General features: G+C 31.4%; 3 protein-coding genes across 3 annotated transcripts; 2 read left to right on the top strand and 1 right to left on the bottom strand.

Annotated features, from left to right (window-relative positions):
- The first annotated feature begins 1,707 nt into the window (after positions 1-1,707).
- On the top strand, positions 1,708-9,242 carry LOC129950903 (RNA polymerase II subunit 5-mediating protein homolog). The gene is made up of 5 exons (XM_056062843.1): positions 1,708-1,805; positions 1,871-2,077; positions 2,153-2,338; positions 8,482-8,781; positions 8,847-9,242. The coding sequence occupies exons 1-5, from the start codon at positions 1,794-1,796 to the stop codon at positions 9,156-9,158; spliced, it is 1,017 nt and encodes a 338-aa protein (XP_055918818.1). The 5' UTR covers positions 1,708-1,793; the 3' UTR covers positions 9,159-9,242.
- Positions 9,243-15,912: 6,670 nt separating this feature from the next.
- LOC129952107 (acetylcholinesterase) lies at positions 15,913-38,236 on the bottom strand. The gene is made up of 2 exons (XM_056064545.1): positions 37,648-38,236; positions 15,913-17,823 (listed from the first exon to the last, which is right to left on the bottom strand). Exons 1-2 carry the CDS (start codon positions 38,057-38,059, stop codon positions 16,361-16,363), a joined length of 1,875 nt encoding a protein of 624 aa, XP_055920520.1. The 5' UTR covers positions 38,060-38,236; the 3' UTR covers positions 15,913-16,360.
- Positions 38,237-45,738: 7,502 nt separating this feature from the next.
- LOC129949466 (mitochondrial folate transporter/carrier) lies at positions 45,739-65,370 on the top strand. Its single transcript, XM_056060945.1, has 6 exons — positions 45,739-46,856; positions 58,247-58,400; positions 58,475-58,727; positions 58,807-58,920; positions 62,419-62,564; positions 64,966-65,370. Exons 1-6 carry the CDS (start codon positions 46,712-46,714, stop codon positions 65,117-65,119), a joined length of 966 nt encoding a protein of 321 aa, XP_055916920.1. The 5' UTR covers positions 45,739-46,711; the 3' UTR covers positions 65,120-65,370.
- The last annotated feature ends 1,297 nt before the right edge of the window (positions 65,371-66,667 follow it).

Here is a 66,667-nt window from a genome sequence, read left to right as displayed (position 1 = left end):
GCTAGTAAGTAGAGTGTTTGAAGGGCTTTGTGTTTTGAAAGAAATGGACGATCTACTTAAAAAAAAGAAGGAAACGTTCTTGTGCTGTTCGAGATATAAACAGGGACAGGGGAAGGAATGGTTTTTTCCATGTTACCTTTTTAAAAATCAAAGAGCTTGATAGTGGCCACTTTTTTATTTACCCAAGAATGCGTCCTGCACTGTACAATTTGCTGCTTAATTTGTTGTCACCACTTATGCTAAAAACGTCTATAAGAGAACCAGTTACACCCGAATGTCGGCTGGCTGTCCTCCTTCCATAAGTTCACTTCATGAAAAATACTTTTACATCTCATTGACTGCTTACTTTCTTTAGTTACTTGTCACAAGGCATCTCTTTTTAGTCACTGACTTGGTCGTTCAAGTTAGGGAAAGAAACTCTTCGGCAAATAGTACTGGAAATGTCAGAGCTATTGTGTAAAGCTTTGTACCCAATCTATGTGTCTTTACCCAGCACCCAAGATTTTGAAATGATTACTGACGACTTCTGGACTTTGTGGAACATGCCCAATTGGCTTGGGTCAATCGATTGCAAACATTTTGCCCTAAGATGTCCACCCAATACTGGAAGTCAGTACATCAATTATTAGAAGTTCTTCAGCATTGTTCTTATGACTGACGGTGGTAAAAAACCAAAACTCTTTTTCCTATTGTTCTTAACTATGAATAACATTTTTTTTTACTTTTTTACTTTATTTTATTTTACTTATGCGGCGAGCGACTGGGATCGCTCTTGCTTAGTTTGCAAACTGAGAAAAATTTAACGAAATGAAGCTAGACTCCATTATGCTCACTCGTATTGAGATTCTTTGTATTCGCACGTTTACTTATGCGCGCATATGCTAGCTTATGAATATTATAGTTGGGCCTTTAGAAATGTCAAATTTGGGATTTGATGCCCATCACAACCAACCCGATCGAATTCCATGATCGGCTTGATTAATGAAGTTTTCTAAGCGATGATCTACTTTTCAGAGGGAAGCATTTCTTTTCTTACTAGGTAAGAATGAAAAGTGAATTGTGCTTATTTTCACTCTGTTCTTTTAAATCCAAACTAGAAGTTTTAAATAATAATAAATAAATTCCATGAATTATATAAAAACGTTAAAGTTTATTTCCTTGAAGAGAAACTACAACTATTTTCTAACGGTTTTTCCTTGTTGAAATTAAATCTGACCAACTTAATCCACTTTAATTCAAATCATTTTTAAATCAGAATAATCGAAATGTAGAATACGGAAGTTCACTTCACAATTTTAAGTTAAACCAATATTAAATCGATATGGATAATTGTGAATTTCAATTTATATTTTTAATCGAACTCAATGCCATTTTGAATGACAGTTCATAAAATTCAATATTTTTGACTATTAAAATGTCTGCAAGAGCTGTTGGCATCACTTCCAATACATTCCAGTAGAACTAGTAACAGGGAACATTTCACCGCACACACAAACAAACCTTAATCAAAAACTACTAATTGTCATTTGTCAGTGAATAGAAGTGAATGCCTTTATCCCACTCTCACTCTCACTTCCACTTACACTCTCACTCTCACTCTCACTCTCACTCTCACTTACACTTACACTCTCACCATTCACTACTCACCGTCACCAGTCACCACTCAGCACATCGTATAATTTATTGTGTTATGTGTTTTTAGTCATTGTTGGAGTAAGGTGGAGGGTGCACATCGCCGCAAAACTCGTATCTTATTTTATATTCTATTTTAGTGCGCGAAATCAAAGTGCAAAATGTCTTATTTTGTAATATTTATTTAATACATTTTATTTTAAGTTATAATTATTATAAAAAAAGTTAACTTTTATAGGATAATAGTTCATTCTATAATGGAGGAAGACGAACAAGCCAAATGCAAAAACACATTTTAATCACAGCAATGGCAACAAATAGAAAAATTCTCGATGGTCGTGCGGTTAATTCAGATGCGCGTCAAGCCAAAGAAGCAGCCTGGAACGATGTTATGCACGAGTTGAATATGGCTGGACCTGAAAAGAGTCTTACTGAATGGAGGAAGGTTTGTTTTTGTTGTTGTTTTTTGGAAATACACAAAGTGTTGAGTGAACAACAACAAAAATATATATTTGTTTAGGTTTGGACAGATATGCGGCTACAATTGAGAAAAAAGTGGGATAAGGCACAAAATTCAAAACATACTTTGACTGAGTACGAGAGACGAGTGATAAATGCGTGTGGAATGGTTGAAAATCGAAAAGATGGAAACACTCACGAAAAGGTTGTGGAGGATATTGACAGTTTTCTTGCGTTCTTAAAAGAAGTAAGTATAGGTTGTTTTTTAAATATGGTATGGTATAATATAGTATTTTGATGATAAGGAGGCAAAGGTACATTTCACAAGAAGGGTGAGCCTGTGTAGTTGTTGCTTAGGTTGTTTGAAATAACTAAATATTTAGAGATACAAATAAAATTAATTTATTATTAAAAATTAAAGTAATTATAATAATTCATATATTATTAAGTTATACCTACATATGTATGTACTCGTATATTTGTTTTCCTAAGACACAATATTTTGTGTGAAATATATAAATAATTTCAAGTTAATACCTTTATTCTCCTAATTACTTAGTCGAAAACCATTTCCTATCAGTTTTTGTAGGTTTTCGTGTTTTGTAGAAAAAAGTTGTCAGTTGAATTTTTACCAACAATATTTTAAATATGATGAAATAGTTCGATTTCAGTCGAGATTTCGATTTGTTGTCGAGATTTTTAGTGGAAAACCAATTCTTATTAGTTTTAGTATCATTTCTTGAAATTTTGTATATCTTATATGTATATACAAAAATACAGATAGAATTATTCTAAGGAAATTTATCACAGAATGAAATAATTTTTAAGTCAATACCTTTATTTATCCACGAGATATCGAGAATCGAACATCAATTTTTATCAATTCTTAATAATACATTTTTATTAAAAAACTGATCGCTGAATATTATTAAAAAAATATATACTCAATGTCGAAGAAAATATTTTCTATATTTTTGAAAAAAAAAAACTATATCAAAAAATTGTTCAAACAGGTGATTTTTTCAAAATAATAGCTAAGGTATTTAAAGAAAAACAGATTTTCAACCATTCTTTTTTCAATTTTGGTATTGTTTATTATATGAGGATTAAAAACAAAACAATATAAATTAGTTCAAACTTCATGAAGAAAAAAAAATGCAACAATTTAGACGAAGTAGGAAATCAAAGGTCAAAAAATTGCATGTACGGTGATAAAAAAAACTTAATTATATACAGTGGTGGACAAGATTTTAGCACACTTATTTAATGAAATGAAAACTATTGTATTTAAAAGTTTTTTTTTGCACTGAAAGCTGCAAGTTTATTTTATTTATATGCAATATGGTGGGATATATGTTTTTACCGAAAAGAATATTGTTCAAGTTATACCTGTAAAAAAGGAATTGCAAAATTTGTTAAAACAACTTCTTTTACCTGGACATTTGTTTAGCACATTTTAAGTTTTAGATGGATAACTTTTAATGTATCCAACTTACCATCATGGAGGATTCTTTACTTTTTATGACTGCACCGATTTTTCTAGACAAACTTTTAACCTAAGCCACACATTGTTGTTTTGGAATGCCATACATCTTAAATGAACTGCCATAATTCTTGCAAATTTTTCGGCTTTCTTTTTTCATTTCACAAATTTTCTATCGGGTTAAGACCGGGATATTGCGTGTCCCACTTTAGAACGTTAATTTTAATGATCTCCAAGCAATTCTTTACAGGTTGTGATGTGTGCTTAGGGTCATTTTCATGCACAAATCTCCCAAAAAGTGTTAAATTTTCTTCTGAAAATGAAATCATATGGTGTACCAGTATACTTTTGTACACATGTTAAACCATTTTTTTGTCAATTTTTACTATAGAACCAACACCGTGCCAGGAAAATGCAGCCCAGACCATAACATTCCCACCACCATGTTTGACCGTTTTAACAGTATATTGAGTATTGTGTTGCATATTCTGTGGACGCCATACATACATACTTTTTGCCCAAAGCACGTTTTTTCAAAAACTGAGTGGTTTTTTCAAATTTGTTTTTGCAAACTCTAATCTAGCTTTCAAGTTTTTTTTTTAAACGAATGGCTTTCGCTGGGCAACGCAGCAACCACGTACATTTTTTTCGGCTTCTTACCGTCCTTGATGATACGTTGACATCACAATTTTCTTTCAGTTCGTTGCGGATGGCACTGGAACTCTGAAATGGATCTTTGGGTGACAAACGATAAAATTAAGTATGACTAAAATGTGCTAAATTTATGTCCAGCTAAAAATAGTTTGATTTACAAACTTATGCAGTTTTCTCAAAACGCAAACAAATCTATTTATTTAGAGTAAAAGTTTTTAGTTTTTAATATGCTTTTTTTTTAAAAAGCCAACATGAAATTAAAAATTGCTTAGAACAAAACTTTTATAAGTAAAATAACGATATTTCTTAACTTTTTCAAGTATGTAAAATTTTTGTCCACCACTGTATACATACAGTAAGTTTTAGTAGCGAGTGTGATAACATTTCGCTTTTACAACATCCTGAAAGCGATTCTTCATAGAGAGAACTAGTTTTGAAGTGTTTTCTGGCGAAATTTTGTTCCAATCTTTCAATATAATGGCTTTTAGCTGATTTTATTACTTATTTTTGATTCTCGGACCTTTCTTTCTAAATAATCAGATGCTCAATGAGGTTAAGGTCTGAGTATTGGTGAGGATGAGACAATTGCGATTTAACCACTCCTGTACTATCCTTGATGAAAGTTTAGGATCGTTGTCTTGCACAAGTAAAAAGTCGACTTTAAAGCCAATTTTTAAAGCGGTGGCTTTCAAATTTTCTTTTAAATATTTGTTTTTATCCATTGTTGTTTGTATAAAAACTAAATTTCCCACACCATTGGACCCCATAGCTCCCCAGACCATAACATTTCCTCCTCCAAGTTTCACCGTTGATTGAAAATTCTTTACATCTAATTCTGTGTTTGGTTTCCTCCACACAAATCTGCGACCGTCCGACTCTAAGACATCAAACATGCTCTCGTCAAGGAATAACACATTCTTCCAAAAATCATCTGGTTTGGAAACGTATGCATTCGCATAATTCAAGCGTTTTGAAACGTTTGCTTTCCTTTTGAATGCAGACAGTTCCTAACAGTTTGAGAGTTTAGCGATATTCCATCATTTGCTTGAATGTCAGCTGCTATTTTAGGAGCACTTAACATGGGATCAGTCTTAAACATTCTTTCAATTTTTCGTTATTATTTGAGCGTCTAGTAAATTTTTTTCGACATCTTCCTGGGGACACTTCAAAGCATTTATTTTTCAAATAATTTTATAATACATATTGAACTGTAAACACTGGGGTTTAATCGGCTTTTTTCGAACAAAACTAAGGATTGACGTGCACAGGAATGTGTTTTTTTAAAGAAGCAAAGTGAACTAAGAAAATTTTCCAATCGTTTGTGTAAGCGTCTGGTAGCTCTATTCGGAATAAATATATTTGTTTAAAAAAGAGTAGCACATTTTTTTGTGACAGCTTTTAGCTATCACCTTACGTGGATCAAATTCGATCATTTCAAATTCGATTCATTTAAGCCGATTCCACCCCTGGTCTACCAATAGTTGGCGATATCTCAGCATAACTTTTTTTCCGTCGTTTCTTAGTTTAAAAGTCAGTTTTCTTCATTAAGAGGTACTTTTTTGTGAGAAGCCTCCATTTTCCTGCAAAATTAAAAAAAAAGATCAATACACCACGCCATACTGAGCCTAGGTCTCTCAATATCATTACGTGCGTTTTGTTTGCATTTCATACATAGTAAAGTGGGAAATTCCCAACAAAACGATCCGCAGTGGCCAGATTTTTGTATTTTAAAATTGGTACAACTGAAAGAAGATCTGTCAAAATAATAATAAAAAACTGGGTTTGTTCGTAGACTACTACATTAACATGTGGTGTTGAAGCGAGCTTGAAGCTCGTCTCAATTCTTTATATACCAGAATCGAGCTGAGATTTATCTATTCTAAACTGAGATAAAGTTTTTTGGAAACATAGCAAAACATAAATCTCTTTTCTATTGTTTTTTCTTGCAAAATAAGCCCAGCTAGTCCATTTTCACTAACAAAACTAAATAATATCAACAGTAAAAGATTCGTTTTGCCGCAATGGAAAACACACATGATTCCAAATGCAGAACTACTCAACGAACACAGCCATCGAGATACAAATGCAATATCAATCGTACCAACATTTGAGAACGAAATCACATAAGATCCATTCGAGGCTCGTATTAATGTCAAAAACCTATCCATAGTGAGATTCTACTTTAACTTTTATCGGTGTTATTCTCACTATGGATATTGTTTTTGTTATTCGTGTAAAATCCTACTTTACTATGAATAGATTTCCCAACAAAACACGGGTATTACAATACATAATTTACATTTCAAAAAGAAACATTATTTCCATTTTGTTAGAGAAAAGTGCAGTGCACGAACATTTGTTTGATGTAGGAGCAATTTTTTGTCATTCCTAGCAAAATTCTACTAACAGTAAAAAAAAAACCAGGAGGCAAAGTTTGAACATTTTGTTGCAGTTTTGTTGCTTTTTCTATTATACATTATAATTTTATCAAATAAAGTCAATAAGCTCAGATTTGTGGTAGGAAGTTCATAGTGTAAGGGAAACCCATTTATTTTCAATTGCTGTACGTGCAATTTTTTGATGTAGTGTATATTTGAGTCGAAAATCAATTTGTCCAAGTTTTAGGAATTTTTGTTTGTAAAAAAATCTGTCAATTCGATCTTTCTCAAAATTTGACAGAATGTTGCAAACAATATTTTTTATGAGATAAATTAAGCTTGATGCGATAATCCCAAATTTTTTAAAAGATATTTGAGTCGAAAATAAATTTTTACTTTTAGTTATGATTTTTTAAAGTATTTATTTTTTGTAAAAAAAATGTCAGTTTTATTTTTCTTAAAATTTCACCAGATGTCGAAATACAATCATTTTTTGTTCGTAAAATATTCAAGGTTCTAATTAATTTCTTTCGTTTTTTTTATTTATAAAAAAACGTGTATTAAATATTGGTTCAAAAATATACTTCTTTGGAATCGCCTCAATGTATAATATAAAATTTAATTCAAGTCACTGGTGTTATTGGTTCGTGAAATATTTTGTGTTAACGAAAATGTTAACTTCTTTTTTAAATTACTGTGGTAAAAAATCATTCAAACAATTTTCGTGAGAGTCCTTTCAGCAATATTATCTGTATAACAAAATTTAATAGAAGTCGATGGCTCTACTGGTTCTTGAGGTATAGACGGCGTAAAAACCTTCCCGAGGTTGAGGAGTAACGTCAAAATTCGACAAATCGGACTGATAACAGTTACTTTATATGAGAAGTTAAAATGCTTTTAAGGCGTGAAATTTTGTGAATTGATCGAAATGTTTACAGGATTAAATGATGTAAGGTTTTGGGGAAGATTACGATAACTTAGCCCCAGGGTTTTATAATGGTGGTTTGTAGAGGAGTTAAAAATAAGCATTTTTTTACTAAGGGATGGGGTGTAAAATAATAATTGACACTAAAAACAAAGTACTTTACGAGTTTTGAAAGACAGACGCCTGCTCAATATTTTTGTTTAAACATTTCAAATTTTTATAAAAGAAATGAAAACAAAATTTGAGAGTTTAAAAATTGTGAAATCTTGATCTTAATCTTGATTTGATTGGTTGAAAGGCTTTGTTTAAATAAAATAGTTTGATATACAAATCTCCAAAATAAAATAAGAGTTCAGTTTGCTGGGAGTAACGTCATCACAAATTGATTTTTCCCCTGTAAAACACAAACCAGTGGGAACAAAAACACGACACTGGTATTTTTGTTTGCAAATTATCTTATCTTTAATGGAATGGTATTATTTTGTATTTTTCAAAACGTCGGGTACAGAATTTCCCCACAGAAATTTTATTGAAACTAATTTTTAGGGGGAAGGGATTTTTGAACCAAGTCGGGAATAGAGCAGAGCACTAAATTAGCACAAAAAGAGCCCCAAATCACCCCATCATTAGAATTTCGAAATTCCAGCTTTACGGACCTGAAATTAAGTGCTAACTTGGGTTTTTGTGTTCAATGTTACTTTTAATTCCGAATCGAACATAAAATCTGCATGAATTTTTGAAAATAACCCAAACTTCTTTGTATGGCTCCTCTATAAGAAACTGTTATCAAAAGTTGGAGGCCAAATTATGCAATTCGTGCAAAGTTTTTTATTAGAAAAATTGAAATTTATTGAAATTTTTAAACGAAATTTAAACATTCTAATTTTTAATATACATGTGAAAGTTATAATATGTTGTTACTCATAAATACTTGTTTAATTGATTTTCAGGAATTACTCAAAGAACGAGAGTTCAATCATCATGAAACATGTGATAGTAGAGACGAAAGTAATTCTACTTCCCAACATTATCTTACTGATTCGAGTGATTATTTTACTTATGAAGACCAAAAAGTAAATATTAAAGATGAATTCGAAGAAGAACCCACAAATTTCTTAGAATACAAAGAACCATCGATTGAATGCATAAGTGACAATGATAATGACGATGATAATGACAACGACAACGAACAAATTACTAGAATCGAAGAATTCCGAGAGCCTTCTGTGCAATGTATTAGCGATGATGAAGTAAGAACGTTAATTTTACTGAAAATTATTTGTATTTAATATAATTGCGTCATTTTTTTTTAAAGGAACCAATGGTAGTAGATGATATAAAAGTTGAAAGTTCTCCTCAAATGAGTCATGAAGATCCTCATCGGATAGAAACCGTACCAAGACCTATACCAATTCCAGAAGAAACTGTACCACGACCTATACAAGTAAAATGTTCTGAACGAGATTCTAGGTCCTTGTCAAAATTGAGAAATATAAAACTTCCGAGAAGAAAGAAATTCAAAGATGCCACTCTCAAAGAAATCAGAAAAATGCACAAAAATTTACTAAGGCAATCGAAAAAACAAACAGCCTTATTAAGAAAATTAGTTCAGGCAATGCAACGATAATACTTTTTTAAACATTTTAAAAACTATGGCCATAATGTATGTATGTATATATTTATTTATATCCCTATAAAGTTTATAATGTTACAGTGGAAAAAATATTTTCCAAAGTATTTCTTAAAAAATAAATGAAGATAGTACAAAAATGTTTCTTTTTTATTTTTTTACATATATTGATTAAACACAGTGCGAACAATTAGGATTAGAAATTAGATACACAGATGAACACAGTTTAATACTTTTACCAAGAAACGCCAAATACACAATGGTTTTTTGTATCTAACTGTCTCTTCACTCGAAACCAAGCCATCAACCATTTAGCTACTCAGATAATTTTCCTTCTAATAAAATTAAATTAACTTTGTTAAACCTTTTTTACATCCAATAAAACATAACTTTTGCTAACAGGATGCACATTGGTTTTAAATGTCTGCACATTTCAATGAGTGGGAAATATTGAGCCTGGAAAACCGTTCCACATTCGTGTAGTGCGGTTAAAGAAAGAGTCCCTATACTTAACAGTACGTTAGAAATTTGGCTCAAGGGTGAAGGAGGGAAATACAACTGGCTCAAGACTCAAGTAACAGCCCAAATATATGAATTATACTCAAGTTTTGGACGAATAAAAGCTTATAAACTTTATTTTAAAAATTCAAAGAGAAATTCCATTTTGTACAACAAACTGAAAATCGGTTATCCTTTTAAATGTAATTATTGAGAATAAATAAAGACCAAATTGAAAAATAACTAACTTCTTCACGAAAATGAACATTTCTTTCCGCATTCCCAATTGACCTTATAAAAATGAATGTTCACTTAAATCATTTTATTGATTTTATCAAAACTCGAAAATCGGATTACGCAAGCAGGAAGGTATGAATGTTATGCCTTTCTGAAATTTATTCTATTAAAGCTTAACACAAAATTAAATGAAGAAGTATTAATACGCGTGCGCGTACGTACTTTTTTAAGAAATTTTACTTGCGACTGTCTGTCTGTCTTCGCCCTTACATCAAAAACCATTGCTTGAATGACTTCAATTTTGGAAATTAAGGTTTTTAGCCGATTGACGGTAGGCGTTTTTTTTTAAGTTTTTAGACTAAAAATAACAGTACCATACAAATTTTTTGGTTAAAAAACGAAAATGGAAATTTTCTCAAAAACGAACCGATCAATTTGTATTTAATGTTCTCTTAATTTTTGTTCTTTTTTTGGATTCTTTCAATAAAAAATATATTTGTATTGCTCCAGAAGGGTATATCCGTAAAACTTCAATTTTGTTTTTAAGTATTCTCAAAAACTAATCAACCTATTTCAATAATTTGTTTTCTGCACAAGTTCTAATACTGAATGAATAATACCCGTGTTTTGTTGGAAAATCTATCCATAGTATAGTAGGATTTTACACGAATAACAAAAACAATATCCATAGTATGAATAACATCGATAAAAATTAGAGTAGAATCTTACTATGGATGGGTTTTTGGCATTTATACGAGTCTCGAGTGGATCTTATGTGATTTCGTTCTCAAATGTTGGTACAATTAATATTGCATTTGTATCTCGATGTCTGTGTTCGTTGAGTTGTTGTGCATTTGGAATCATGTCTGTTTTCCATTAGGGGAACAAATCAATCTATTACTGTTGATATTATTTAGTTTTGTAAGTGAAAATGGACTAACTGGGCTTATTTTGCAAGAGAAAACAATAGATGTTATGTTTTGCTAAGTTTCCACCAAAGGTTTATCTCAATTTAGATTAAAATGGTGAATTATTCGTGGAAGTCCAGAGAAGGTTTGTACATAGAGAAAATTTTAAAAAAAATCTTGAAAAGGTGTAAAATCAACATCATACAAACATATACGAACAATTTGTACTATACTTAAGGAAATCCCGATTTACTGATTACCTTAGAAATGTACAACGAAGCTGTAATAATAATTGAAGATATGTGTCTAACAATTGTAAATAAAGCATTAGTACAATTGGTTTTTGATCCTGAATTGCAACTTAAGCAGAAGTTAAATTCTAATGATTTACGTTTATTTGTACAATCGAATATAACCAAATTGAATAGTTAACCAAAACATGTGTATATGACACAATCATGCAAGACGTTTCCAATAATACAGGCGGATTATATTTCTTGGATGCACCTGGTTTGATTTTAGCGACTATTCGATCGGAACAGAAAATTGAATTGGTACTTGCGTCTTCGGGAATTGCTACTACGAGTACATTATTAGAAGGTGATCGGACCGCATACTCTGCGTACAAATTTCCATTGAATGTACGGGTGATTAATACCCCAACTTGCAATATTTCGAGAAATCTTGCTATGGCAAAAGTTCTGCGACTAACGTCAATTATTTTAAGGGATGAGTGCACAATGGCGAATAAAAAATCAATAGAAGCATTTAATCAAACAATACAAGATTTACGAGGTAATCAACAGCTTTTTGGTGGTGCTCTGATATTGCTGTCGGGGGACTTTCGTCAAACATTGCCCGTCATTCCTTGATCAACTCCTACTGATGCAATAAATGACTGTTTGAAGTCATCAGTTCTTTGGAGATATGTACGAAATTGACACTGAACATTAATATACGTATTCACCTACATAATGATGCAACTGCCTATGAGTTATCAAAACAATTTTTAGAAATTGGTGATGGCAAAATACCAATCGGCAGTACCAACGGATTGATAACTTTACCGAGCGATTTTTGTACAATTGCGCAATCTATATATGAGTTTATTGAATGTATTTTTCCGAATATTCTCCAGAATTACAGAAATCATGATTGGATTGTAGTCACGACATATAAATCAGTTGACAGTGTTGTGAACCAAGATTAGGCACTAAATTATCCAATTGAATTTTTAAATTCATTGGAACCGGCTGGTATACCACCGGTTCTTTGATTATATTATTGCGAAATATTAATCCAACAAAACTGTGTAATGGCATTAGAATGGCAGTAAAAAGGTTATTGCCAAATTTAATAGAAGCTACAATCTTAACTGGTAAATCAAAAGGAGAAGTGTGTTTGATACCGCGTATCCCTATGATTCCAAATGATAAGCCATTTGAATTCAAAAGATTACAATATCCTGTGCGTTTATCATTTGCGATGTCCATAAATAAGGCCCAGGGCAAACACTTCATGTTTGTGCTGTCAATTTGGAGGAATCATGTTTTTCACATGACCAACTTTATGTTGCCTGTTCCAGAGTCGGCATACTCAAAAATGTAAAAACAACAAATATTGTTTATCCAATTGTTTTAGACTAAGCCCTAGTAAGAATAACCAATTCTTTTTTATTTTTTAGTTTTTACTTCTGGCTGATAAATATAATATAAATTATATATCATTTGGGTCACTTGGACTTCTAAATAGCTAGCAATTTAAAATATTTTTTTGTTTGAATAAATGAACTTAATAATAATTTTTTTTAATTCTATGCCTTATGCGTAGTGAAGCACGTACAGTGCCGCTAGTTATCTGTAAACCAACTCCTCCACACATGTTTTTCTTCGCAAATTTTGACTGGACTCCGATCCCCGACCGGAATCGAGGCGAATCAAGCTCGCTTCGACACCACATGTTAATGTAGCAGTCTACGAACAAACCCCCTCCTTTAAGCAATTGTTAAATAAACTTTTTTTATAGAATCTCAATTTCCAGATGTTTTCTTAACATATCTTCTTGAAAATTGTCCATTTTATTAGTTTTAGTTAGTTTTTTTGCTAACTTAATTTTAACTCTTGATTTCCACAAAACTTTTCTTCAAAACCTCCCATATTTTTAGACGTTTATATTTAAAGCTATTTATAGATAAAATGGTATTCCGGCCTTCCGGGTATAGATAGACAGAGGTCTACGTGCCGTTTTTAGTAATCATAATGACGTGGCCCTTATGTGTGCTGTTGCTGAATTTGGTGTGTTAGGTCCATATTTTTTCGAAGAAAATGGGCAAAAAGTTACAGTGAATACGGATCGCTACTGTCACATGATTGAGACCTTCCACCAACCAAACTTAAATCAATTTACTAGGAACCACAAAGAATTCTGGTTCCAATTTAAAAACTTTAATAAAATGTTTCTGTTAAATTATTTGTCATTGCCTTTTAAAATATGGGAGATCTTTTTGCCGGACCCTGTATTAAACATATTTTTTTCCAAATTCGATATCTCAAAAATGGGTCGTTATGTTTCTACGAAATTGAAATGTAGAACGTGTATTAATATGCTCTGCATACTAGCGATGTTGCTAATATTCGCATCCGCAATTGCGGATTATTCGCAATAATTCCAATATCCGCGTCCGCATAAACTGATGCGGAGTTTGTTGCGGATGAGGATGTTTTTTTAACGCTTTTTTTTTGAAATTCGAAAAATATCAACAGCACGGCATGCACACTATATCATGATCAATAAAATAGACCCTTTCACCCTTAGTAAAAATTTTAAATTAAAAAATCTCGGTCCCAAGTAGGCGACGACAAAGCAACAACAAGTGATATGCAATGGTCACAGATTTGAGAATATAAAAGCTCTTGCTGAGTGGCCAGAGGACACAGTTTATTTTAATATATTAAGTGAAAAAGTGATACATATACAGAACAAAATGGCTCCACCAACAAAGAGGAGCGTCTTTATCTATTTTATTTTAAATAAAAATGATCCAAATGCAAAATATGTCGTAAAAAATACTCACGAAAAGGACGCACGACTTCTTCGTTGAAGTCAAAGCACCCAATGAAAATCTTTAAAAAAAAGAAAGAAGATGCAGGTATGATAAAATTCTGAAATTGCTTGTTAGTCCTTTATTTTTTTTTTTCGTACAAAATTTTTTGTTATGTTCTTAAAACCAACTTTTTAATTTTTAGACAAAATTGTAACACCTTTACAAGAAGCAAAGAAAAAACTTTCGTTAGAGAAATCTTTGCAAAAGGGAAAAAATGGGATATTAGCTATTAGCAGCAGCAACTCATATAAAATTGTCAAACTGATTGGGGAAATGATAGTGCTTCACAATTTACCATTTAACTATGTAGGCGGACTTTGATTTCGCCGTTTTATACAAGAACTAGCACCCAAATATAATTTCAGAGGCCTACAATTTTTTACTGATTTTATTTGCAATGAATCGTACTCAAAAGTTGCTGCTAAAGTCAAAGAATTACTTGAAAAATATGACTACATGTCTTTTACTTCTGATATTTGGACAGATCCCAGCTCCTTGCTAAGCTTAACTTGCTACGGAGTATCAGAAAACTTTGAACGAACATCAATCGTATTAAAATTCGAGACGTTTGAGGATCGCCATACAGGTGACGAGATGAGGGCTCCAATATGAAAAGAGGTATGCGATATGCATCATTGACTGATTTAGATTGCACTGTTCACAAGATGCAAATTGTAATACGACATGGTTTACAATTGCAAGAAAATATAAAAGAAATTAAGCAAAAATCAAAGAAAATTTCAACCCATTTAAACCATTCAACTATTGCCCAAAAACAGCTAGAAAAAATTCAGGACAGACTTATTCAACCACATCTTAAAGTACTCCAGGATTGTGTGACACGCTGAATAGTACATTCTACATGTTTAAGCGTTTTTCTAAGATAAAAGATGAATTAAGTCCTTATGCCAATGACAACCAAATTGAACAAATTTTACCAGAAGAGAGTGGAAAATAATTGAAAGCTGCCTTGAACTACTCAAACCTTTTGAAGAAGCTACTCGTGAAATGAGCAGCTCTAAGGCACTTATATCATCTGTGATGATATAAGTGCCTATAATTCAAATGCTTAAGAAAAAACTTGATGAATACTTATAAAACCATCGGACACTGATGCCATTCGGCTGACAGCCTTAAATCTGAAAACTCATTTTTCAAAAAATTTTCATCTTTGCAAGACAACGATTTTTATGCGATTTCGACATACATACTTAGACCCTCGCTATAAGCATACATTCTTCAAACCCATCACCGAGGAAAGAATAAAAGATGTAATTCTAAAGATGATAAATGATCTATTAAGCATTAGTTCTACAACGTTGTCACCAAATGCAAAAAACACAAAAAAGGAGAAAATGGATGACACTTTTTAGTGGAGCTGGATTAATATACCATCCACTAAGAAACAGATTACAGTCTGGGAAGGCTGCAATCTTGCTTTTCATTAAATATAACTCACCCATTTTTAAATTTAATTATTAAACGCAAAGATAATCAATCAAATTTTCCTTTATTTACGGACTTAAAATTGTTTTTATTTAATAAATTCTTAAATCCGCATCCACATCCGCGGATGTGAGTCTCAAAAAATCCGCATCCGCATCCGCTTTCGCGGATGTCAAAATTTGTACATCCGCAACAATCCTGCGGCGTACTACAAATATTTTTAAACCGAAAATTTGTATGCATACAAAATTATTTAAAAGAAATAATTTAATTAATATAACAAATTTAAAAAATTAAGTTTTTTTTTTTGAGAAATCAAATGGCATTTAAATTTTTGGAAAAGATACTTTTTTAAAGGGATTTTTTTAAGTCTTACATTAGCAAGTTCCAGTCCTGCATTTTATTTTTTTTTTAAACAAAGCCGAAGTAAAAATGTGTACTCGCGAGCAACAAGAAAAAAATTAATTTAAACACTTTGTCCCTGATTTCAATTTTTGGATGAATACAAAAATGGATGAGTTTGCTATTAATTTCCTTACTTTTTAAACTAAAAATAAAATTTTTGTCCCAGTTAGGCTTAAATCAAATTAAAACACTGATTTTAAATATTTTTGTTTTATATTTATTTTCCTCGTTTTTGTGATGAGTGTGGCGAAGCGAGTAATATTTGTTTTGGAATCACTTCTTGCGTACAGACCAATCTTAAGGCATATACATATTATTAATTATGTTAATAGCTTATAGTTAGATTAAATTGTATATAAATGGAAAGGAAGTTACTTTTAGTAGTCGAATACATATATATTTACAAATCCATCCTAAACTTCCTTTCCTTTATTTGAAACCTTTGAAACTTCATATTTTTGTCTTCTTTTTTACAATAGATTTTCACTAGTTCATTATATTTATATGTAAACTATATGATTCCTCCTTTTTTTAGGAATTCTAAACAAAAAATTTAACTATGGCCGCCTAAACATTATTCAGAGTCTCGTTATCGTTACAAACTACGTTCCCATCACACAATAAGCATTCACCCATAAAGTCAACAAATTCAGCCATAGCAGAGATCTTGAAAATAGTCCAGAGGTGTGGAGCTGCAAAAGACTTGTCCCAGTATCAGTTGCGTTGCAGCAATTTATAGCATGGTAAACAACTTTGGGGTAGTAGTCATTCCAAAATTTTATCGCCTGCAAGTTCATATCATCGGTCATGTTGAAAGCCCTATCAATAACTAGAATCTTTTGTTCCTCATCTGTGAACCAGTCCCATTTGATGTAGACCCCAGTTGCTGTGGGATTGGAACTCTTAGCAAAGTTTGCCCACAATGTCATCACGATGTCGGAGATCCTCTTATCCGTGCTGTCCCATTGATTTATCATATCGGGATTCGTCCAATATGGAATACCCCAGACGAAGATAAGATCGAAATTCTGTGGTACACCCACCCAATCGGAGATGTCTTTATTGGCCATGACAGTTCGAGGCTTTAGATCGAATCTATACACATAGGTTTGATTGTTCTCGCTTAGCATATTGGCTAGAAGCATGGTTGGGGCAATGTATTTCCTGTCGGTATGGAAATTCACAAAAAGCTTTCTGAGCTTTGCGCCATTTTTCATTGGCGGGTACGGCTTGTACACATACTTGACGGCATCCAACACAATTTGCACATTCCCACACCAGGTGTCGTTGTCATCAAACTGACTCAGATCTGTCAAAATAATGTCATTGAGCATTGTTTCATAGACTTCGTTGGTAATCGAGGTGTCCATCATTTCACCTACAACCAAATCAAGTACTTCCTCCATGTCGGTGTACCCCGTGAGGAGTGGCACCTTTCGAACCATACCCTTTGCAATGAGAGTTTTTGGGAAGTCCGGCACAAACGGCACCGAAGTGTTACTTAGACCCTCATCAACGATTGGGCCCCATTCAATAAATGGCAGATTTTCTGATAAAATCTTTGCATCAATTCGTCGCAAACATTCCATTAGCTTCGAAGTTGGTCGACGAAAACAACCAAAGGTATTTGCCACCGAATCCAGAGCTACACTATAATCAGCTGGCAATCGAATTTCGGAATCAGCTAACGGGCTGCCAGACATCATTATGGCTTTATTGAATACTCCCTGCGACCATTCCCCAGACGTCAAATGTAAACCCACACTGATTGAACCTGCCGCATGACCCATTAATGTTATTTCATTTTCATTCCCGCCAAAGAGTTTGATATTTTGACGAATCCAATAGAGGGCGGCTGCCTGATCCATTAGGCCAAAATTTCCAGGTGCCTCTCCATCTTGCGTGGTAAGAAATCCAAAAATATTTAATCGATAAGCTATTGTGACTACTATGACTTTTTGTTTGAATACCATCTGGAATGGATCAAGGTCGGTGGCACTGCCGTAGGAAAAATCACCAGAATGAAGCCAAGCAATGACAGCATATCCTTGCATTGGTGGAAGACCTGGGAAAGAAATGAAAGTTAAAGAAAAAAGACTATTATAATATGTTGTTGCTTCTGTTTTTAATGTTTTTGTTGTCTTTTACTATTCTTCTAAGGTTATTGAAATGTTTGCATAAAAGAAGATATTAATAATAAACAAAGATATTTAGCGTGTGGATTTTGTTGGCTTTGGTAATTACTAGATATATATAAAGTTGTCTCAATAAAAATTATCATATTTGGTGATAGAGCCAAAGTTAAAAATTCTAAGAATTATCACTCATTAAGTCCGTTCGCGTACTTTCTGAACTAAAATTCGTAAAAAGAGATAGTTTAAAGAGTGGGGGTAAAAACAACAAATTTTTTCCACAATTTGACTGTCAAAAAAAATATAAATTTTGAAACATCATCGTTTCATTTCGTGGTTAGGATTTATTTATTTTTTTTTTAAATGGATAAATTAAGACAACATGAACCTTAAGGAACATCATGCTGGTCCATTGTTTCTTTATGAAAAAACTAGTTAAGATTGAAACTTGCAAATTGCAATCTTGTTGCTGTTCTTTGAAAACGAATTTTTAATTTTATCTCTCTACCCTCACCAAATTCAACATTATTTATTTCTATTATTATTGCACGAGACCATATAGGGACCTTCATGCATTGTAGGGTTCTTACTTCCTTTTTGGTGGCTTAACTGACTGAGTAATGTAAAAATGTGTATTTTGCTTTTAGAATGAATTCAAAGAGTTTTTATTGCAATAATAAACTTGTCAATGCTATACCTGGCGATGGCTGTCAAAGCGATGACGATCTAGCTTCAACATCGAAGAAGTTCAGTGGTAATCCCGAAGACAGATAGCGATTGTTCCGAACACAACAAAATCGAAATTGAAGAAATCGAAGCCTGCTAAAGTTAAATGGGTAACGCAACATTTAGGCCCCTTTGACGGATAAAAATTTTAAATTTACAGGAATAACGCAGTTACCGGAGTTTATTGAAAACCTGGAATCACCTGCATATTTTTTTTGAATTCCTTTTTTCGAATGAGCTTATCGACACCATAGTAGAGCAATGAAATAATAAATCTGTACAAGATAACATTAACAAACCAACAAACATTAGTCAACATGAAATGGAACGATTCATTGGAATGATAATTTGTATGTCAATAGTAAAACTACCTGCATCGCGGCACTATTGGAACAAGACTATTGGACAATCACAAATATACGAAACTATAATATGTTACAGATTTGAAGCCATAAAAAAAGATCTTCACTTCAATGACAACAACAATTTTATTCCCTATGGCAATCCAGGACATGACAAGCTTTTTAAAGTGCGACCACTTTTGAACGGCATTAGGCAGCAAGTTTCACTCGTGCCCAAAGAAGAATTTTTAGCAGATGATGAACAAATAATTCCAACTAAAGTTCGAAATGACCTCAAACAGTACAATACCGCAAAACCTCATAAATGGGGATACAAAAATCTAGTCTTGAGTGGGGTATCTGGATTTAGTTATGATTTTGACATTTTTGCAGGTGATCAAAGTAACACCCGTCCTGAAGGCGCTCCTGACTTAGGTGTTAGTGGAAATGTCGTAACTCGTCTCACGGCAACTGTACCTGGAAATGACAATCATAAAATCTTCTTTGACAATTGGTTCAACAGTCCTAAACGTCAGATTCTTCTTACGAAAATTGGTCTATTGCCATTAGGTACTGTGCGTCTTAACTCTTTCAGCCTGGGTGGTTAGTGTCACTAACCTGATTTTCATTACAGCTATGTCACGAAGTTTATGAGCTTGAATAGATTCAGTTGGCTTCTTAATTATTTGCACGTGAATGACAGTAGCGTAATGCCTGACAGAAACTGCCCAAATTTCGACAAACTGTATAAAATTAGACCTCTACTGGACATTTTACGAACTAATTTTCGAAACAATTACAAGCCATCAGAAAGAATTGCTATTGATGAGAGTATAATAAAGTTCAAAGGAAGGGACTTTTTGAAGCAATACATGCCAAAAAAACCGACAAAACGAGGGTACAAGGTATGGATGATGTGTGCAGAATCAGGTTACTGCATTGATTTCGATTTTTATACTGGCAAGCAGGGAACTAACTTTGAAACTGACTTAGGCGGTAAAGTTGTAACGAAATTTTTTGAAGATTTGAAAGGAAAAAATCATAAAGTCTATTTTGACAATTATTTCAACAGTTACCCTTTACAAGTTAGATTACAAGAAGACAAAATTTTCGCCTTTGGAACGGTGAATTCAAATAGAAAGTTCTTGCTGAAGCTAAAAGAAGACGGGCATTTACGCAGAGGCGAAAACGATTACCGCATAAGTGAGACAAAAGCTAGTTTGTTGAAATGGAAAGACAAGAGATCAGTATTCATGTTGTCAAACTATCATGATCCTAGGAACGTTGGTAAAGTTAACCGTAGAGAGCGCGATGGTACCTATAACGAGGTTTCCTGTCCACAAGCCGTTAAAGACTACAACGCGAACATGAATTTTGTCGATAAATTTGACCAGCTTAAAGGAAGTTATGCCGTTGATAGAAAATCACACAAGTGGTGGCACAGGATTTTTTTTTCATTTCCTTGATTGTTGTGTGGTCAATGCCTTTTTAATTTTTAAGGAACTGCAGGCCTCTTCTCGCACGGACCTAAACCCATTAACTCTGAAAGACTTCAGACGAAGCGTATACCAGGGTCTTCTGGCGCCGGAATATGTCAGACAGAAGCAAAGGCCTGGTTTAGAACACAGAAAACGAAGTTCCAGGTCCTTTAATATTTTCTGCTATATTTTAGTCGATTTTAATTATAAAAATAAAACAGAAATGATAAAATATTCTTAGTATACAATTGTGACTGAAAGAGGTGACCGTGTTCCCAATTTAGAAATGCCCTCAGAAAAAGAACTTAAGAAAAAGGGAAGAGGATTCTACATTGAAAAAGTTGAAGGGGTTCGGATAAGTGCTGTCACTTGGTTTGATAACAAGCCATTTCAAATGCTTTCAACATATGTAGGAAGCGAGCCAGCTACTACAAAAAAAGATATTTTGGAAAAGAGAAAATGTTTAAGGATATTAATTCGCCTCAGGTTATAACAGTTTACAATCTGCACATGGAAGGTGTGGATTTATTGGATTCTATGCTTGGCTTATATAGAATTCATTTACGGTCCATAAAAAATGGTGTAAGCAAATTTTCTTTCATAGGGTGGATATGTGTGTTGTCAATTCATTTAATTTATTTAATTTATTTGAAGTCCCATTAAATTTAACACTTTTCACAAATCAGCCCAAAGAAATTTCTTGGTCTAAAATTCGTAGGTTGGGGAAATATTTCATTCTCGTGAGCGCTATCTTTTACGAAAAACTACGAAATTTTTGAGCACGCGAACAGGATTTAGTTAAATTTTATAATTTTTCGTAAAATTAGACTGTTTAAGGAAGGTACGCGAACGGACTTATTGACTGATCATCAAAATTAAGGAAATTTGCTGTTACTATTAAGGCTTATTGTTTCTCATAAGCGTTAAATCTTTTGGCACATAGAAATAAAGCAAGAGTCAATGTTTGATTTAGCTGCACAGTCCATTACGTACAAACTCTGGTTTGAATCACGTTTAAGGATAAAAGTCTAAGAATTTCGAACCCAATGGCGGATCCAGAGTGGTGGTCTTAGGGGTCATGAACCCCCCTGGGAGATAATTTGTTGTTTTTTTTTGTATGAACTCCCTTAAATTTAAAACTAATCGTATTGAGTCAATGGATATGACCCTTATTATATTTTGAATTATTTATTTTTTGTATATGAAAACAAAATTTGTATTTTACTTTCTAAACTCTGTTGCAAAAAGTACCACTTTTAACTGAGGGCTGGACCAAGAACTTAATATGAATCTGACATTCAGCCTTATTCCAAAAACTTAGTACGAATTCATCAAATTTTGACCAATGGACGATTCAGGGTGGGGGATCATATGAGCCATAAAGCGTATGCAGTAAGTTAATTAAAGGTGTGTTAGTAATTTAACGACATTCACCAAAAAGTGGTTTGTTGTCAAAAACATTTTAAATTTTTGTAACTTGAGTAATGCTTTAAATTCTTTTCATAACATTTTTTTCCAAGAAAAATACCAAAGATTCAGTTTTTTTAAGAAAAGACTCTGAATAAGAGATTTTCAATTTTATATTAAGTTACCATTAAATTGCTGAAACTAGCCTTCAATTCCATCTTATTATTTGTATGCACATAAATAGTGAACATTGAAGTGATTTTTACTTGCGACACATAGGAACTATGTATACGGCATGTATTGCGTTCGTAAAAAATCAAACATGACATTACGATGTTAGAAAAGTTAAAAAAGTGGGTCCTCCATTCCATCCGTCTATCTGTCTGTCCTGGCGCCTAAACCATAAACCACTGTGCCGATTGAAACTAAGCCGATTAGCTTAAGGCGTTTTTTCATGTTTTAATACTAAAAATAACAGCTGTCCCCATACAAAATTTTTGGTGCAAATTCGAAAATTCTATTTTTTTCAGAAATTAATCGATGGATTTTTTAGAACTTGCTCTAATTTTTTTCATAGTTCGGCCTCTTTTTAGCAGAAAAACATATTTTGGTATTACTCCAGAAGAGTACCCCTCATAAAGCCGTTGTTTTGTTTTCAAATTTTCTCAAGAACTTAATCAGATTTCAATAATCTTATCTTTCAATGCAAGCTCTTGTCGATGGTCAAATTTTCAAACTGATGATGATTTTTGATGAACGAAAATGGCATTTAAATTTTTAAGGTCGTACAAATTAAAGAATTCTACATTTTGAAGTGAATTTGCTTTAGATGTTCTACAACTGAGATTTAAACACGAATTTCCAGAATATGTTTGTCCCGCAAAAACATCAAAAGGGACACTTTTGTTAAACTAATGGCTAATTGAAAAACAAAATGCACGTTTCATATCTATTATAAAAGCTTTGAATCTCTTGAGATATGGAGTGAAAAAAAAAATCTGAAACGTGTAATTTGTGACTGCAACACAAAAGTTTCTTCCCAGCATATTTGTTTACCTTAATTTGTCTTTAACATTTGTCCTTTAACATGAAGCATCAGCTCGAATCTACCAGTAAGCAGACTGGTAGCGATAGTAAAACTAGATTCCCGAAAATTGAGTCCGAAAAAACTACGTCAAAAAAAACGAAAATTCTTGATATCTTCTGGGTTTTGGAATAGCAACAAAAAAGAATATAGTTTTTTTGGAAGAAAGCAAAGTTTCAAAACAATTTCACATATTTTTCTCTAAATGTTTTTATTGTTTTTTTTGTTTTGCTCTTAAATGTGTCATATTTAGAAAACTGTTAGAATCTTGGAATGCTTTTATATGAAGAAAGTCTAAATAGTTACACTATACCTTGCTGGACAATAGCGTTCTAAAATAATTTAATAACTAAAGTTGTGACTTTAGCCCTTTAGCAAACTATGTGATTTAAATTTTGTCAGCCTTCTTTTAATAACATTTTTAAGCGGTACGTAAAAACTTGTCTATATGTTAAGTACTTGACCCCCCTGATTAAAAATCTGGATCCGCCCTCTTGTATCAAACCCATATTTAAAAAATAAGTCCTGTGGATAGTAGAACTTTGTATTCGTAGACTTTAAAAAATTAAAATATTTTTTTTTGCGGCGAATGAAACACGATTGTATATTGATTTAACGAAGCTTTGAGACATATTTTGATTTTCTTTCTGGTTTGTTTGTTCACTTGACGCGTCTTACTAATGGGATTTTCCATGGATAAATTCAAATTTCCTTTAAAAATTGACTTTTTTAGTGGCGCATGGAACACAATTGGAAATGTTTTTTTTTGTCTTTAAGTATGAACGTGCTATGGAGTTTGGTATAGAGCTGTCAAACTTCCAGTTTAATATTTTTTGTTTTAATTGTGTAAGTGTTCGTGCAAAGAGATATTAATCTGCTGAAAAATCCAGATCTACAGATTTGATCTTAAATCAGAAGTAAAACAATTTATTTTTCCCCATAGAATACAAAAAAAAGAGGAATTTTTTTATTTTGACAGAATTAAATAAAAAATAAATTGATTTATTTGATTTATTCTGTTTCCATATTTCTGACAGCAATTGTGAGGAATCATTATGTTTACACTCGCCACTTGAATAGGACACCCTGATTAATTTATTTGCAATTGCACATAACACGAGAGCGGAATATTGAAATAATAATATTGTGACCAATATCTTTGTCCAACTATTCTTGTTTCTCTGTGTTCCAAGTATCAAGTTTTGAAAAAACTTTTAGTTTGATGTTTATCTTTGAACGCGGACACATATGTAACTTTTTTTGATCGAACTTATTTGTTATTTTTGACTATTTAATTTGAGAAAAAACTAAAATGGGTCCCGGAAAAGTGTTATAACCGAGATGAATCGATGACAAAGCAAAGCCTGCAAGGACTCTGGAATATCTATTGACAAAATAGCTAACTAAAATCAAGAGGACCCGACACTTTATATTCACATATTAAAGTAATCCGTATAAATATGGAAAAAATACAAAAGACCGTACACACAGCGTGGCTAATAATGCGGAAAAGCGACTTATTTTAAGAAAGGCATCAAATTCACACTACTCTTTGTCAAGAATTAGAGGAAATGGAAGTCAAAATTATGTAAATAGCTATAAGTTTATTTTAACGTTAGATAATTAACGGATTAAATAAATAATATTATAATAATGTCTTTCTATGCGTCATATTGTTTCGAAAGCTAAACTTGTAAAAAAAACTGAAAATAAGGAAGAAGCCACCTCTAAACTCCGCCTTAGTTCTTGTAGCGTACATGTCACCTGGATTTCGGAGTGGAACCGAACGGACTTTCCCGATATAAAATAAATAAATTTGGAAGACCCCGATGGCTATAGCTTCTATTTCATTGACCTCCGCAAAGAAAAACATTATTTGGACCGTCGGGAGGCTGTATAGCCGTGTTGGATGTGTGATGGTGTGGGGAGCCATTTCTTGTTATGGAACATGCGAACTACAATTTATGTCAACTACAACTACTATATTTAAAAAGGCCTTTCCATACTTTCATAAACTTTTTGGACCTCTGTCTTGGAATCAACATGATAATGCACCAATATAAACAGCCCGGAAGGAAGAAAAACAATCCCAAAGCGTGTCCTATTCAAGTTGCGAAGGGTGTATATTTCTGAGAACAGGGAAATCTCAAAGATCTTAGAAATATAAACTGGTCAATTAATATACATATTCGAACATTTTAAACGTCAAAATGAACTGTCATTTGTTGTTATTAAATTGCAGATTTCTTCTAGATTACCAAACAAACTCTTTACTCCTTACATTTTTGATGCATTAGCTTTCTATTAAATCATTTCCATAATGAAAATATATCAAAAGACTGTGCATACATATGAGCAATAATTCATAAAGCCCTGGAAAATGTAAGCACCTAGATACCCATCGAATCGGAAGCAAAAGGATGTACTGCAATACCTTTGCCTTGTATGCACCTTCAAAAACAAGAAACCGTCATTCACATTTCTCAATTTAACACTCTTAAAACGCAAAAAAAAGAACGGGGTCAGGTACTTATGGAAACTCTTACATTTATAACTTTGAATACCACAAGAAGCTGTGATTGTTTATAAACGCACCACAATGGCATAATTACTGTTATTAATGTATAATTACTGTAGATTAAGTAAAGTTTCTTATTTTTTTTATATTTTATTCTTCTGTTTGGCCTATGAGGAGGCCAATTACCCGGATAGTCATTACTTAGTTAGCGAAAGAAATCGAAAGTTCGTTAAAGTTTTTGTCACGCAATTGGTATAAATTTCATTAACACGAACCTGAAAAGACGTAAAGTGTGGATATGACTTAAAGTTGTATGTTTTTGTCAACAAACGAGTTTCTTATTTCATACTTTTGAGACTTTTAATATCTCGGAAATGCAAATATTCCTGGTATAATATATTGATCTGGGGCATTTAATCTGGTTAGTCTAATGATTTTATCAAATTATGAACTGTTTACTTATTTTTCAGTACGTTTAAGTTAATTCAAAGAATGATGGATTTCTTAATAAATTGCTTTATCTTGTTTGACGAATTTTGAATTCATCCTAGAAAAAAAGAAAGCTGTCCTCAGTAATATTGAAGACCATAAACGTCACTACTTCAAGATCTAGTGGACATTTTTACATGTTATACCGCTAAACCTTAGTTCGTTATTGTATGACTTATGATGCATAACGCTTTCTTATTTAAAGTTCAAACATTTATTTTCTTTGCTTCAAATTATCTTAAAAGTTGACCTTTATTTTAAAATAATGTAAACAAACCTTAAATTTAATTATATGTATGTCATAATTCATAAAGTAACGTTTTGCGTCTTTTTGTACATATAAAACCAGTCACGCCATATTCAAATTTATTTATGTGCATATCAAAAATCATTCCTAATCAAAGAGTCATGTAAAAAGAAAAATTAAATTAAAATTTAACATTTAGTAAGGCAATATACTAAACCGAAAAATATACAACCAACCTTCAATTTTGCCAACGAAGCGAATGTTTGTGCATTGTATACAAACTCTAATAGCCTATAAAAGTGATTGTAACTTTAATAAAGGTTAAGTAATAAAAAAATGCACCCCAATGGTAGTTTATACCTAATTTAATTTTTATACCTATACTTTGAATAGTAAATTGCAGTTCGAGTGAAAGTATCTACCTATAGAGAAACAAAAAGAAATCAATAACAAAAATTCTTATAAATCATAACAATTTCCAAATAAACACCTTTAGTTAAAACTAACCCTCTTTCCAAAAAAAAAATAACTACCCCAAAATGAAAATAAGGAACATTCATAGAAACGGTGATGTAGAAAAATTAAGCTTAAATTTGAAGGTACTATTCAGAGTCTATACACACCCAGCCAGACCAAGAGGTATAAAGTGACAGAGATGAAGAAAGGGGTTCTTCATTGTTGGCTTTCAATTTTCAAATCAACAAAATTTGCCTTGACGGAAACAGAGTAGATGGCTCCGGTTTGCCTGTAGGCCTCGGAAGGAACAGGAGTTAAGTTTTTATTTGTGATTTTATAGACCGAAAGGGTAAAGTTGTGCATTCAAGAAAAAATATGTCGATAATACAGTAAATGTTTATTTTTTCATTCCTTCAGATGCATCCTCCTATTTATTGCATACATTTTGCATAAAGTTTTCAAAAGTGAAAGTAATTTTAACTGTCAGTTAATATCTTGGTATCTTGGATATGTGGATTTTAAGATACCTTATTGAACGTGTTGGATAGCTGTATTGCGATAGCTGTCAAAAAATAAAAACAACTTTCAGCTGTTCACAAAAAGCAAAGACAAATTTAAGCTTCGAAGTCAAAATTGTTGTAAGGTAAAACATTTAATGGATAATTCAACTGATTCGTCGGACGGTGATAAATTGATAGGTGCGTAACAAACAAAACGATAACAAAACAAGTCAATTTTGAAGTTTAAAAAAATATTTCATAATTATCTTCTAAAATTCGGAGGCAAATAGCTTCTTCATCGTCCATTATGTACAAAACATCCTCAAATACAACTTCAAGTAACATATTTTTTTTGTTTACCAACAAATACAAAAAGCTGAAATCAATTTTCAAGTTTCTTGAAATTCAGGCATGTGTTGAATCAGCTGTTCTGTCAGATACCTACATAACCCAGAAATTCTTGGATTCCTTTAAAACAGTAACAAAAAGGTATCCGGATACCCTATCTGTCTGAGATTGAACGCAGCCATTCACTAGATTGAATCTAACTCTTAAGTTAAACCGTTATTAAAGAAGGTGCATTAATCGTCGTGGCTATAGTTGCCCCTATTTTTGTATATTACCACGAAATATTAAGGTAAACAATTTTTGGAGGGTTGAATTGTCCTATTTACGTTTGGTTTACCTTACCGATGTCAAAGTATAATTGATGTTTGTGCCATTGGACAGGTTTAGACAACATAAGTGATTTAATTTGCAGTCAACTTCACTCTTTGATCGTAAATTTTGACCAAGGCATTTAGTTAGTTTTTCAAGTGTCAGGAATTTCACATTCACATTCAGAACTTTACTTCACAAACCTCTACTTTAAGCTCATAGAACAAAAACTACCAAACATATTACTGTCTACAAAACACTTCTTAGGCAAGCTTCAACTCCATTACGATTTGTATTTTGCATTGGAAAGAAATATTAGTAATATCTTTTCTAATTTAACAAGGAATCCTTTTACAGAAAATAATAAATGGAATTGTGCAAAAGAAAAAATATTATAAGAGTAATAAAGTTCAGCTTTGAGTTGAATGAAAAAACATGATCAACTGTCATTTTGATAGAAGTAGGCTTGACTTAATAACTTTATTACTTAATTAACTTTCCAGTCAACTTTCCATTAAAATTGCCTCAACTTACAAGTCCCTTAGTCTCATTTGCTGAAGTTACACGAACTTTCGTTAGAACGATGACTTATTCACCTCGATGACAACTTAAACGTCACTTTGTATTATTATTTTATACATTGGAATTTTTACAATTTCCATGCCTAATTCAGTCACTAGTAATGGGAAACAATATCGTGCGACAAAGTCTTGGCTTTTACTGGTTTCAACAAGAAGTACATATATCATCAACACAGAGTTTATTTCATTTACCAAAACAGAAATGGTAATTAAATACACACCTACTGATGGTGAGTGAAGTATAAAAGGACACAGAGTTTTGGCGAAGGAATATTTTTGTATTTACATTTGTACCAAAGAAGGTGCTCATGCATTTTGTATTATGCCCTAGATTCAAAAAGAGCGTGTTTTCTTCTTCTTCTCAGCAGTAGGTTATAAACCTATTTGTAACTTGTGAGTCTTTAAAATTCTCAAGGTGACACTTAAATATTAATATATTTTATATGGTACGAGCTAAGTTATACCAAAAGTAATGAAAACAATTGTAATGGGAATAGCAAAATCATGAAATAAAGCCCTTGAAAAAAATCTAAGGACTTTTAGAATATGAATATTGTTTGTATTCCTTAATAAGCTCCTACCTGCACCACATTGACTTTTAACACATAAGCCAGGTATGGTTTTTGAATGATTGCAACATTTAATACAAGGTTATTGAAATGATAATATCAACAAACGGCGCGTTTTTTCGGTCGGACTTCGACATTTTGGCTAGTTGAAATGTTACCTCAGGCGTTGTGGCCGGTTTATATCGTTAACGTCAGACCAACGTTAAGCCAATATTGGCTGCGTTCAATTCCAGACAGATAGGGTATTGTAAAGGAACATCCAGGAGGATCCAAAACAGCTGGGATGTCAAAATAGGAATCCAAAGATATTCAATAATTTCTGGTACATGTATATGGATATCTGACAGAAAAGCTGATTCAACATTTGATTGAATGTGAACGAAACCTACAGTTATTTACAAATTTGTATGTTTTTCGGTAAAATTCTAGTGAAATATTAAAGTTACCAATGTTATTGTTATTTTCAAAAGTTTTGTACATCGAAATCTGCTGAAAGCTGAAAGTTGTTTTCATTTTCTACCTTAAAATTCGCAAATCTTAATCGAGATTGAAAGCAGCCATTTTCTATTCGGACGGGAGTTTGACAGTTGACATTGTCAGCCAATTTGTTTTAATAGGTGGAAATTGAAGTAACTAATTCAAGTTATTCTTTTTCATAAATAATGGCTGCGTTCAATCTCAGACAAATAGGGTATCCGGATACCTTTTTGTTAGTGTTTTACGTGTAAAATAACATCTGATCAAAAACAGCTGAGATGTCAAAAAATGAATCCAAAAGGTATCCAAGAATTTCTGGGGTATCTGACAGATCAGCTTATTCAACTCATGGTTGAATTTCAAGAAACTTGAAAATTGATTTGTTGGTAAACAAAAAGATACAAAATGTTAGTTGAAGTTGTATTTGAGGATGTTCTGTACATAATAGACGATGCAGAAGCTATTTGCCTCCGAATTTTAGAAGATAATTATGATCTATTTTTTGTAAACTTCAAAATTAACTTATTTTGTTTCGAAATTCTTCCAAACTATATCTAGGTAATGTCACTGCATTATAGTTCTCGATTCTGTTAGGATAGTTTTCTGTTAAACGTAAATCAATTAAAACCGGACATTTCGCGAGTAAATTATTAATCGTATAGAGTAAAGAGTTCAAATTGAGCTAATAGGAAATTTGACATAGATTAGAAATTAAGGTTTTCTCTTATTCATTAAATTGTTACGCACCTTTCAATTCATAATCGTCCGATCAATTAAGTTGAATTATCCATTAAATGTTTTATCTTACAACAATTTTGACTTCGAAGCTTAATGGCTGAATCACAAAAACACGCTTCAGCTTTAACTTCGTTACGGTGGGCCTGCTTCGAGGTTGCTTTGAATGACATTTCTATTATTTCATCCCTCCAAGAAGCATATATTTTGTTTGTTGACATTTTTTACAGCTGTTGAGCTGTCAGACAAAGCAAATGTTCAGATAATTGAACTATAGCTTCCGTTTGGAGTCACATTACGTTCTTTTCCTAACGATTGTCAAACGAAACGTGAGGTCGAAGCTACAGTGTGATAGCATGCATTGAATTCCTATGGCTGAACTCGTAAACGTCAGGTGATTAAAAGAACGTGTGGTTCTGTTTTTATTAGGTCATTATATTGTTTCAGAAATCTTGAACCCGTCAGTTTCACTCCCATTTACTTCTATAATTAAATTTAAATAACTTAACTACTCTGCCCATTCCTTAAAACTTTGTACATACAAAATTAAACCAGTAATAGTTGGACATTTGTGCTTAGTTTTTTAATTTATGAAACTGGTATCTTGGTTATCCAACTCATTTTTTATTAAAATCTGTCAAAACGTCAATTTTCTTTTTAGGGTTCCACTGGTCCAATCATATCAAATATAAATTTTTCAAAAGAATTGTCTCTAGAATCTGTTAGAAGTTCAAATTCTCCGATTTATTTGTTTCGAATAATTTTTGCTTTCCTTTTATTGAAATCTATTTTTCATTTTATGTTGAAGTCTAGTTTTATGGTTTTATGGAGTTTATTTAAAAAAAAACATGTACATAATTCTATATTCTTATACTGCTACCTGAGTTTTTGTATTTCCCTAAAAACAATAGATTTTATTGTAATTTTGCAGACAAAAATCAGGTATTTAAGTTTGAACACTGAGCACAAGCGTCATTTTAAGGGTTTATAAGTCTGGTAAGTACTTTAGCTGTCATTTATCGGTAAGATAAAAGAAAAAAGAGGCTGGGATGCAACCCACACTGATAACTTCCCATCCCGTCTGTCGATTTGTCTTGTTTAAAAGTTTGTCTATATGTACTCGTATCAATTTTTACCAAATTTGCGTAGATTTTATTTTTTATGAAAAAATGGACTGTTGGATTTTTATATAAAAATTACTGAATATCGAAAACAATATTTTCTGTGCAATAAAATAAGTTTGAAGACAATTGAAAAGCTATTTGAGTCGAAAGTAAATTTTTACCAAGTTTTAGTATTGTTTTTTTAGAGTTTTATTTTTTGTAAAAAAACCGTCAATTCGATTTTCTGCAAAATTCTATCGAATGTTGAAAACAATATTTTCTATAAGATAAAATTAGTTTGAAGCCAATATTTTATAGTTTTTAAAAGATATTTGATTCGAAAATCAATTTTTACCAACTTTTGTTAAATTTTTTTTTAGGTATTTAATTTTTTGTACAAAAACTATCAATTCTATATTTTTCAAAATTTTACTAAATGTTAACAACAATATTTTTTGAAAGATAAAATTAGTTAAAAGCCAATATCTACAATTTTTGAAAAGATATTTGAGTCGAAAATCAATTTTTACGAACTTTTATAAATTTTTTTTTAAGGTTTTTATTTTTTGTAAAAAAAACTGTCAATTCGATTTTTCTCAACATCTTTCAGAATGCTTTAAACAATATTTCTTATAAGATAAAATAAGTTTGAAGTCTTACTTTCAAGTTTTTGAAAAGATATTTGAGTCGAAAATCTATTTTTACCGACTTTTATTAATTTTTTTTTTTTTAGGTTTTTAATTTTTGTACAAAAAAATGTCAATTCGATCTTCTTCAAAATTTTACTGAATGTTGAAAACAATATTTCTTATAAGATAAAATAAGATTGAAGTCTAAATTTTAAGTTTTTGAAAAGATATTTGAATCGATATTTAATTTTTACGAACTTTGAGTAATGTTTTTTTTAGATTTTTATTTTTTATAAAAAAAACTGTCAATTCGATTTTTCTCAAAATTTTATCAGATTTCAAAAACATTATTTTCCGTTGCTCAAAATTGTTTTGGAGATGAAATCATATGTTAGTCGTTAAATTTAGGAGGTGACAAATTTTTTTTTTCATTTTTTTTGATTTTGATTTTTTTCAAAAAATATATTTCTTTGAGATCACGTTACAGTTTATTATATAAAATTAAATTCAAGTTTCTAGCGTTTTTGGTTCGTAAGATATTTAGGGTTAACCAAAATTTTCACCTTTTTTTTAAAATGCTATGGTAAAAAAACCACCCACGCAATTTTCTTGAGAGCCCTTTCTGCATCTTTCTGTCTTATTATCTGTATAACAAAATTTATTTGAAGTCGATATCTCTTCTGGTTCTTGAGCTATGGACGACGAAAAAAACGTCGCGAACGTACGGACGTACGGACGTACGAACGTACGTACACACGCACGCACAGACATCTTTCTAAAAATCTTTTATTTCGACTCTAGGGACCTTGAAACGTCGAGAAATGTCAAAATTTTCAATTTGACAAATCGGACCCATTACAATAACTTCCTATGGGAAGTTAACTAGAAAGTATTACAATCATTGACATACTATAAATATGGACAGCTAGTTGATACTTAATCTCAAACAAAGTCCCTATAAAAGTCATTCAACGGATTGTTCTGTCAACAGTTTGTAAAAATTGTCAGAAATCTTTGAAATATGAACTGGCAAAATATTAAGTATGGCTGTCCAGTCCAAGGTACCTAGAATCTGACAGCTGAAACTTGAACAATAAGACTTCGATGTGATGTATCACCCTTAAGCAGTGCACTCAAAATTGTTTCAAAAATTGATTCAACAAGTTTCCTATAAAAGCCAGAGTTCAATAAACTCATTATTTAATTCTTTCAACTTAAGACCGTTGCTTTAAAAAAAAATGTCTCTTTGATTAACCTTAAGGCTCTGTTTTAATTGTTCATTTCCATCGGTTATTAAGTATTTTTAAACATAACTACAAACCAATTTTACGTCTTCAATGTATGTATGTAATTAAAATCTTCATCATAAGTCCATTGGTTACCTTTATTCTGTTATCAGATATATTTGCAAACATTTTAATTATAAAGCAATCATCATAAACAACAAAAACTGTTTTCTACAATGTCATAGCCTAAAATTGATAAATTGTTTATCGGGAGCAGGAGAGAAACTTTTCAGACGACTTATACGGGTTCATCGTCTCAGTATAACCCTGACGTGAGGTCTTCCACATTCGTGTGTCAAGACATATTGCTAAAGCAAAAGTGTATATATATATACAGACGTCGTTGGCGGCGTCCCTATCGTCACTTAGGAAGTGGAAATTATTACACATGACTGGATTCCTTGGCGCAGAATTTTGAATAATTAGCTGACCTAAAAAAAGAGCTAGCTAAAAAAAAAGAAAACAAAAAATAAAATTACTACACAACCTCTAATCTGGAGCTTAACGTAACTTCTAAATCGATACCACCTCCATGAGTCCTAAAATGTTCTAGGAAATGTGTGCGTTATAAGGTATTTGAAAGCATAACGTGACTGAAAAGAAAGCCCTACAGGAATCTTATAACTCCCAAACGTCCCACCGACCGCCGCCGCTCCGGTAAAACTCAACCAATGAACTTCCTTTTTCTTCCTTCCTGGGCAACACAATTGAGGTAAGAACAGCACCACTAATAACTTTGGCTGAACTTGTTTACAAATTGAAACGTCTGTAGCAACGATAATCGATATGCTAACTTCTGGGATTCGAAATTAGGAAAAGTCGATTACCATCAGGACGAGAAGGGACGACACGGACGACGACGGGACGAAATTTGTTAGTGAAGAAAAATTTCTTCATTTAACATGCTTTTGAATTGAAGGCAGCAAGCACTTTGACAAAAACTTGTGACTTTAATTGATGTTAGATGCTTAATTTGACAGTTGCAATAGATGGCGCAAAGATCAAGTATATAAGTACCCAAAAACAAACATATCCTTATCGCATATGTGTATAGAGGAATTTGAGGGTGTGACTTAAAAAAGGCTAATAAGGTGGAATAGAAGACAGGAGGCAGCTGCATTTATGCATGTTAGTTATTTAAAAAGGGGAGGAAGCAATTAGGCTTTGTTCATTAACACATTACAATCAAGAGGACGAAGTTTAATGCAGTTCGTACTGCATTGCATTCCATTTGCTGTCCGATGTAATCAGGCTTTAAGTAGGGTTTGCATAAAGTTTACATTCGCCCGCATTTCTATTTGGAAGTGTGGACAGGAAATATCCACGAGGGGGTATTTAATTCAATTAAGAACTTTGCATTGTATATTTGTACTATATGTGTGCAAAATATGGGCGAACAGTTGATGGGCTGAATGCGATACTATCTGTGAAAGTTACGATTATGGTAAATTGAAATATTGTTCCGAAACAAGTTAGTTAGAAAATTAAAAGGCATAGGTAATTTTAAAGTTCAACGAATAAAGCTTATCGTCATAGTCAATATTAATTATGCAAAAGAAAGCGATGGCGTTTAATTAGTTTATAGAAACCGATTATAAATTTTAAAAAAAGTTCCTATAATAATAGGTTTTCTGTAGGGTTTAAAAGAAATAATTTTGCTTTGCTCAAAAGTTAAGAAGCCAAGTCTACAGAATTGTTACTTTTAAGCACCCAATGAAACATGATATATAAGATAGTATGTGTACAAATATATTTAACTGGGGTTAATTGAGGAGCAAAAGCACAATTTAGCTTAATTACAGTATTCATAAGTTCTCCAACAACCCGAATTATTGATATATGAATACTTTGAAGATAAAGATGGCCTATTTATAAGAGAAGCCGAACAATTTAATAAAGCTTCAAATATGTTTTTTACTATAATATTCATTCACAATAAAAGAACAAATTGTTTGTTTTATACCTTAAGTATAAACATAATATAATTATATAACATAATGCAGTGCATTTTTTTTGACAGGCCATTTAGAGTGATCCCTTAAAATTTCTGTAATTGAACAAAAAGTGTCATTATTGAAATCCACTTTAAAAATGGATTTCAATAATGACATTTCTTTATGTTTAAATGTGGATTTCAATAATAAAATTTCTTTACTAATATTCACTTAACATATTTCTTACTGTAATATACACTTACAATAAGAGAACACATAGTTTTTTTTATCCCTTAAGTATAAATATAATCATATAACATAACGCAATGCATTTTTTGACAGGCCATTTAGAGCTATACTTGAAACTTTCTGTCATTGAACAAGAAATGTCATAATTTAAATCCACTTTAAATGTGGATTTCAATAATGACATTTCTTTACTAAAATATTGACTTATTATATTTTTTACTATAATATTCACTTAAAATAAGAGAACATATTGTTTTTTTTATCCCTTAAGTATAAAAATAATTATATAATATAACGCAATGCTTTTTTTGACAGGCCATTTAGAGTGATACTTGAAAATGTCTGTCATTGCAAAAAGAAATGTCATTATTGAAATCCATTCAAATTTTTGTTTCTGCCAGCAATCTGTCATTGAAATTGTGCAGAATTGAAACACAAACCAATGGAAACAATTCGTTTTGTTTTTGGAAAAAATTTAATCAAATTCAATTTAATTTTCATCGTAAAATATGACTAGCTAATTTTTCAGATGTCAACAGTCAACATTTCAATGTATCTGACTTATTTGGAAGGCAATTTTGTGGCAGCTGTCCAATCAGATACAAAAAAATGGCGTTACGTCCAGGTCCCTTATGTCTTCTGAACCTGTTTAATGATTGCTAAAACTGGCCAAAAAGTCAACTCAAAAGATTTCAATGTAAACATTGACTAAGATGTTTATTGACGTTTCTGTCATTTGTATTGTCAGCATGGTTAAATTGTAAAGTTTGACAGCTCGCCTCATGTTGACCAAAAAAAAAATGAATGCGGATCTTTGACATATTGGGTTGTGACTGCTCTTATGCGTTTACATAGCTGATTCTTAGTCTTTTGCCTTTTCATGAGCTCTTGATTTTTTTAGAAACAAAATTAAAACTAATACAAAGCTAACGGTAATCGCAACCATTAATCTGATCGCAACAGAATTATGACCTTTTAAGGCTTATAAATGTTTTTATTGACTTTAATGGTTTGAAGAAGTTTTTAAAATCAATTTAAATGTCGTTATTATTTAACTTCGCCATTTGAAAATGTGCAGAACTTCTTCTTTTTGAAGTATCTAGATTTCAAATCATCGAAATATAAAACTTTTATAATTCATTACTATTTCCGGGTCCTCTAATAAATTTCATTTTTATTGAAAAAAAATCTGACTGAAATTTCAACATCAATCTTAAATCGGTCAGTTAGAGTACGTTAAGAGTTTAAAAGTTATATTTGTTTGTTTATAGAAAAAGTCAGTTTATATATCTATCCCAGAAACATTTAAGGTTAATGAAATTTGTACTATCTATTAGAAGAAGACCCCGTTTAACAAATCAGTTTAAATACTGCACCCCATGACGTTTTTTTATCTGTAAAACAAAATATATTTGAAGTCGAAGTCATAACTTATTTTAGAGATGATATCAAAAAACTCAAGAATTTCAATTCCAATAATCGAATCAGTTACCATAACTTCAAATATATGAAGTGCATTGTATCAGTTACCAAAAATGTATAAAACTATAAATTATTTAACACATTCCGGAAGAAAATATTTCCTTGTAAAGTTTTGATGGTGAAAAAATGTTCATTCCTTTTCAACTAAAAGATAAATACATTTTCAATTGCAAAACGTTCTTATCAAATGTAACCCCATCTTTTTATTTCATCTTTTGAATAATGACATTTTAATTTAGTTCATAAATCCTGCCCACTCTCAACTAAAATAAGTTTTTTAGTTTTGAATGAATAACTTAAAAATCAATTCGCAACTAAATGAACTCCCATAAATCTTTCAAAACATAACAAAAAACCTCTAAAATACCACAAAACGACTTTTCAAAAATTCCCCAATGAATAACTATGAATCCAACAGAATTTCAACTGAAAAATTCTTTCAAATTAACGTTATTTCCGAATTCCATACAAATTCAACAAATTCAACTTGAAACAAAGAATTCGCGTTCGGGAAAAAACCGCCATCGCCGCCGCCGCCGCACGGAAACTCAAAGGAAAAAACTCAGTTCCATTTAATTGCACGAAAAATAATATTCATTTCCATTTCCAACTCCTCCCCCATGTTCCCATTTCCGCATCCCCCACATACCACCCTTTTCAACTCACGTCTCTGCCATCATGAGAAAAACTTTCCTTTGTGACTTTTCACTTTATTTGGGTAAAAACCTCTCAGGCAAAAGAAAATTGTTTAACAAAATAAAATTAAAACACAAAAATGAAGAAGAAAATGAATTTCAAAAAATACCAACCATCAGGTATAAAGATATTCACAAACAGGCATTCTTCATCGTATCCTTTGGTCTCCTCCATCGAATGTGATGCCTTAATGAGGTTCTGAAAGATTTCACTGTGGCGTTTTATGGGTCGCTTGGGATTCTGCCAGCAATCCGGTGGAAAAGTGGTGGCATTCTTGACGCCTTTCCACTCCAATCCATCAACGACCGGAGGTGCAAACCGCGGCGCGAAAGCATATTGAATTCCCAAATACGCTTTGATATTCTGAGTTCGATACATTTTTAAGTACGTCCCCATAACCATTCCCTGACCGGGGATATGTATCGGCGGTGCATCTCGAGCGCTAACAACCGTCAAAATCTGCACCAAGGGGAACGACAAACATATAAACAAGAACTTTAACATAACAGATATTTTCATCTCCATGGTTAACTCTTTTCATTCACTTCACTTCCTCTATTTTCCTTTCACTTGTGGAACACACAAATATTAAAAAGCCATAAATTAACAGTATAGAAATATAGTTAGGATAGTACACCTTTCAGCAGAATACCGTTAAAGTTTTTCGACTTCTCATAGTGGCGCGCGAATTTCAACTGAACATTGAAGTTTCCGTTAAAAGTGTGGAAGCCATTTGGATAAATACTCGTAGTCGTACTCGTACTCGAGCTCGTAAATATGCAGCAGTCACTCATTTGGGGAGAAAGAAATAAGGGGGTTGTTTGAGAGCTGTAGCCATAGTAAAAAATAAAAATAAATAAAAACCTATTAGAAGTAACGGTCTTTTTGGGTTGGATTGATGGCGATGGGGGACAAATCCTTTCAGTCTTTTTTCACATAGCTTACCTGCCAACAGTGTGCCAACCCCAACAGTGCCACAATGCCAGGACAGCCCAAGGGGTGAGTAGCTTGGAGATTATTGTAAAGCACGCGACCACATGCTCTCTCAAGAATGTCGATCGTTTGACAATGTTTAAGTTTATTTATCGTGTTGGAAGCTTTACAATACTCCACGTCCACAGGACCTTCAGCGTTCAGTGTTCAGTTCAGGCTATTCGAAGTATTCTCTTTGAAAGATGGACTGCAAGAGTAAAAGTCAATGTAGTAAACTTGCAAGAATGCTTTGGAATGTTTGTATTTTGTTTAACAAGGTTAAAGATGGAGCTCGGCGAGCGACGGCGACGGAGGCGACGGGTTTGGTGAAGTTGACTGCCAATTCGGTGTTAACCTAGTTGATGTGGTGTCCTGTTGTTTTTGAGTATAGAGTTATAAGGATTTAATTAGCTGGAGGTGTTTTCATTGTTGTTATAACATTTTATTTCATAGCACGATAAAATTGTATATTTTTTAAGGAATAAAAGAATCTTACGAAAATCTACATATTTCATTTAATAGATTATATACATTTTTACGTACAAAGGACAGAAAGAGATTTCGTTTATTTGATTTGTTTGTAAATTATTCTAGTAGTAAGTAATTTACTCTTCCGAAAATATTTATGCATAAAAATATCATTTTATTAAACAACTTATTGCTGTGCTAATGGGAACATTTTGTTGTACAAACATAATATTCTTAAATGGGTCAGAGTTTTATAAAGTGGGTTGACTAGACTTTGGAAAATAGCATAATAGTAATATAGGGCACTAAGGAATGAAGGACTTAACCTTATTGCAGCCATTAATATAAGAAGTATAGAATATATATATACTAAATTTAATTATTTGTGTTTTACAGAAAAATTACGTATACGCCATAGTGACCCGCTGCATTTTTATTAACTCTTTGTGTGTTCCATTTTTCATTGTCTGTTTTAACTTTCCCAGCATCAATCAGATAAGCATCAAAATAAGTTAAGGGTACATAAATGCATATGTTCTTCATTTTTAAAGAGCTTACATAAAACTATGTACGAGATGTTTTTTTAATGTTTTCGGAATCGTCTCGACCTTAAGGCCCAACTATAATAGACTTAACCGAGCTTAAGCCAACTTAAGGAAACGAACCAATACGCAGCCTTATATGTCACTAACCATAATAGACATTCTGCTCAATTTCGTTAAATTTCTCTAACTTTCGCGCAAATACGCAAGTACTATTTAAATTGCTCGAGCTTAAGCAAATGTCAAATTTGCTTAAGTTACTTGAATCCATTATGGTTACTTTTTGTTTTGACGATAACTTCTTCTTTTCGTTCGGTTTTGACATTAGCTTACTTTCGGTTAAGTCTATTATAGTTAGGCCATTAGACTTTTAAGGAAGACATTTTTGAATACAAATTTTAAAAGTTACAAACTTTTCATTTTGTATTAATTCTGCTTTCTTTTTTAGTTCAGAGCAGAGCTCGAACTGGCAAACAAATAATTGTGTTTCTTTTTGACCTCTGATCGTTCAGAGCTGCAAATTCGTGTTTCTGTTTTAGTTCTGAACATGTTCATAGCGCGCTCTATGAGCTCAGAATAAAATAAGAGAGTAACTGCTGGAAACAATGCAAAAATCGGAGCCAGCCGAAGCCGGAGTCGGAATAGCTGTCACAGCTTGTCGTACGTTAACAGAATGTACGCACACAATGCGTCGTACGACTTTTTGACGTTTGATAAAGATTTAGTTGTATTTTGAAATTATTGATTTGATACTTATCATTTGGTTTAAGTTTGGCTGAGTTTTAAAATTATTTAATAAAATGGATTTTGAAAACGAAGATGCAGTTTTAATAATGTCTCTTTTTGAAATGTTGTATATTTATTTAAAATACTATAGTAAAGTTAACACGCGAAGGTGGTGGGTGCGGCCATTGTATCAGGAAAGAAATGAATGGGGGTATTTTGAAACTACTTTTAAATTCATTAAAGAAAATGATCCTGATCTATTCTTTAAATCAACGAGAACGAATCACACCCAATACAATTTGTTGTTGAGTTTAGTGAAAAGCGTTTGACTAAATCTATAAACCCAAAATGTAGAAGGGTGTTAACCTTGAAGTAAGTTCACAATTAAGTTGTTCAATTCAACTTCTGATTGTTTATTTATCTAGATATCTGTCACAAGGAGTAAAACCTAATTATTTGGCATGGTCTTTTCGGATGGGTGCTTTAACAGTTCGAAAAATAATTGTTGAAACATGTATGGTGTTCTGGGATATTATATCCCAAATTTATATGCCGGAACTCAATCAATGTCACTGGAAGCAAACTAGTAAAGAGTTTAGTGAAAGTTGGAACATGCCCAATTCCGTTGGGAAGCACATAGAAATAAAATACCCTCCAAACTCGGGATCTAAATACATAAAGTACGAAGGGTATTTTAGCATTGTACTTCTCGGGGTCTGCGACGCAATGAAAAATATTAATCTAATGCACAAACACAAACTACGAAATCAAATTTGATGTGCCAAAAATGATAGACGTCAAAAGTGTCGTAGGTCAAAGTTAAAAGTTGGTCAACTCTTCCGAATCCGGTTGCGGCTTCGATTCCAATTCCGTCGCGTTGTGTTCGTGCATCTGCATTTGCGTACTTTTAATATTTTGACAAGTATTCCGGTTACGACCCCGGCTCCCGCCACCATTGTGTTCCAGCAGTAAACGGAGTACAATGCTGAACACAAATAATTTGATATTTGAAAGCCGGGAAATAAAAAAAAATCATCGTCAAAGTAATAAAAATGGCGGAAGAGGCTGGTCACTCTAGTGCAGAAGGAAAGATAATTTAGAAAAAACTAATTGCATATAGCATTTTATGAATACATTTCATTTCAGGCGTCAAATGCACCAACGCTATGGTTGTTTTTTTTTTATTAATTTGATTAAAGACAATTTTGAATATTTACGTTTGACAGTCTGACATTTGGTATTTTATATCATGACAGTTTAGGTCTCTAGTTGTTTCATAAATAAATCAGAGAGCTCTGAACATACTCTGCTCAGAACACTACTCTACGAGTACTCTACTCTACTCTGTACACTCAGACTCTGCTCAGTGCTCAGCTCTGAACTATAAAAGAAAAACGCCAATTGATTCATATACATATAGGGTCCGCCATCTTACGTTTTTTTTCGTGAATGTTAACACTTAGCTTATGTCTGATTTGACGGATAATTAGTTTTATCCTTCTGCTGAACGAATATGGTTGTGTATACGATTGAACAACGTTGGAAACAGCGTTTAGAGAAGGTGCCGATTTTTCCAAAAAATCATCTTTTTATATGAAGCTCATTTAGATCTTGGCGGTCATGAAAGCAAGAAAAATTGTCGCATTTGGGGCACAGAAACCCCGCACGAATGCATTGAAAAGCTGATACTAGTCACTGTTTGGCGCGGATTTTGGTCCAGAGGCATAACTAAGAAATTTTTCTTCGAAAATGAGCAAGGAGTGGCCGTTACAAACCGAATTTTTGTTCACAAAAGGAGGAGGAGAATATGATCACATTTGGTTTCAACAGTACGGCGGGCGCTTCGTGCCACACAGCCGAAGCTGCACTCGATGCTTTTACAGCATTTTTAACAAAAAAAAGTTATTTGGCGAAACCTTTAATTTTAAGTGTTTCAATCTTAAACTGAGTTCAATGTGTAGTTTAGGTTGAATGGGGTTTTTTCATGAGTAAATTCAGATTTCCTTCAAACATTGATTTTTGTTCGTGGCGCAGGGACAACGATTAAAATTGTTTTTTTGTTTTCATTGTAACTTCAATTACGTGTTAACAAGTGCGTTAAAGCTGTCAAATTCCCAGCTTAATCTTCTTTTTTTTAAATTGTATTAGTATTGCTGAAAAAAGGGTAAATCTTCCGAAAAATCAAAACTGCAGATTTGATCTAAAATTAAAAATAATTCAATCTATTTTTCCCATGGAATGGAAAAACAGGTAAATCAAAAATAAATTGATTTATTTTACTTATGGAATACCCCACGAGTTTACTGAGAGTAAGCAACCGTTTAACTTTAGTTCAACTTGAAGAATGCTTGAAATCAATACTTGCGTATTTGGTATTAAATATGTAGTGCAGTAAGAATTTGCTAAAATATTTGTATGTTGATACAATTAACCATTTGTCAAAAAATCAAAACGAAATTGTAAAAAATTAGACACATTCAGACCAGTAATAATTTTAACTTATAAGTTATATAAGTTATGAAAATATCAGAAATAATATATTTAATTTGGCAATAGAAGACGCTTAATTTGTTGACATTAATTTTTTGCCAAAATAAGAAGCAAATATTACAACGTATGTCTATTTCCGTATATATATACAACTTTGTGTAGTCAGTTTACAATTAAATATAAAAAAGATTACAACTACGCGCAGTAGAGAATTAAATGATCACTTGAAGACTTTCAAGATACTTTTTCGGTGTTATTCTGAAAGTCAGTCGTTCTTCAGTTGCAATTACAAAAAATGTTATACAAAAGTTGATACAACAGCTGATTAGAAAAACGGACAAGTAAATAAATTAGCAAACATTAGTTCTGTCAAAATATCAAGGTTAATCTTGAGTGACGTCATAGTGTTTTATATGTTAGACACTGCTCTACGATTACAGCCATCAAGTGTCAAACGTATGCACCAACGTCTAAGAATAATAATCTGGAAAATCGCTTTTGATACCCGAATAAAAGTCAAACCATAGCAGGACTTTACTTTACCTTTTATCGGAAGTGATTCTACTGTTGATGTTGGATTTGGTATTCATATCAATTTTTACTGTGCTACGGGTATGGCTTTTCTCTAAAAACTGACTCCCAAATTTAATTTGACATCCACCTCAATATGCTTTTGGCGAGGAAAATGCAGAGAATAACGCATCCCATAAAGAACAAATCACTTAAACGTAAAGTGATAATTATGTCGATCCTCCAACATTTAAAAACAGAATTGGTGATGGTTTCATTTTATGTAGGTTGTTGTTTGTGGGTTTTCGAACATATTTATAACGTCTTTTTCATACACATCACACTATATTTTGTTTTAATTGTACGTTATTACCTTTTTTTCAATATCAGTTATGTACTATATTATATATTCTATATTTCTTACAATTTTATTCATTTATGAATTCCAAAACTAAACCATATCAAATTTTAAAGAATAATCGAATTAGAATACTACAATGCTTCCTATTCTAGTTGCTTGAATTTTGCTTAGTTGATTGCAGGCCCTTTTTGCACTGTGAAACCTAGCTAAATGAATTAACATTTAAACTGAAGGTCAGTTTCAGTTTTTTGAAATCAAATTTAAACTTTCACTATGAAACTGGGATTGAGTAAAGTTTCTTCGTTAATTATACCAACAAAAATTAAAAAATGATCTTCTTGGCATAACTTATATTTTCTTAACGAAAGCATCCTACTTTGACAGCTAACAAAACGAAAAAAACAGGAATAAATAAGTTAATAAGTTAAGTTCTTTCTTTTGATATTCATAAAATGTATTTAAAATAAATTATACTAACCAATTTTTAAGCTATTGCGGGCCTGGAGCTAGGGGACTGTAACAAAAAATCCTAACACCGCCCACTCAATACCACCCACAAATGCATCGTCTAACGTCCTTTCAGGTCGGCAGTCTTTGACACGGTGTTTGTGTGTGTGCAACTAAACGTATTGTACGAAACTCCCATGAATCGCGACGAGCTGCTCCGAAATCGGACAAATACATAAACGGCTGTTTATAAGAAAATATATAGGTGTATAAGAATTTGTGTACAACAATGAATAGCTGTATATTTGAAAAATTTGTGTATAAAGAGTTTTGAATATGAATGAACAAAGTGCATTTAATAATGAAGAAAGTCACGAAAAAATATTAAAAGAAAATAATTTAGTACTCTATATACAAACATTTAATTACTATCACAAATGCAGTATTTATTTTGAATTCAAATTATAACACTGCTATAAAGATAACCTACATTTTTGATATTAAAATGAGCAATATTAAAGCCCTCTTTTATACACACAAACAAACACACGCGTATAGTTTAAATTCTCAATTTAGATTCTCGATATGTATATATATATAGATTGTTTAAATTTTTAAAATGAATAATTGTTTTGGTGTGTCATTACAGTATTTTTACCTAATTATTTATACCTACTATTTATACTTAGATATTTTCGTTTTATAAAGAAAATCGTAAAGAGATAAGAAGAAAAAAAATGGTTTCTTTTCGGTCACCACGCTCAAAAAGTGTAACTTGAATTAATATCAAGAAAAAAGAAATACTGTATAAATACATATAAATAGTTATAACTTATAATTGCATAAGTTAATACAAAATGCTTTGCAATAGCTTTACCGCGGCAGTCCCCGAGTTCCACACATCTTTTTTTTGTTAAAATTGAAGAATTGAACTATTGGTCTTTCTTTTATTTTCCTTAGGAAAATATGCACCTGCAAGATTTCCTTTTTTTGCAATAAAAATCATCCATACATCTTTGTTTCGTTAATATTCATAATATTTATGTTACATTAATTCTACCAACCAACAACATTTTTAAAAAATAAGATATTTCTTATTGGCTTCACTTTTATTTTCTTAACGAAAACATTCTAATTTGACAGATACACAACGAAAAAACACGAACTAAACGTTATTTTTTGTTATTAAAATCATATATCTTTTTTCTTTTCTGTAGTATTCATAAAATGTATGTAAAATTAATTAAACCAACCAATTTGTCTTTTAAAAATAAAGCATTCACTTTTGGCATCACTTTAATTTTCTTAACGAAAACAACTTATTTTGACAGCTTACCTAATGAAACATTCGAGCTAACCTTCGTTTTTTTTTGCAATAAAATCATTCATACATATTCTTTCATTTCGTTACCTTTCACAATATTTATGTAAAACTAATTATAACATCTAACTTATATTTAAAGTTAAAGATTCTATATTCTTGGCTATCTTGAATTATACCAATTAATTCTATTTTAAAAATAAAGAACATAACTCTTGGCTTCACTTTTCTTTTCTTAACGAATGCATCCGATTTTGACAGCTAACTCAACGAAATACACGTGCAAAACGTCGTTTTTGCAACGAAAATCATCCATACATCTCGTTCCTTTTGGTTAATGTTCATTTTCTTCACTTTTCATTGTTCATTCCATTTTCACAAGTTGTTGAGAGAAGAGTACATCTTTTGTGTCGTGTCCGCCGCCCTGCAAAGAAATAATCAATTTTGTTTAACAAAAGACATCTTTTTTTTCGGAAACATACAAAATAACTTTCAAACTTATTTAAGTTACGACATTTGCTGAATTATTCACATAACAAAATCAGTCAGCTGTGTGTAAAGAAGATATACACGGAATCTTTAATTTCTACTTTATTAAACAACAAATTACATAAGGAAAGTTTTTAACAACTCGCATCGCAGCAAACGACGGTCATCGGCTACAAAATAATCATCAAGAAGAAGAAAAAAGGTACTTTTCTTCAAAAGAAAACTCAACTTGGAATTAAGAAAATCTACTCAAATAAAAAGAAAACTTTTTTCTTAACTAACTCGAATTGGATTTAACTCTGATCAAAATAAAACCAACAATTGAAGATGTTTTTAAATAAAAACTTAACAAACGAAAAGAACATTTTGTGCTCATCAATTATTGCCGTTAGTGAGGTTGCGGATAGTAAAAAATCATCATCAATTATTTCTGAAAACAACGAATTTCTTTGATTATTTTAATTTTAAACAAATTTTTAATTTAAGAATCAAGAAATAACCCAGTTTCACATCATCTTACTACTTACCAATTTAGCCAAAGAGTTTTCTCTAAATTTTTTAAATAAATCAAAATCAAACATAAAAATCAATCTAAAAAGATGCATAAAAATTGCAATAAAACATAAGAAAAACTATAATAACAGTAATACAAGGAATTTCTTCGTCGTTTTATTCATCGTTTTGTTGATAACTTTTTAACAAAATTATAAAAATAAAATTCTCTTCGTCAATATAAATAAATTTATATTCACAAAAGATTGAAGTTTTTGTTGTTCGCCTAAGAATAAGAAAAAAACGTATTTAAATCAAATTTCAATTAAAATAAAAGTAAAAAATACCGCAACATAAAAATGGCAGTAATTAATCAGAAAAATGTTGGCAAAATCAATTTGTTCTCGCACGTCAAATACGAGCATTTGGTTGCTGGAGTTTCGGGAGGTGTAACTTCTACCTTGTTGCTGCATCCGTTGGATTTGATCAAAATTCGTTTTGCTGGTAAGTAGTTTTTTTCACTTTGAAACAAAGAAATCATTTTTAAATGTTCATTTAAGTTTTCTTGACTTTGAACACATTGTGCATAGCATATTTTGTTCACAACTGTATCATTACAAAAAAACTAGATTAATAATCAATTGCATTTCCTAGTGTTGCTGTGGCATATGATGAGACAACAAAGAGAACGTTCAACAAGGCCACAGCAGCCATTGACACAATAGACAGATTGACTACAACACGTTGCCATTTAGATTTAGTGCAACGATTTTCCACTAATTCGAGTTCATAGTATTCCTGTTGAAACTGGTCTTTGGTAGATTCGTTTATCCACTTTGTCTGGAATGTAGAGTAGGTTCCTCCATCTATAGGTTGAATATAACCTAACAGACAGATAAATGAAGTAAAAATCAATAGAAAAACCTTGGAAACTTTTTTCTTCTCTTGAGTGAAGAAATCGAACAGACAAGAATGAATGGATAAGACAATAATGTGTTTGTTGTTGATAGAAAAAAACATCATATTTGAAATTTGTTAGGTAGGTGCTTTGCTTACCTCTCTACAGAGGTTGTACATAAAATTATCTTCTCTGGATCATTCATACTGCGCGTGAAATCTCGTCTGTCCAAAGGTCTGTTTTTTTTTTTGTTATTTTATTTTACTCTAAACGAGTTGTCTTTCTCTGTCTTTGCGACAGAAACTTGTTTTTGTATTTAAAATAAAAAATATGAATTTCTCTACTTCACAAAAGTAAAATATAACAAAATTAAAGAAATGTAAAATGAAATAGACATACATATGGATGTAGGTATATGTATATCTCGTAAAATAGCAGCTGACGCAATTTGGGTGAAAAATTAATGCAGACAAATTGGCGACGGCGGCGGCCACAAGACATTAAAAAAAAGAGGAAAAGTACCAACATTGCATTGTAGCTTCCGTTGATTGTAAGAACAATTTAAAACATCAACAACAAGTATCTATGTTGTATCTAAAACAAAAAGTCTAGCTGTTTTATTTGTATTTAAAGAATTGATTTAAGCTAATTCATTTGTAATACCTATCAAATGTTCTTGATGATTACTTCAGACTTGCGTGAAAATGATTGCTTAGGAGGGCACTCAACTTTAATTAATTTCTTTTCGATAATAATCTAGAAAGCCTCGGGCTGGTCAAGGTCGTCAAGGTAGGGTTTTTTTTTAATTTGGTTATTCGATATTCTTTTGACACGATTTAAAGAAGCCCACTATATTTCTCTTTTTTGGCCTTACTACGAAATGACGAAAGACATCATTTTTAAATCCTACATAAAAATCTATGGTGGCGGTGTCAAACGCCCTTTCTGATTGTTTGGTTTCGAATTCACTCAGAAAAATATTTATTATTATTAATTTCAATTTCACCGGTAAATAAATTTACAGTGGCTCCCACGACTAATCGGACAAAAGAGAATTTAATTTTTCGCAATTTTTCTAAGAAAAGCTAAAGAAGTAGAAGAACTTAATCCATCATTTTATAACGTACCCGTCCAAGCTTCGCATGGGTAAACATAAATAGGTACAGATATTTAAGTTATTAGGATGCTAATTAAAAACCATCATGAATCACTAAATTTAAAAAAAAAATGTATGCTTATCTTAAAGCCTTCCTGTACACTACGTTGGCTGTGGTATTTGTAGGTGGCAACAAAACGTATTGATTTTTAGGAGATCCTTCTCGAGAAAGTGCCACATACAATTGTCGGTGGGAAAAGCACTCTTTCCTTAAGTCGATACCAACTATGGAAAAAGTTTGTCCCTGGGATTTATTTTTTGTTAGGGCAAATGATATTTTTGAAGGGAAGTGTAACCTTTTAAAAGATATGGGCAAAGCAGTTGGTATCATCGATATCCGCGGAACATGTGCGAGCTGACAAGCCGCCGGACGCATAATGATAGTTGCTACAATCACATTATCTCTTAATTCCTATCAAATCTTTCCTCTTTATAATATTAGTGTAGATATTGTTGAACATTTTTGTTGTCCTATCATTAATAATCTTCGCAGCGTATGGAAGACATTTTATGGCTAATATTTTTACAACTTCGGTTGGTTTTAATACGAATATCTAAAGATTTCTATAGTAATATAATACTAGTATAGTTTTATAACGAAAAAAGAATTATTAAAATCGGTAGAAGTACTTTTTGAGTTTATTCGTTACATACAAAAGTTCAAATTAGGTTTAAATAAGATAAAAACTGCATTTCAAATAAGCAAATAGGAATTTAAAAAAAAAAGAACTCGTTAATTTAACCTCTCACATTTAATCGGACACTAGAAGTATTTACACTGTACTCTGTAACGGTATTTTTCACTTTTAAAGACAATGGTATCATTAGCCTTTTATTACTAAAGACTATTAATTAAATTTAAAGTAGTTTACTGATCCAAGTTGAAATTACACATTGTGAAAGTAAATGTCTTTGAAAATTAGAAAATTGGTACGAGAAAAGGGGAACATTCTGCAACGCTCTCCTTCCACAGTCCTTTACATAATTTCAAGATTTAAAGGCGAATAAATGATTTTTGATGTGAGTGTAAAAGAAAAGAAGCTTGAGACGTAAGATGAGAAGCTTCTTTTTAGGCTAATCAACTTAAATTCCTCCTTTCTCGTAATCTCTAAAGATTTTTTGGAAAGAGACAACGAGTAAAGAAGTCAGCAACGAACCATCAGAAAATGAAGCATCGCCTTCGAAGTAATGACCGAAAAGGCCGTGAAGCCGCGTTTAAAAAGTTATACATCAGTGAGAAAATAGAAATGAAAGACTTAAGTTTGTCTATGAATATATAACAAAGGATACGTCTTCTTGGAATAAGGTGAAACTTCGTCATTCTATTAAAACTCCCTAAGTCCATTTTTTGTGTTTTGAGATATTTGCATAAAAAGTTTAGATTTTGGGAGTTTTAATTCTTTATAATTTAAAAATGGTGCATCGTTAAGCTTAGGGATCTTTGAAAAAATATAAATTTTGTCATTTGCATGAACTTGCGTTATTTATTTCATTTTTGTGGAAATGGACTTAGGGAGTTTTCAAAGAACGACGACAATATTTAGAATAATAAGAATTTATAACTGGCTGAAAGTAAATGAAGAATTTTCTCATTTTGTGGATGGTTAAATGTATCAAATGGCTATCATAAATATTTTGAAGCAACATTTGTTGGCCAGTATCAGTAAACTCGGATTACAATACGTTTTGTTAGCATAATAATTTGATTCCTCTTTTTAATTTGATAAAATTTAAATCTGAACATAATAAGTATTAAAAATAAGACTATGTTTTAAAATGCTTAATGATAATAAATAAATACAAATACAAATACAAAATACAATACAATTTTATCTTTTCCCAGGACAAATAACCAAAGCAAACATCTTGTACAGCAATATTGTGGTTACTGTATACCTGCCCTAATGTCCGATTTCATAAACAAACACTAAAAGCACTTTTATCTCAAAGCTTTTTAAATTTTATCAGTTTTGTTCAGTTTCACCAAGCTTAAAATGGGAAATTTTTGGTGAAATAGAGTTCTCTTCAGAACCTTGTACAAATAAAACCCCTTTTTTCTTTCTATTAAGCGAATTGTGTGAGAAAAAATGAGAAAGCATTATATGTATGTTGAAATAAATGCTATATGGTGGACTTCTTTTGGTACGATGCAGCAAACTGTTGATTTTGAGATATTAAACATATCTCCGACGCAGATTTGGAAAGATCCTGTAGCATAAGATCGTAAAGTAATAAGCACTTATTTTAATGCACTGACGGGTTTATTTCGGTTAGTTTTATGCTCCAAATGATAACCAAACAAACTCAACAACTAATCCACAGATGTTTTGGAAATATGGAACATCATTTTAAAGTCAATATCATCAGTCTGAAAATGGATTCTTGTGAACGCGGAATACTCTTGAACGGCAAATAACTATATGTTGCTCTTCTTCGCCAAATGAAGATGATCAATCTAATATTCTTATTAAAAATTAAAATCATAAAAATGATATTTATAATAGCTGTGTTCACTGACGCTGTGCTGGACTGTTCTAGACAGAAAAGTACAGCTTTTTTCCTGTTCATTGATGTTTTTTTTCTGTTCTGAACTGTTCTACTAACCTGTTCATTGACAAACCTAGAACAGTTTACATCTAAACCTAGAATTGTTTACGTTTTGATTTGGCAGTGCTTTGTGTTTTTTTTTTCTCGCGATTTAAAAAAAATTTAAATAAAGTTATTTTGCCAATTTGTTTAAGTCTTTCTCGGAATAGGTTGAAACAACTTCTTGCAAATGACTTTCAATGCAATTTCTTTTACATTTCATCAAAGAAAAGGTAATAACATTCGTCACACTTTCATTCCAATCATCTGAAGAGGAATCCGACGAAAAATCACTATCGGTGTCTAAACTACTAACATTTTCATTTAGTATTATCTTAGCAATCACTTAATTTTCCATTTCAATAATTTTTAATAATAGCTATTTTTCACAATAAAAACACAAAAAATGAAAAAAAAAAATAAGCGAGAAACGAAAAATTCACACAATTTGCAATTTGTTTTGCTTTTTTGACAACTGACGTTTAACTGACTGTTCTCACTTGATCTGACGTTTCTCACGAAACTGTGCTGTCCGTACTGTTCTGATCTAGACAAAACCTGGGTGAACACAACTAATGTTGTATATATAAATATTGAGAATACAAATTTTTGCAAAACAAAACATCAGCTGTCAATCTGTCATATTCATTTTTTAATGACACTTTTAGTGTTTGAATGAGCCAAAAATGAGCATGAGCATATGTTAAATACCTCGACGCGTTTAGAAAGCGATTAAATCGAAAGGATACGCAACTAATTACTAAATATTAAGTGTCGGATTATGTGCGCGGTCTTAAATAATAGAGTTGTTTTTGTTTTTAATATAATTTTACTGTTCAATGGCTTAAATTGTAATTTTGCCTTGTTTAAAATAAAATGTGTTCAAATTTCATATAAAATTTGTATAATATTTTACACTATACATTCATTTTCTAAGAGAAAATTCATTACGAAAATGTATATTTTATGTGTCTGATTAGTCGTGGGAGCCACTGTATCTTTCATAATACTGAATTTTTGCAAACTAAATTAAGTAAGAAAGAATATGGCCCATTGCCAAAAGTAAAAATAAAAGTCATGCTTTCCTGCTAGAAGTAATATTATTTTGTCATCGAATAATATCGATTTGTATATTAATTATATATTTTTTTATGAGATCATTTACTTTATTAAATCCAATTTAATATTAATGATGATTCATTAAAAATGTATCGTGTTATACCTATAACTTGTTTTTGATGATTGTCACGTGAATTCATACGAACACTGTAAGGTTAAGCTTTGTTTACGCATTTTGCTGGATAAAGTAATTTACTTCCACAAAACAATTTACTTGTTGTTGTTATTGTTTATCGAAGACAGTGTTATTGTAAATATATTTCTTAAAATCAACAATTCAAAAATTGAAAACAAGTAACTGTGTTTCAAAGAAAGTTGTAAAGTGAATTCTTGAAATTACAAACAAAAATATTCCGAAGCAGATTGATTTTTTTATTTGTAACACTTTTTCATTGGGAATTCATCATTTTATAACATCCATGATTAAAACTTGAAAATGCCATTACTAATAGTTTTCGGGGATCAATTCAAGATTTGTTTAACAATTACCTATAAACCAAACTTGTTTGTTCCATTTTATCTTTTTTATTGATTGCAGAAAGGTGATTAGATTTAGAAAAAAGTAGTTATTTGTTTGACAAGTTTAAAAGAGTCATAAAAACACGTCTTTCAATGTTTATCAATCAATCGGTTAAAGCAGACCGAGAATTTATGAATAACTTAAACTTTGTTCATTTGCGCAGATAGAATCAAAAGATCTTAAGAGCCTTAAATCTGGCTAGAACCGATTTGATCAACTTTAATCTGTTTTTTTTTTTGTCTGTGTTTTAATAATTTGAGGATTATCAACTTTTATATTGATAAACAAGAAATACAAACTAGTCGGCAGCAATAATGAATATGATATCAAGCTTTTTTGATTGTACAAACCTTGAACTAGAAGCGCACAATACCATGAAGCATAATTTATGGAATTTTACCTTAAAATAAAAAACAAAAACAATTCAAGTTTTATGAATATTTGTCATGTTTTCTTTCTCTTCTTGTTTTTAAAATACCAAATCGTAAACAAGAAGGTTACCCTAAATTTTAATTCTTTAAATGTTCTTTCTAAAGTATTGTATTCAGCAAAAAAGAATAAAACATGTAAAACCGCTTGAAAACAACTCAATTTTTATTGTTGACATAATGAATATATTTATTTTATTTATTTATTAATTTCTATATTTTTATTTGTATTTGGATAAAGCATTCAACCACCTTTCTAATTGTTTATCATTGAAAATAAAGTCAATCATGATAAATTAGATGTAAACCAACATTTACTAATCCAAATGACCTGAAAGTTTAGTTGAAAATAATAATGATTTAAAATAAATATTTACGAGAAGTTACAATAATAACGACAAATTATTTTTCATACATTATGATGTGCTAATTTCTTTTACAATATCCTCTAAGAGAGATAAATATCTATAGAAATTGATAAACAAATTCAAATAGAATTGCTTAACAACAACAAAAATATTTGTTTATATTTTACAATATTAAAAGAATCGTCAACCCTTAATAAGAACGAATAATGTAATAGAACCCCAGGCCAGACATCTAAGTTTCAAAGTACAAATTTTATCAAAGATTTTCAGAGTTTGTGTATATTTATATTTTGTGGCGCGTGTCTGTCGGTGAAGCAGCAACATTTAATTGCTACACAGAATTATCACTTATTTATTTATTGACATCATTATCAGTTTGTTGCTAGTTTGTAGTTTACTCCATTTTCACACAATTATCTAGAGCAATAGAAAAATGTCAAGTGATTCAGAGAATTCGTATCTTTAATTTTCTTTCCTATTCGAATGAACTTAATTGAATTTAATTTTTGTATTTCTATGAAAACAAATATATTTAAAATGATGCAAATGAACTTTCTAGAAAGTTAACTTATTTTATTCTAAATGGGTAAAAAACTATTGTTGCTTTTATTGCACAAAAATCATACTGATGATATTTTAAGTACTCAGTTTATGACATGATGAAAACAATATGTAACTTTCATTATCTGTTATTTTCGTTACACAGCATGGAACGTAACCAAACACCGGTGAACCATTTCTAATAAGTATTTCAGTGTCAATTGCTGAGTAATGAGTAATATTTTTGTAATCTCTTACGTAAAGGTATATTACTGTAATTTATTGATAGAATCACGATTGACCCTTTAACAGTTTTTAATCGATCGAAGTATGTACTTATTGAAAGTGTGCACGATATGATTAATCAAAATGCAACTATGAAGAAATATTAGCATAGAAATTAAATAGTATCTCAAATTCCTAAATATCTTCTTTCTTGCAAAATTAGTAAACAATTGTAAATAGGTCTCATTGCATTTGGAAAATCTCGATTCAATTTTCAGAGATGGTAGATACTGAACCACCCGGCTAGTATATCATTTCAAATTAAATGGATCACATGTGATGTCGCCAAAAATTCTACAAGATGTTTATTTCTTAAGCCTAATACGCTGCTGATGCGAAACGAAATTTCCCATACAAAAATGACATGACGAAATCAAACGAAAAATTTCGCTGTGCTTTTCGTTTTTCAATACGCTGCTAGACTTCTTAGTCTAATTCTCCACTCTTATCGTTCTCAATTTAATTGCCCGGCATAATAATTGCTTGCGAAATTTGTACGTTTAATTTTTTTTATTGAAAACAAAATGGTTTACTCGTGACTTTCGGTGTTTTGATTTTGAAAATTTAAAATAAAATGGATTTGTCTAATGTCTTATAACAATACATTTCTGAATAGTTCTTCGTTGGTCGAAGCAAGTGAAGCTATTTAGAAGTTGGAGCATAGGCTTCACAAAAATAATTCAGCCGATGCGAGCCTCTGGAGTAATATAGCTGCAGAAATGGAAAAATTATGTACTAACTGCTCAACAAGATGTTAATAAATAGAATTCTTTTCCACGTTTGTTTACCAGCAGCTGACTTTCAGAACTTGTCAATTTTTTTGACAGCTGACAGAACTCTCCACAAATATTTGTCTGCTGTGGTTTTCGTTTTCTTTTTGCCCTGCACTTGAAGACCGCCGAAAAAATGTGTTTCACTTCACCTGCGTGCTAGGCTTTAAGGCTAAGCAAAATATTTCTCTTCCCTCTGATCTATCTGTTACCTACAAGACATATTTACAGTACTGTGCAAAACATTTGCAACTTAGATCTTACAACTAAATTTCAAACTAAGGAAATGAAGATTTTAAAAATAATAAAGTCCACCCATGATCGTATTGAATCAATTCAACATAATTTGATTCGTTTTGCCCTAAAGGGTCTTCCTTGGGATGATCCTTATGATCTGCCTCCCTATAAACATCGTATTCTGCTTCTTCAAATGCAATCTCTCCATCAAAGGCGTGTTAATAATGACTTAGTATTTTTTTATCAACTCATTAATGGTGAAACTGATGCACCTTATTTGCTATCTTGTGTAAATTTGAATTACCGAGGCGGAACTTATCACCTACTTTCTTTTGATTTTATACATATTGACTTCCATAGAGCTAACTATGGGAAAAATGAAGCTTTAAGTCGAAAGAGCATATAATTTGAACCGTTCATCGATAGATTTAAATTTAAATAAGATGGAATTAAAATCATTGTTTAGAACCAGTGCTCCACTATCGTAAACGTTCTCATTTTATTTTTGTTCTGTTAAATGTTAATTATGTTTTGTATTTTGTGCGTGTGTTAAGCTATAATTGTATTATTTTTTACTAACAACTAACACACGCATTATGATGAGCCTCTGATCGTAGTTTGAAGCTTGCTATAAGCTTACTTCTTTCTGAAATTCTGAAGTGTAAACAAAAATTATTTAATTGAATATACAATTTCGAGAAGGGCATATCTCTGAAAATTTAAAATGTTTAGGAATTGAAAAACAGGTTATTTTTTAAACTAGTGCATACATTTAATTTTGTTTGTATGTAAAGGCGATGACGTTTATAGTAAAATTAATACCAGAGATGTGATGTTTTCGATCTTAACGGGTGTAGACAAATGTTTACGTCACATTGGTATAAAAAAAAGTATTTGACAAAATATCCCACATGTGCCCTTTTCAAAATGGCATATTCAATTGCATACCCTTCATTTTTTATAAAGGCTTTACATCTTCTAGGCATTGAAGCTATAGAGTTATTAATAACCGTTTTTGGAATGTCATTCCAATGCCACTGAATTTCAGCGATTAGGTCACTTCTGTGCTTAAAAATATTGCTCCCTATTCGACTTGTGTTTGGTATCATTGTCGTGTTGGAACATCCATTTCCCAATGGGCATAAAGCAGCATAGTTTTACCAAGGATGTCTACATAGTCTTCAGACTTCATTATAACTTCCACTTAAGAAATTGGCTCGATTCCTCGGCCAAAGATGCAGCAACAGACCAAAATTGAACCACCTCCATGTTTGACCGTCCCTTCAGTGTATTTTGGATTTAGCCTCTCACCTCTTGCCTTCTGCCATGTTGTTTTCCTCCCGATCCGTGCATATTGAACTTTTATTCGTCAGAAAACAAGACCGTTTCCCATTTTTGGGGACTCCAATTGAGATGAGTTTTTGGAAAAGCCAAACGAGTTCACAGTTTTTTGTAAATAAATGACTCTTTTGCTATTTGATTTTCAAATGGAATATTTCTTTGAAATTTCTTTTTGTGATGCTCCTTTTTTGAAAGTACTCAAAATTCTAGATTTTATTTTTTATAATATTTGTTTCCCGAAATTTTTAAAACAAAATCTTTTCTTTTTTAATTTAAAAAGAATTTATCTTAATAACCGATTAAACTAACTAAACAAATTAAGCTACACGTATAAACTTATCAACCTTAAAATACATCGGATTAACCGTTATCAAAATGAGACTAAAAGAGAATTGGCCAATAGTTACAAATGTTTTGCACAGCTGAAATCATTATTGTCTTTGTAAAAGCAGTGCATTTGTAGAATTTGCCAGTGCTTTAAGATTATAAACAATAAGGTGACACTTAAAAAAATCTAGAGCAATAAAAATAAGTTGATTGGAACAACTTTAATATACACGAATGTTCTATTTTTTTATTGGTCGTGATAGTTGCAAAAGTTTTGCACAGTAGTGTACGTCCAAAGCTTGAGTATAACTCCCATCTCTGGGCTGGTGCTCTTATATCTTAATAAAGACTCTTGGACAGTATTCAACGTAGAGCATTTAAGTCGCTTAAACTACGACGTAAAGTTTCTTTTCTATCTCTTTTTTACCGTTATTTTAACGGTTCATGCTCTAGAGAAGAGTTGCATTCCTCCCCTCAAACAATTCAACCCTAATACCCGTGCTTCTAGGAATGCTCATCAGTTTGCCCGTGAGACCAATTTTGGACGTACTCTCAAATACAGAGATTCGTTCTTACAGCTTTAATGTGAAATTACAAGACTCTTTCTTTCAAAGTCATTGCAATAATCAGAAATTCAAACCCACTCTCCCTTACCTAGTGCTCACCCTGTGTCTCTGCATAATAAGGGTAGTAATACCCCCGAGTGTGTGCTTATTATAAAAGTAGCATTTTCAATGTTTTAATTAATGAACTATAAGAATCATTCTATTTGTTGACCAAGTTTTATATCTGTTTTAGTTTGAAGATCATAGAAACACTATTTAACATTTTATGATCGGTTTTTAAATGGGACAAAAATATCTTTCACTTCATTGGTTTATTTATTTAAAAAAATTCCATCCATTTCTTTATCACAGCCGGTGTTGTTTTCTATTAAAAACAAAAAACACTAAACCTCAACATAAATAGAAAGAAAAATAATAAAAAAAAAAAAAAAAAAAAACAGACATCAGCACAATATGTCGGACGGGGCGAGCCCCCTTTTCCGTTCATTGCCAGTCACCGTCATAAAAGTAAATTAGTTTGTTCCTCCTCTTTTCGATATTGAATAAATATATTTTAATAAACAAAACTAATGGAATCTTCCATTGAATGATTGGAAGGGAAAGAAGAAAAACACTTTATGACTGTGCGTAATCTTTTTTTTTTTGATTTCTTTTTAGGGCCATGGCTATGCTCATAAATATATTAGAAAACACTTTTATGTTTTGATTATAGTCTTCCGGGTTTTAAAATATTTTTGTTTTTATTAATTACAGTTAATGATGGTCGAACTGCAGCAATTCCACAATACCGAGGCTTGGGTAGCGCTTTTACCACAATCTTCCGCCAAGAAGGATTCCGTGGTTTGTACAAAGGTGTTACACCTAATGTTTGGGGTTCCGGAAGTGCATGGGGATTCTATTTCATGTTGTAAGTTTCAAAAAATAAAATATGGCTTAATAGTTATGATGTTTTCTATAAATTTGTTTATTTCTCTTTTATAGTTACAATAGCATTAAGACTTACATCCAAGGAGGCAACACAACAACACCATTAGGGCCTGGTCTTCATATGTTAGCAGCATCAGAAGCTGGTGTATTAACATTGCTTTTGACAAACCCAATTTGGGTTGTAAAAACAAGACTATGTTTGCAGTATGAAAATCTAGCTACTGCACCTAAAGCCGACGCATATCGTGGTATGGTTCATGCTTTAGGTCAGATTTACAAACAGGAAGGTGTTCGTGGATTGTATAAGGTAAATTTGATTGATAATTATAAATTTTAATTAATCAAAGGATTTAAACGTGTTTTTTTTTTGTTTGTTTTTGATTTAGGGTTTCTTTCCAAGTATGTTGGGTGTTTCACATGGTGCATTGCAATTTATGACTTATGAAGAAATGAAAAATTCCTACAATGAGCACAGAAAATTGCCAATTGATACTAAGTTGGTAAGTACAATGTTATTTATTTATTACAACTTTTTGTTGTTGTTGCTAAGGTTCATTATTAATAAATTGTGTGTAGAGTTCTTACGTGTATGATTATTCGAATATTCAGAAGTTTAATGAAAACCAAAAAATTAATATCACATTTCCATCTTAAATAAAGTCAAGATAAGATAACGGTTATTTTATTGTTTTTTAACGGAAATTGCAATTTCTTCTTGTTCCCTTATCCCTACAAAAATAATCAAAAACTTCAAAAAATGTATTATTATCAATGTACTGAAAGTAATTAAGTTAATTGCAAAAATACGTTAGTACGAGATAAGCAATATTATTTAATAACTTAGAATATTTGCTTTTTCGTTTTTAATGATAGAAAAACTTTATATATACTATTGCTACTATTCAAAATGCTATTTTTTGTTAAAAGAATGTTCGGCTTTATTGCCAGGAAGTGTAGATGTAGATTAGGTTAGATTAAAGTGACTGCTGTCTAAAATTGCCAACAAACACTAAGATTAGTAGCTGGCCTGTTGTGATATTGTGAAAAACTGTCTCCTTCTCATCATTGATACAGCTTGTCCAAAAAGTTATTTACAGAAGCTGCTATTTTAAAACTATTATCCAGTTAAAACACCTACAACAAAGCTGTGATATAATATAGCAAAAGAAATGTGTTGCCTTGCAAGGAACATTTACAAAATACATTAGGATTATGCACTCGTATATCATTACGGTTTTAACAGGCTACTTTGATTTATTTTATGCTATTTTTGTTTCTTTTATTTAACTGATTTTACATATTGCAGTTTTATTTTTTGGACTGTGCGTCTTTGAAAAATCAATTTACTTGGCAGTGACATTATAATTGTTTTAAAGCCTTTTGGTGGCTTAAGTTCAAATTCGGCTTCAGAATCATTTTATTACGTCCAGACATTTGAGATATCACTTTTAAAAATTCGAAAAAAACATCAAATTAAACTTTTGAAAGTTCTTTTAAGAATAAAATGGAGGCTCCAATCTATGCAAAGAATAAAGGTAAATTTAACGACAAAATTCTAATCTCTTAAATTTGTTGTACATGCATTTTGATTTTTCATTGGCACCTTATACGGAGGCATAATATTTGTAGTCATAATGACCATAAACTTTAATACTGCACAGGAGAACATACATAGAAATGGACATTATGTCGGCTAATAGCTTCAAACTACCTTGCCACCGCGAGGCCTTTAACCCCTATCTACAATAAGGGGATCATACCGACACATCAAGTATATGGACAGAATTGTTGTTACGAGGATTGCTACTTGTATTTCTAGCCTAGGTAACAGTACGTGTTGCCAAGCGCTATCTGTCATTTTTAACGGAAAGTTTGACATTTATAACCATAACCTTCTACAGAATATGTTTCACTTAAGTGCCATTTGTGTTGTTGACAGTTACTTGAAAAATGCAAAAAGGGATGAACTTAATTCTTTCTATAGCGATAAAGCACTGTACAAAAAAGTAGTATAACGAATTTAATCATGGTCGCCGTTCGCTCCAGGATGAATTCCGTGAAGGTCGTTCAAAATCGGTTGTGCCACAAAATATCGATGCTGTGCATGAACTGATAAAGCAAGATCGACATGTTACATATCGTGAGATAGAGTCATCTTTGGGCCTAAGTATGACTAGCATCAATAAGATATTACATGAACATTTGGCCGTGAAAAAGATTTGTTCGCGTTGGATCCCGCATAATCTGACAAACGCCCAAAAGAAGGCTTTTGTCGATTAGTGCAAAGAAATGGTGAACAAATACGGTCAATGTACATCAAAGGCAGTGTATAATATCTACACAGGTAACGAATCATGGATCTATGCGTATGAGCCCGAACCAAATTAGCAATCGACTGTATGGGTCTTCCAAGATGAGCCAAATACATCAAAAGTTGTTCGCGGAAGAAGCACATCGAAGCAAATGGTTGCCTGTTTTTTCGACATTACCAATTACGTGGCGACATTAGTGTTAGAGCAACACAAGTCGGTCAATTCTGAATAGTATACGACAATTTGTTTGCCAGAAGTCATCGGAGAAATTCGAAAAAAGCAGAAGAGGCGAATCATTCTTTATCATGACAATGCAAGCTCTCACACATCCCCTCAAAGAAAAAAATGTTTAACCAGCCAAAACATCGAATTAATGGGTCATCCGCCGTACAGTCTTGATTTGGCACCAAATGACTTCTTTTTATTTCCGCACATTAAACAAAAACGCGCGGACACCGTTTTCTACCCCTGAAGAAACCGCTGATACATTCAAAAACTATGTTTTGGAGGTACCTCAATCGGAGTGGAAGAAGTGCTACAAAAATTGGTTCAAACGCATGCAAAAGTGTATTGCTCTTCATTGAGAATATTTTGAAAAACAATAAAACGAATTTTAATGGAAACTCTTTGTTTTTTCATTATTAAGCTAGAAATATACATAAGTAGCAACCCTCGTACAGTTAGCAATTCTTCGAAAATTTATTAAAACCAAATAGACATGTTAAAAACAAACAGTACAGAATAATATTGACAATAATGAAAACTGCAAATAACATTGGTAAATACAAAAATAAAAGTGAACATTAATTCAAATCGGAAAATTTGTAATAAAATGAAATTAATGAACAAATTGTTCACTGAAAAATCAAACATGGCAAGCATTTAATATTATTTATTGATAAAATGTAACTAATTACTCGTCAAAGCTTTATTTCATAAAACTCAGATTTAACACCATAAATCCCAATTATAAACTTACACCAAGTTGTTAAGAAAATATAGAAAGTGAAGAAAAGCTTGAGTTTTAAAAATTTTGAAAATAAAGTTTCAAAGATAAATCCAGAGTTATTGAATCGAATTTTAAATTTATTTTAGAACTGAGTGAGAGGTTAAAAAGATTTTTATAAACACTTACACCGAAAATAGTATACATTTTTTAAAAAAATTTTTAAGCTTTTTTAAAGTGGTAGATTTCATAAACTTGACTAGATACAAGTTGAATTCAAGACATGATATAATTTTTTTCACCAGAAAAGAAGCTCTATTTTGCTAACCAGAGTAATCAAAATAATATTTGGTATTCGAGCTGGCTAAGTAAAACAATAAATCTGTTTTATTTTTAAGCTATTCTTGTAAACAAGTTGCATTAATATTTTGCAAACAAAATTTCCTGGAAAGCGGATATAAAACCTAGGTCACTGTTTACACCTTAGATTTAATTCCTATTTACTTAATGTACAGGAAGCACGTAGAGTAGATGTGACTCAACGTTATTACAAGAAAAGTGTAAACAAATTTGTTGCAATGTAGTAAACATGTTTATGGCTTCATTTAAATATTTGTACATGACTTGTTTTTCGCATTTGCGTCACGATTTATATTATGTGTACAATCAAGAGGGGCTCGACAACGATTATCTTTTGTTTTCATAAATTCTAATCACTATATTTGTTTCTATTATTCCAGGCTACATCAGAGTATTTAGCATTCGCTGCTATTTCCAAGCTAATTGCTGCTGCAGCAACTTACCCATATCAAGTTATACGAGCACGTCTCCAGGATCATCATCACAACTACAAAGGAACATGGGATTGTGTTAAAGTAACATGGAGGTACGAACGTATGGGAGGTTTTTATAAGGGACTCTTCCCATATTTAGTTCATGTCACACCAAACATTTGTTTAGTGATGCTTATTTGGGAGAAATTGACAAACTAAACTTAAAAAAAAAAACATAATAGTTTTTATATTATATATTTAAATCTATCAACAAACAAAAACTATTATCTTAAGCAGCACATAAATGACAAAAGGCACAATTTTTTTATTTTTGTTTTCTTTTGATAATAATTATTATTGAATGTTTACTTAATATATAAAAAATCCAATATTAGATTATACTTATTTAAAGGCGATAAACAAACTAAACAAAAGAAAAGAAAAAAAAAAAGAAACGAAGAGATTTTGAAAAAGTAAAAATAAAAACGAAGAATAAAAAAGTAGACAGGAGATAAAAATAACAGAATAAGTAAATTTAAAGAAATCAAACAAAAATCTCAAGAAGATAAAATTTACTTAGCTAAGAAATTTTTGTATTATTGTTATTATAATAATTTTTCTATTCCATCCACAACTATGCTTCTATTTTTTTAGTTTAATAGTTCTTGAATATTAGATTTTTAAGAAGATTATCTTTTTGTCCGTTCAACTCTCATTTATATATGCATACAAAAAAACAAACAAACAAATCCCATTTTCCATTCTATACGCAAAATCATTTAGATTATAAGTCATAAAACTATTATTAATTTATTTAACGAAAAAGAGATGAAAAAGAAAAACAAGAATATTATAATAATCCTAATTTGTTTTGTTACTTTTAAACGATACATTTATTTACGTATTAAATGTTGATTATACACAAAATTCAGTAGAAAAACAAATGTTTTGGTTTTTAATTTTTTTTTAAATATTTGTGTAGTTGATAAAAAAAAAACAAAATGGCATAAATGGAATAACAACTAAATTGAAAAGCACAGAAGCACAAAAGAAGAAGTAAACAAAAGTAAAAAACTTGAATTAATTTTATGATAAATTTTAGTATTTATTTTACTTTATGTAATGTGTTTTGGAAGTTTATTATTCTTTGCTAATTTAAAAAACAAAAAATAAAACAATACATAATATCAACTACCATAATTATGAAACAGGAAATAGGGAAAAACATGAAAATAGACTTGGCTCGGGTTCAAAATAAGAAGAAAATAAATCACTGTCATGAGCCACACGGGGGAAATATGAAAACATACAAAAATGTATTTATTTTTTAAGAGCGATTGTTGGCTTTTTAGATTATTGCATAGCATATTCATCTACTCGTTCCATAAGATTCATCCTCATCACAATGTTGAAAGCACGCTGGTTCCAATTATGAAAACTAAACGTTCTGACATGCTTTGATTTTGAAAAATTTCCGAGGAGAACCTGAGATAGGGATTTCTAGATTCTCTGGTTCGATCGTTTTTGTCATTTCACTTGTTGTGGCCGAGCGAATGAAGAAGACGAAAGTGTTCAAGAAAATGCATCTTCCACTTCATATATCTGCTTTTGTTACCAGGGGCGAACTATTTGCATTGATTTTGGCACTTTGTTTTACTGGCGAGAATTTCTTTTCGTCATCAAGTCGAAGGACCAATTTAATGCTTATTCCTCAATAGAAGCGTTCTTGACAATCCTATCAAAGTTGTTCAAGTGCGGAACCAGCATGAATTTTTCATTCATTATTTTGTCTTTTCCAAAAGATAAAATAATGGCGTATCATTTCAAATGAATATAAGTAATTCAAGTGTCAAGGTTTGCAATGTGTTCAGTGTTTTACATACATAACATGCACTTCATAAATTGTTTCATCACATCTTAAGTCAGTCTATCCATCTATTCCATTCTTTGACTATTCATTTTAAGGAAAAAAATCTCTTACAAAATTCTTTGAATTGAAAAATAAAAAAAAAAAAACGAAAACTGTACAAAACTTACAGTCACTACTTAAATGTTATGAAATTTAAAATGCTATCAAATAAACTACCTACAATATAACAGTTCTAAGAAAATTTCCTATTTTAAAATAATTCTTAAGAATACCTTGTTTGGCAAAAAGATTCTTCATTATATATTTTTTTTTTTTAAATTCTGTTATAAAACTTTGTAATTTCGTACACATTAAAAAAAGAAAAGAACAAAAATAAAGCTATTAAAAAATATCATCATCTATCAACACTCGAAGCGACTCTTTTATTTATAATTTTGTAATTTTGAGTGCTTCTCTGATTTTTTAAACTTATATAAACAACAACAGCTGATTTTTATAAAAGAAATATATACAATAAAATGAAATAAGTCATGATGCAGAATCTCTTTGCTAAAAAAGGTAAGCAGCATCTTATTTAATTTATGACAATTTTATTTTGAATTGATTTTTCTATTCTAAAAAAAAATTCTTAATAATTATTACAGATTTGAAGGATGGCGTGGTTTTTACAAAGGTCTACGACCCAGTTTAACTCGAGTCATACCAGCAACGATGATAACTTTCTTAGTCTATGAGAAAGTTTCTAGATATCTTTTGGACCAGAAGAAGTTAAGGGAGAGTAGAGCATCAAATAAATAAATTGAAGATAACCAGATGCTTTTCTTCAAAGTACCAACTTGTCATTTGTTTTAGTATTTAAGTTAAAAAATGTGTAACGCTTAAAGTTTGTTCCTTGAAATGAGCCACCAAAGAGACTTGCTGTATAACTACATATTGTTTAAAAAAAATTAAGTTTAAAACAGAGATTTGCACAAAGCTAAAAATAAAATTAAATTCATAATTTAAGAATAATTAATAAATATAAATTCTAAAGTAAAGTAAAATATTTATTTATAAGTCTTATCTTTCTAACAATTAGAAACAAAGTTTTAATATTCATTAAAATAAAAAGATTTATTGGCGCTATAACTCGTGGGGGGCCAAGGCTTAGTGAATCACAACTCTCAAACATTCCGTGCGTGAGTAATGTGCTGAAGCGACCTACAATTTGTGTGTGGAATCCTCTTCTCTTGAAGGGTTTCTCCATTCCTCAGTAGTTTAAATATTATTTTTGCAAATTTTGTTCGGATCTCCACAGTTACAACGGCTGCCGTGATGGAAGTAGCATTTTTATAAGTAACAAATATATTTATTATCTTTGGGAGTGGAGTGAAAACCAACATTTCTTGATGTGAATTTGTAGACATAAGCATCATAATATCAAATTCAAATGTCTGGCATTTTTTTCAGCAATGGTATACAAAAATATCAACAAAACTTTCCCCGATTACAATAATGTATGTCCTAGAGGTTTTGATTGCAGCATTCTTGTTGCCAAACGCATTTTAGCTTTTTCAAATACATATTTTAACTTAAAACCCTGATAACTTTTTTTCTATAAGGCATAACCAAAAGAAAGATATACCAAAATGTCAAGAATTTGTTTGCAATTTTTTTAAAACAACCGGCCTTAAAATAAATGAAGCACGATTTGTGTTGTTTTAGAAAACTTGCAAATCAGCTTCGGAAACAAATTTTAAAGACATTTAAAGTCAGTTAAGAATTTTAAATATTTCTGTAAACCCTTAAGTAAATTATATGCCTAAACATTTTATTAAGAAGCGTTTTACTGCAGCAAATTAATCGCTTCAACTATATAAGCAAAATTTGGAAAAATGCGTTAGTAAATACAGGGGCCTGATTGTGAGGTTCGCGGCGGATCGTTTTCAAATTCGACCCTTCAAATTCCACTCGCGTCATATTTCCTTATTAAAGAATTCGCGGCGAAGCGAAAATATTTCTTCCCATATTTCAGTGATTTGACACTTTTTGTTTCACTTTTTCTTCCAATATTCCAGTGATTTGACAGCTTTCCACACATTTTATTTTGTTGTGATTGGATTTGTGAAAATTGCAGTGATTTATTCAAAACTTTTTATTTTATTGTGGATACATTTTAAGAAAATTAAAATAAAGCTTACTCACATTTTTATATAACTACAAACCAGAAAGAATCCACGAAATCGACAGTGAATAATAATAAACACTCTTTCAAATTGACATTTCAAATTCGTTACTTGGTCGAATTCAAAACGAAGAAGTCGAATGCAAAGCAATAATAGAAAAATGGCAAACTCGCTAGCAAAA

This window comes from Eupeodes corollae, chromosome 3 (assembly GCF_945859685.1).
Source record: "Eupeodes corollae chromosome 3, idEupCoro1.1, whole genome shotgun sequence".
NCBI classification, from domain to species: Eukaryota; Metazoa; Arthropoda; class Insecta; order Diptera; family Syrphidae; genus Eupeodes; species Eupeodes corollae.
Note: the sequence above shows the minus strand (reverse complement) of the source record. Positions and strands in the feature narration are given on the sequence as shown.

Coding starts and splice junctions, on each gene's coding strand:
- LOC129950903 (XM_056062843.1), top strand. Junction 2,078..2,152: donor GTCTTACTGAATGGAGGAAG/GTTTGTTTTTGT, acceptor ATATTTGTTTAG/GTTTGGACAGATATGCGGCT. Junction 2,339..8,481: donor TTCTTGCGTTCTTAAAAGAA/GTAAGTATAGGT, acceptor ATTGATTTTCAG/GAATTACTCAAAGAACGAGA.
- LOC129952107 (XM_056064545.1), bottom strand. CDS start 38,059: ATGGAGATGAAAATATCTGTTATGTTAAAGTTCTTGTTTATATGTTTG. Junction 17,824..37,647: donor GAATATCTTTATACCTGATG/GTTGGTATTTTT, acceptor TTTCTTTCCCAG/GTCTTCCACCAATGCAAGGA.
- LOC129949466 (XM_056060945.1), top strand. CDS start 46,712: ATGGCAGTAATTAATCAGAAAAATGTTGGCAAAATCAATTTGTTCTCG. Junction 46,857..58,246: donor GATCAAAATTCGTTTTGCTG/GTAAGTAGTTTT, acceptor TATTAATTACAG/TTAATGATGGTCGAACTGCA. Junction 58,401..58,474: donor TGGGGATTCTATTTCATGTT/GTAAGTTTCAAA, acceptor TCTCTTTTATAG/TTACAATAGCATTAAGACTT.